The sequence below is a fragment of the Globicephala melas genome, chromosome 2, assembly GCF_963455315.2.
Source record: "Globicephala melas chromosome 2, mGloMel1.2, whole genome shotgun sequence".
Classification (NCBI taxonomy): Eukaryota; Metazoa; Chordata; class Mammalia; order Artiodactyla; family Delphinidae; genus Globicephala; species Globicephala melas.
The window spans coordinates 125665968-125738056 of record NC_083315.2 but is presented as its reverse complement, the minus strand read 5'-3'; positions in this window follow the sequence as shown (position 1 = coordinate 125738056).

Genomic DNA, 72089 nt, shown 5'->3' with positions numbered 1-72089 from the left:
AGATTAAAAGAGGCAAACCAAAGTGCTTACACAGAGAGTACAAAAGGCTGCATACTCGGATTAAGAGTGATCTGGCAGCAAACATGACATATACCTACAGCCCAAGGGGTTACCAGGAAAGCTACCTAGGTTCTAAGAAAATCAGAGGGAAAATGCTATGAAACTGTGACTTCTAGTCACCCTTCACAAGGATTTGCCACCCACATTACCATTACCTGAGCATTCTGAAAACTTATGCACAAATTTAATCTAAAGTTTTCTAGACAGGTGATCCTGTTGCTCTGCACTGAAGGAATACACATCTATGCTAAATGAATTTATTCTCGTATACCTAAATTAATTTCCACAAATAGTGTTACAAGAGAAGCAAAACGTCCAAAATAAAAGTAAGCGTTATTAAAAAAGCATTATGCAAAATTGAGTTATTTGTAGTGAGGTGGATGGACCTAGAGTCTGTCATACAGAGTGAAGTAAGTCAGAAAGAGAAAAACAAATACCATATGCTAACACATATATAAGTAATCTAAAAAAAAAAATGGTTCTGAAGGACCTAGGGGCAGGACAGGAATAAAGACGCAGACATAGAGAATGGACTTGAGGACACGAGGAGGGGGAAGGGGAAGCTGGGACAAAGTGAGAGAGTAGCATTGACATATATACACTACCAGATGTAAAATAGATAGCTAGTGGGAAGCAGCTGCATAGCACAGGGAGATCAGTTCACTGCTTTGTGACCACCTAGAGGGGTGGGAGGGAGACGCAAGAGGGAGGGGATATGGGGATATGTGTATACATATAGCTGATTCACTGTTATACAGCAGAAACTAACACAACATTGTAAAACAATTATACTCCAATAAAGATGTTAAAAAAAAAAAAAGCATTATGGGTGAAAGCCAGCCAAACAACAGATTTGACAAATAGACCAGAAAAATGTTCAGGTATTTTAGAAATAAATACTATGACTATAATATAACCATGTTCACTATATTTAAAGAGATAAAATGTATGTTTTTAAACATTTATAGGAAATGGGAACAGTGAAAATAATCAGATTAGAAAGAGAATCTAACTTCTAGAAATGAAAATGTAGCAAAAGTATGGAATTATGAACTCAAAATTAAATTAAATACCTCTATTTAATGATAGGAAGATCAGAAAATGCTGATGTTCCTTCCTGATCCCATTCATAAACAATGAGAACTTAGTACATGCTTGCCCATTCTGTTCTATTTATCTGTTTATTTATGTTTACACCAATTTCCTGTGATCTTGATTAACATTGCTTTATGTTGTCTTGAAATAAAGTTGTATAAGTTTTCCAGCTCTGCTCTTTTTTGAAGATTGCTTTTACTATTACATGTCACATTTCCATATGAATTTAGGAATCAACTTCTTAATTCCTATTTTTTAAAAAGCCTGTTGAAAGTTTGATAGAGATTTTGTTGAATTCATTGATTGATAGGGCAGAGCTAACATTTTAACAATATTAAAATTTTTGATCTATGAACATGGCTAACTCATCTTTATTTAGGTCTTTATTTTCTCTCAATAACATTTTATAGCTTTCACTGTAAAGGTCTTGTATGTGTTTAGTTATTCCTATTTACCTAATGTTTCTTGATTATGTAAATAAAATTTTCATTGCATATTCTAGTTGTTACTACTATATAGAAATGCAATTTATTTCTGTATATTGACTTTGTATCCTACATTATTACTAATGTCTCTTACTCTAATTGTAGTAGTGGTTTTGTAAATTTCTTAAAGCTTTTCATTGCAAAAAATAACGTCTTTTGTGATAGACAGTTTTAATTCTTCCATTCTAATCTCTTTGTTGTTTGTCCTTGCCTTATTGCACTAGCTAATACACTCCAAAACAATGTTTAATAGAAGTGACAACATTAGGCATCCCTGCCTTGTTCTCAAGAACAAAGAGAAAATATTCAGTATTCCACCATTAAATAAGGTGTTAGCTGTTTTTTGTTTGTTTGTTTTTAGAGATGCACTTTTTTAGCTTGTGAGAATTCTTTTCAACTCCTCCTTTGCTGGAAATCTTTGTTCTGAATAGGGATTGAACTTTATCCCTATGATTTTTGTTTAATCTTTGAGATGATTTTTGTTCAACCTTTAAGATGATCAATTGGTTTTTCTCCTTTATTCTGTTAACATGGAAAAGTACATTGATTGACTTTTTTATATTAAAACAATTGATCTCTTGGGTTAAATTCCAGTGATCTTATGTAATTTCCTTTCTATATTTTACTGGATTCTACTTGCCGATATTTTACGAAGGATTTTTTGGGACTATATTTCTGAGGGAAATTGGTCTATTTATCTTCTTGTGTTGTCTTAGTCGGCTTTAGTATTATATATTTATACTGGTTTGTAAATATTATTGGAAAGTGCCTCTTCCCCTACAAAGGACACTTTTCAGGTCACGTGTTGCAGATTTCATGACAACAACATTCAACTGCTCTGCTTGACGAAAAAAGGAGTGAGACTTGAGGGAAAAATGTAGCATAGCAGAAATGAAAGAGCACAGATTTTATTGTCAGATAATTCTAAAAATCAGTTATAGGACCTACTAATTCTCTGATCTTAGTTGTTGATCCTCAGACACTCTCCAATTGATTTCCTGCATGCAAGTATCTGTCTCGGTTCTTGCTTTCTGGAGAACATAATCTGTGACAGGAAATGAACCTAAGAAGTTTCTTTGTGCATCTCAGAAATTGTGGAAGAAAAGTCTAGTAGTTTCCATGGTCTATGTGGCTGGTCATGAAGGGAGCCCTCTCTCTCCAATCCCCCATAAGAGCCCCAACAGTGGAGAACCTGGCTCTTAGCTGGAGGTGAGGGGCATCTCAGAGGCAGTTCACAATACCTACTTACTACCAGCAGAAATTACCTGTGCTACAGTAGAGAAAAATGGATAATCTCTGAATCAAGTTCAAGATTGGAAATTTTTAATGAAAAAGACTGAGTTCTAAATACCAAAATTAGACCACTGTAGTAACCAAGAGTAACTGAAACCTTATGAAATCTGGTGAAATGATGTGATGAAGGGACCCATCACGTAGTGAAAAATGGGAGTTCAACAGATTCATTATTGAGGAACAGTTGTTAAAGAAAAATTATATTTATTTTAAAAAATCACTAGAAGTGTTTTGTCATTCATTTTCTAAGAATGCTTAGTTGAAGCTGGCATTATGTCTTCCATAAACATTTCACCAGAAAAACATCTGTATCTGGAATTTTCTATGTAAGAAGATTTTTTAATTAATTAAATTTTTGTTAGATATAAAACTACTAAAACTAGTCAACTTTTCCATTTCTTTTCTGTGTTAGTTTTTGTTAATATGTGTTTTTCTAAGACATTTTTCTACTTCACTTAATTATTACTCTAAAGTACTTGGGATTCTTTTATTATCCTTTCATTGTCTGTAGAATCTAGAGTGATATACCCAACTTAATACTTTTTTTTTTAAACATCCTTATTGGAGTATAATTGCTTTCCAATGTTGTGTTAGTTTCTGCTGTATAACAAAGTGAATCAGCTATATGCATACGTATATCCCCATATCTCTTCCCTCTTGCATCTCCCTCCCTCCCACCCTCCCCTCTAGGTGGTCACAAAGCACCGAGCTGATCTTCCTGTGCTATGCAGCTGCTTCCCACTAGCTATCTATTTTATATTTGGTAGTGTATATATGTCAATGTTACTCTCTCACTTCGTCCCAGATTTCACTTCCCCCTCCCTGTGTCCTCAAGCTCATTCTCTATGTCTGTTTCTTTATTCCTATCCTGCCCCTAAGTTCATCAGAATTTTTTTTTTTTTAGATTCCATATATATGGAATGTGTTAGTATATGGTATTTGTTTTTCTCTTTCTGACTTACTTCACTCTGTAAGACAGACTCTAGGTCCATCCACCTCAGTACAAATAACTCAATTTCATTTCTTTTTATGGCTGAGTAATATTCCATTGTATATATGTGCCACATCTTCTTTATCCATTCATCTGTCCATGGACACTTAGGTTGCTTCCATGTCCTGGCTATTGTAAATAGTGCTGCAATGAACATGGTGGTACATGACTCTTTCTGAATTATGGTTTTCTCAGGGCATATGTCCAGTAGTGGGAATGCTGGGTCGTATGGTAGTTCTACTTTTAGTTTTTTAAGGAACCTCCATACTGTCCTCCGTAGTGGCTGTATCACTTTATATTCCCACCAACAGTGCAAGAGGGTTCCCTTTTCTCTACACCCTCTCCAGCATTTATTGTTTCTAGATTTTTGATGATGGCCATTCTGACCTGTGTGAGGTGATACCTCATTGTAGTTTTGATTTGCATTTCTCTAATGATTAGTGATGTTGACCATCTTTTCATGTGTTTGTTGGCAATCTGTATATCTTCTTTGGAGAAATGTCTATTTAGGTCTTCTGCCCATTTTTGGATTGGGTTGTTTGTTTTTCTGATATTGAGCTGCATGAGCTACTTATATATTTTGGAGATTAATCCTTTGTCAGTTGTTTCATTTCCTAATATTTTCTCCCATTCTGACGGTTGTCCTTTTGTCTTGTTTAAGGTTACCTTTGCTGTGCAAAAGCTATTAAGTTTCATTAGGTCTCATTTGTTTATTTTTGTTTTTACTTCCATTTCTCTAGGAGGTGGGTCTAAAAGGATCTTGCTGTGATTTATGTCATACAGTGTTCTGCCTATGTTTTTCTCTAAGAGTTTTATAGCGTCTGGATTTACATTTCAATGTTTAATCCATTTTGAGTTTATTTTTGTATATGGTGTTAGGAAGTGTTCTAATTTCATTCATTTACATGTAGCTGTCCAGTTTTCAGAGCACCAGTTATTGAAGAGGCTGTCTTTTCTCCACTGTATACTCTTGCCTCCTTAATCAAAGATAAGGTGACCATATGCACGTGGGTTTAGCTCTGGACTTTCTATCCTGTTCCATTGATCTATATTTCTGCTTTTGTGCCAGTACTATACAGTCTTCATTACTGTAGCTTTGTAGTACAGTCTGAAGTCAGGGAGTCTGATTTCTCCAGCTCCATTTTTCTTTATCAAGATTGCTTTGGCTCTTTGGGGTTTCTTGTGTTTCCATACAAATTGTGAAATTTTGGTTCTAGTTCTTTGAAAAATGTCATTGGTAGTTTGAGAGGATTTGCATTGAATTTGTAGATTGCTTTGGATAGTATAGTCATTTTCACAGTGTTGATTCTTCCAATCCACGTACATAATATATCTCTGCAATGTTTGTATCATCTTTAATTTCTTTCATCAGTGTCTTATAGTTTTCTGCATACAGGTCTTTTGTCTCCTTAGGTAGGTGTATTCCTAGGTATTTTATTCTTTTGGTTGCAATGGTAAATGGGCGTGTTTCCTTAATTTCTCTTTCAAACTTTTCATCATTAGTGAATAGGAATGCAAGAGACTTCTGTGCATTTTTTTGGTTTCCTGTTACTCTACCAAACTCATTGATTGGCTCTAGTAGTTTTCTGGTGGAATCTTTAGGGTTTTCTATGTATAGTATCATGTCATCTGCAAACAGTGACAGTTTTACTTCTTTTCTAATTTGGATTATTTTATTTCTTTTTCTTCTCTGATTGCTGTGGTTAAAACTTCCAAAACTATGTTGAATATAGTGGTGAAAGTGGGCAACCTTCTCCTGTTCCTGATCTTAGAGGAAATGGTTTCAGTTTTTCACCATTGAGAATGATGTTGGCTGTGGGTTTGTCATATATGGCCTTTATTATGTTGAGGTTTTTTGTGACCGCTTTGTCTGGTTTTGGTGTCACGGTGATGGTGGCCTCATAGAATGAGTTTGGGAGTGTTCCTCCCTATGCTATATTTTGGAAGAGCTGAGAAGGATAGGTGTTAACTCTTCTCTCAATGTTTGATAGAATTCACCTGTGGAGCCATCTGGTCCTGGGCTTTTGTTTGTTGGAAGATTTTTAATCACAGTTTCACTTTCAGTGCTTGTGATTGGTTTGTTTATATTTTCTCTTTCTTCCTGATTCAGTCTCAGAAAGTTGTGGTTTTCTAAGAATTTGTCCATTTCCTCCAGGTTGTCCATTTTACTGGTATACAGTTGCTTGTAGTAATCTCTCATGATCCTTTGTATTTCTGCAGTGTCAGTTCTTACTTCTCCTTTTTCATTTCTAATTCTGTTGATTTAGTCTTTTCCCTTTTATTCTTGATGAGTCTGGCTAATGGTTTATCAATTTTGTTTATCTTCTCAAAGAACCAGCTTTAATTTTATTAATCTTTGTTATTGTTTCCTTCATTTCTTTTTCATTTATTTCTGATCTGATCTTTATGACTTCTTTCCTTCAGCTAACTTTGGGTTGTTTTTGTTCTTATTTCTTTAATTGCTTTAGGTTTAAAGTTAGGTTGTTTATTTGAGATTTTCCTTGGTTCTTGAGGTAGGATTGTGTTGCTATAAACTTCCTCTTAGAACTTCCCTCTTAGAACTGCTTTTGCTGCATCCCATAGGTTTTAGGTCATCATGTTTTCATTGTTATTTGTTTCTAGGTATTTTTTGATTTCCTCTTTGATTTCTTCAGTGATCCCTTGGTTATTTAGTAGTGTATTGTTTAGCTTCCCTGTGTTTGTATTTTCTACAGTTTTTTTTTCCTGTAATTGATATCTAGTCTCATAGCATTGTGGTCAGAAAATATACTTGATACGATTTCAATTTTCTTAAATTTACCAAGGTTTGGTTTCTGGCCCACGATATGGTTTATGCTGGAGAATGTCCCATGAGAAAGAACTTGAGATGAAAGTGTATGCTGTTGTTTTTGGATGGACTGTCCTATAAATAACAAGTAAGTCCATCTTGCTTAATGTGTCATTAAAGCTTGTGTTTCCATATTTATTTTCATTTTGGATAATCTGTCCATTGGTGAATGTGGGGTGTTAAAGTCCCCTACTATGATTGTGTTACTGTTGATTTCCCTTTTTACGGCTGTTAGCATTTGCCTTATGTATTGAGGTGCTCCTCTGTTGGGTGCATGAATATTTACATTGTTATACCTTCTTCTTGGATTGATCCCTTGATCATTATGTAGTGTCCTTCTTTGTCTCTTGTAATAGCCTTTATTTTAAAGTCTATTTTGTCTGATATGAGAATTGCTACTCCAGCTTTCTTTTCATTTCCATTTGCATGGAATATCTTTTTCCATCCCCTCATTTTCAGTCTGTATGTGTCCCTAGGTCTGAAGTGGGTCTCTTGTAGACAGCATATCTACAGGTCTTGTTTTTGTATCCATTCAGCCAGTCTACGTCTTTTGGATGGAGCATTTACTCCATTTATATTTAAGGTAATTATTGATATGTATGTTCCTGTTACCATTTTCTTAATTGTTTTGGGTTTGTTTTTGCAGGTCTTTCCTTCTCTTGTGTTTCCTGCCTTGAGAAGTTCCTTTAGCATTTGTTGTAAAGCTGGTTTGGTGGTGCTGAATTCTCTTAGCTTTTGCTTGTCTGTAAAGGTTTTAATTTCTCTGTCGAATCTGAATGAGATCCTTACTGGGTACAGTAATCTTGGTTGTAGATTTTTCCCTCTCATCACTTTGTGATATCTTGCCACTCCCTTCTGGTTTGCAGAGTTTCTGCTGAAAGATCAGCTGTTAACCTTATGGGGATTCCCTTGTATGTTATTTGTTGCTCTTCCCTTGCTGCTTTTAATATTTTTTCTTTGTACTTAATTTTTGATAGTTTGATTAATATGTGTCTCTCATGTTTCTCCTTGGATTTATCCTGTATGGGACTCTCTGTGCTTCCTGTACTTAATTGGCTCTTTCCTTTCCCATGTGAGGGAAGTTTTCGACTATAATCTCTTGAAATATTTTCTCAGACCCTTTCTTTTTCTCTTCCTCTGATATCCCTATAATTCGAATATTAGTGTGTTTAATGTTTTCCCAGAGGTCTCTGAAACTGTCCTCAATTCTTTTCATTCTTTTTTATTTATTCTGCTCCCTGGCAGTTATTTCCACCATTTTATCTTCCAGGTCACTTATCCGTTCATCTGCCTCTGTTATTCTGTTATTGATTCCTTCTAGAGTATTTTTAATTTCAGTAATTGTGTTGTTCATCACTGTTTGTTTGCTCTTTAGTTCTTGTAGGTCCTTGTTAAATGTTTCTTGGATTTTCTCCATTCTATTTCTGAGATTTTGGATCATCTTTAGTATCATTACTCTGAATTCTTTTTCAGGTAGGTTGCCTATTTCTTCTTCATTTATTTGATCTAGTAGGTTTTACCTTGCTCTTTCATCTGTAACATATTTTCTTGTCATTTCTTTTTTTTTTTTTTTTTTTAATGGATGGTGCTATATTCCTGTCTTACTGGTTGTTTGGCCTGAGACATCCAGCACTGGAGTTTGCAGACATTTGGATAGAGCTGGATCTTGTGCTGAGATGAAGACCTCTGGGAGGCCTCACTCTGATTAATATTCCCTGGGGTCTGAAATTCTCTGTTAGTCCAGCAGTTTGGACTCAGATCTCTCACCACAGGAGCTTGGGCACAGCCTCCAGCCTGGGAACCATGATCCCACAAGCTTCATGGCATGGTTAAAAAAAAGAAGAAGAAAGAAAGAAAGGAGCAGTACAATATCAAAGAACAAAAAACAAAATATAATTAGAAAGATAAAAAATATATTAGGAAAAATAAAAATATAATTGAAACAACCTCAACAAGGTAAAATCAAACCACAAAAGAAAAAAGAAAAGGGGGTGGGACCAAGCCAAAAGGAGAGAACAATAACAATGTATAATGAATAAAATAAAATTAGAAAAATAAAAGATTTTTTAGGAAAAGTAAAAATATACAAGAATCAACAACAATGAATCAACAAGGTAAAAGAGAACCCCTATATAAAAGAGGAAAAAAAAAAAAACTTGACTATAAGGGGCAGAGTTTAGGCACAGGTGGAACTTAGGCAGGAATGGGGTTTAGGGTGGCGTGTGGCCTAGGCGGGTGGGGGGGTGATGTTTCAGTGTGAGGTGGGGCCTAGGCTCAGGTCCCACGTAGGTGGAAAAGGCCCTAGGGGCGGGGCCTAGGTGGGGAGATATTCAAGCGTGGGGTGGGGCCTCTTCTTAGGACCTGCAGGGAAGGGGAGGGGCTGTACCTGGAAAGGAGGGCCTCTGGAGTGTGGATTTCTGGAGCTTGGAGGTAGGGCCCAAGTGAGGTTGTGTGGGTGGGGTTTAGGCCCAGCGCAGTTGGGGGGGGTCTCAGAGGGGTCTCCAAGTGTAGAGGTAGGGCCCTGGGTGGGGGTTTAGGGGCACAGCTTGGGTTCTGCACTGCAGGAGGGAGGCTCCGAGGGCAGAGGATTAGGCCTGGGAGCCCAACAGGCTTCCAGGTGCCTAAGTGGACAGGGAAAGCACTGGCCACCTTCCCTTCTGTTCCTTCACACCCCACCCCCACTGTCTCCCCCAGGGTCTCCCTGGTCACCCACTGAACCCCTAACTGTGGGTTGGTCCTGCTGGGTGTAGGAACTCCTCCCCTCCCCCAGCCGCCCCTCAGGGGTGTCATCCCAGAGGTCCAGCCTTTTCTTTTGCTCCCTCTTCCCTCCCTCCCACTCTCTCATGACCCGCCGGCTGGAGAGGGCCTCGGTGGGCAGTGGGTCAGGCCAGGGATCTCAACAGATTCTTGGGGGCCTAAGTGGGCAGGGGAAACCTGGCCACACTCCCTTTTGATCCTCTGCCTTCCCAGTGGTCCCCCAATTTCCCACTTCAGGCTTGGGATCCCTTCCCCTCCCCCAGCCACCCCTCAAGGGCGCCAGTCCCATCCTGCCTCCCCTTCTCCTCCCCCCTACTCCCCCCATGCCCCACATCCTACCCGGTCACTGGGGGTTCCTCCTTTCTCCTTAGGTATCCATGGTCCCCCACCAGTGCCTGGTAGGTGCCCTAGTTGTAGGGAGACATGAATTCTGCATTCTCCTAGTACGCCATCTTGACTCTGCCCCCCAAATATATGTCCCAATTTAATTCTTAATATTGTCATTTCTTATTTTTTCTTTTTTCTCCTTTGATCTTTTTTGGAGTTTCTCAATTTTATTATCTTTTCAAATAACTTTTAACTTTGTCAATTTTCTCTATTGTTTCTGTCATACAACCAATTATTTATACTTCCCTTGTGTTAAATAACACTTTTATAATGTTTTCATATAACTGGTGATATTTTAATTAGATAATCAAAACCCATGCAAAAATTAAAGTTTTACTAAAGAAATAGCAAAATTTAAACTAAAATCCTATCTTCTGTAACAGGTGTGAGCAAACTAAGCCTGAGGGCCAAATATGGCTTGTCCCCTATATTTAAAATAAACTTTCATTGAAATACATCCATGTTCTTTTGTTTACCTATTATCTATGGTTGTTTTTGCATTACAACAGCAGGCAGAGTTGAGTAATTGCCGCAAAGACTTTATGGCTTGCAAACCCTAAAACAGTTACTATTGACCTTTTATAGAAAAAGTTTGCCAGTCCCCGTTCTGTTCTAAATGATATATGCCATAATCATACTGATCAATTGTAACTAATAAAAGAGATTCAGAAGCTTCCTTCAGGTTAGCTTTATGTCATTTTCCATCTACACAATTCATTTCCATCCATGATATTCACATTGAGCCCCTGGATAAACCTAAGTTGAACACCTTATTCTGTGCCTAGCTATGTGCTAAGGCAGGGAATAAGTAATTCACCATGTTTCTTCACATTTGAGTGGTAACATTAGGGATATTTACTAGTTACAAGGCATCTCAAAGGCACAGAAACTGGAGTGACTGATGTTTCCTGAGAAGGTAAGCTGAGGCTCTGTGGGGCTTTTCCATCTGGATAAGGAAGGCCAAGGTGGTGCGCCGTGGCGAGAAGAGTCAGCAAAGCCCTGAGGGGGATCGTCTTGAAGCTCAACCTACTGTATGCTTCTCCCCACCTCCTACCTTGCCCATAGACTATTACCCATGGAGTCCTCTATATTCCTACTTTATCCAGGCTCATCTGTAGCTTTACTACATTTGTGCCTGCTCCTCCTTCTGTTTAAAAAATATTGGGGACCTTAAAAAAAAGCCTTATTTTGTTTTAATGAATTCCATGGTTTTTAAATGCTTGCATTTCCCTCCCCCCAACACACAAAATATTTAGTAATGTAAGTATTTGTAAAAAGAAATACCACATTTTTACATCTATTATGTGATACGTAGTTTATTAACTAAGTATGTTTGCTCATGTTATCTGAAATTATTTCTAAGCCAGAATTTGTATTATTCAGAGTAATTCTTAAAGATTTCACAAAATGAATCTCAAAATTTTCTCAGAAGAAAATAAAAATGCAGTTTAGTTATCATCCCCCCTATGGATATTAATTTTGAGCTTTTACAAATGAACAATGGCATTGTGTGTTGTGTATATATAATCTATATACCTGAAACTAATATTGTAAATCAACTATCCTTCAATAAAAAAATAGATTATAAACAAAGAAAAACAATCCTTCTGGTCTTCATTGAAATTCTGTATTTGATCCTGTACGTCACGTCCCTTAGGATATCTCTATGGACTCATATTTAAACACTAAACAACAGAAAGTATACTTTAACAATACTTTAACAATACTATCCTTTACGGTTTACTGAAAATTTTTCTGGTCCTGGAGATGTTACCATACTGCTGGGTAACAAGATGAATGGCCAAAATATATCTTAAACTTAACATATAAGGCTAAGCTCCTAATATTCAGCCAACACATCCCTATCCCCTCTCTCCATATCCCACCTATACTGTCACAGTCTTCTTCACCTCAGTACATGAAAATTCTATTCTCCAAATACTCAGGCCAAAACCTGGGTATCATCCTTAGTCTTATCTTTTTATCACATCTCCTCATCTGATCCCTTAGGAAATCTTCTTGGGTCTAAATTCAAAATATATTCTGCATTCAACTGCTTCTCATCACACCTATCATTAGTATTCCCATGTATAATTGACACCCATTTAGTCTAGATTACAGTAATCTACTAACTAGTCTTAATATAGACTGCTTAAATATGTGGATTTACAATATTAGTTTCAGGTATATAGATTATACTCCATTTATAGTTATAAAATAATGGCTATATTTCCCTGTGTTGTACAATATATCCTTGTACAATATATCCTTGTTGCTTATCTATGTTGTAAATAGTAGTTTGTATCTCTTAGTCTCATAACCCTATCTTGCCCCACCCTTCTCCCCACTGGTAACAACTAGCTTGTTTCTATATATTTGAGTCTATTTCTGTTCTGTTATGTACATTCATTTATTTTATGTTTTAAATTCAACATATAAGTAATAACATACAGTATTTGTCTTTGATTTATACACACACACATATATATACGAATATGTATACATATATATGTATTTCTTTATCCATTCATTTGTTGATGGACACTTGGGTTACTTCCATATCTTGGTTATTGTAAATAATGCTTCTGTGAACACTGGGGTGCATGTATCTTTTCAAATTAATGTTTTCAGGGGTTTTTTCCTAATATATGCCCATGAGTGGTATTGCTGGATCATATGGTAGCTCTATTTTTAGTTTTTTGAGGAATCTCCATATTGTTTTCCACAGTGGTGCATCAATTTTCATTTCCACCAATAGTGTACAAGGGTTTCTTTTTCCCCACATCCTTACCAACATTGGTTTTTTGTGGTCTTTTTGATGATGGCCATTCTGACAGGTAATATGGTATCTCATTGTGGTTTTGATTTGCATTTCTCTAATGATTAACCATATTCAGCACCTTTTCATGTGACAGTTAGCCATCTTTATGTCTTCTTTGGAAAATGTCTATTCAGGTCTTCTGCCCATTTTTATTCTGGTTGTTAGTTTTTTTGATATTGAGCTATATGAGTTGTTTAAATATTGTGGATATTAATCCCTTATTGGTTATATCATTTGCAAATATTTTCTCCTGTCTAGTAGGTTGTCTTTTCATTTTGTTGATGGTTTGCTTTGCTGTGCAAAAGCTTTTAAGTTTAATTAGGACCCATTTGTTTATTTTTGCTTTTACTACTTTTGCCTTAAGAGATAGATCCAAAAAAATACTGCTACAATTTATGTCAAAGAGTGTACTGCCTATGTTCTCTCCTAGGTGGTTCATGGTTTCAAGTCTTACATTATGTCTTAAAATCATTTTGAGCTTATTTTTGTGTATGGTGTGAGAAAATGTTCTAATTTCATTCTTTTGCATGTAGCAGTCCAAGATTTCTGAAAAAGATTTGGACAGGGGATACCTAAAGCAAAATTTCTTTAGAACACTAGCAAGACCACTGATTACAAAGTCCAATGACATGTTTTGGTGAGATGGTCTGGAAAACATGTGGACATCACTAACCCTAGACTGTGGCTCCTCATTCATCATTCTCCTTTAGGTCCTACTTTAATCTTGATCTTTTATGTTTTATATTAATATCAATTTCTACTTTCTAATAAGTAGTTGATCTCTTTGAATCATCTTTTTTCTCTCATAGATTTTATTTTTAATTATTAAAAAGAAACATAAAAATTTGGGATATTTCCTGCACAAGTTGATTCTATGTTGCCAATAAACTACATGTAAATAATTTTAAATTAATTTTAAATAAGCAGAATATGATCTGTTTTTCATGGATTAAAAATATAATAGGACCATGAATAATAAAAATAATACAAGGGCAAATATCTTTGTACTGGAAGAAAATTTTTTGAAAAATATTTGTTAATTGTGATAAATTTGAAAAATGGATTTAGTATCTTTTTTTTTTTGCGGTACGTGGGCCTCTCACTGTTGTGGCCTCTCCCGTGGTGGAGCACAGGCTCCAGATGCGCAGACTCAGCAGCCATGGCTCACGGGCCCAGCCGCTCCGCGGCATGTGGGATCTTCCCGGATCGGGGCACGAACCCGCGTCCCCTGCATCGGCAGGCGGACTCTCAACCACTGCACCACCAGGGAAGCCCTGATTTACTATCCTGACAGGAAATGAAATTGTTATATAAATAGAAATGATGGGAAGATGTTATCTTTGTTTAGGTTTCATAGACCTTAAATGTAAGTGGTAGAGAAAAACTTGAAAACAGAAAATGATAAAGAAAGTCATAATTTAAGTAATGAGAAAGCATATATATCAAGTTTATAGTGACAATTTTCATCAAAATGTTTTATGTTGCCTCTGACTTAATTTAGGATCTCACTCTGCTAGAAATCAGAAAGCATATGTAGAATTCTGCCATCAAGAGAATTTAAAGAGACAGATATATACTCATGAAGAAATATAACAAAATAAAACAAAAACAAATAAACAGACTGAGTGTGACCTGGCCAAAAGTGAGAAGAAGGGAATAGAATCATTGAATCCTAGACCTAGAAGAAATTCCATCTCTCTTATCCAGTTCCACCATTTGACAGACAAGGAGACATTCTCACTATAGTTAAGTGACCTGCCCAAAGTCAATTAGCCAGTGAAGAGTATAAGAAGATACTTAAATATTATGTCAAGATCCATAACGACATTTTATGCAATAAACTATGTTAATATGCATAACTAAAACTAAGGAAGAGGAGGCAGGGAATTGTGGAACAGGTTTTTTGAAAATATATTAAAGGATTAAATTTTAGCTGATTAATAGGCCCAAATTTCTAAAAAAAAATTATTATTTTTACATTATAAAATTTAAACCACATAACGGGGGGGCATGCAGAGGAGAAGAAGTTCATTATATGTAAATCTAACAATTCACATACTTTTCTATGGAAACAGTAGGATAATCAGCTAAATAAATGTTTGTAAAATTCATGTTTTCAGATCTTGTCTGTATAGTTTGTATACCTTAATATACAGATAAACTGTATATATACAGATATTCAGATAAACTGAAAAATTTGAGGTAGAATTTATAGTTTGTACTAAACTATATTTTGTTTTGCTTGTGTTTTTTATTCTTGATCATTGTAGCTATTAATCAATTACGTGTGTGTGTGTATAATATTATTTAGAAATAGCCTACAATTATCAAGTGACTTCCATGTCAGGCACTGTACTCAATGTTTACCTCTTTGAATCCTCGTGATAACTCAATTCTCAACTAACATTCCACCTACTTTTACAGATAAAGAAGCTAAAGTAATTTAAGAAGAGAAATTACATAATTTACCTAAAGGTACATAATTTACTTAAAGATACATAATTAGAAAGGTCACATAATTTTCTATCTACCTCTCTCTCTTTATCTGTATACATATATACATGCATACATAGACATATATATCATTCATATATATATGGATAGTTTTCCACCTAAAAAATCTTATTTAATTATTTTATTAATTTTGAAAAAAAGGACCAACCTGGATGGCTTTGTCTTACAGTTCATATTATTTAAGTGATTCTCAGCTTTAACTGTACATTAGCATCACCTTGTCTTAGTCATTCTGGATGCTACAGCATGGTACTGTAGAGTGTTTGGCTTGGCTTATAAACAACAGAAATTTATTTCTCACAGTTTTGGAGGCTGGGAAGTCCAAGATCAAGGAGCCAGCAGATTCAGTGTCTAGTGATTGCCTTCCTCCTGGTTCATAGGTGGCTGTCTTCTCGCTCTGTCCTCAAGTGGTGGAAAGGGCAAGGGAATTTTCCGGGAATCTCTCTATAAGGGCACAAATTCCATTTGTGAGGCTCTGCCCTCATGATCTAAGTACTTCCCAAATGTTCCCACCTCCAAATACCATCACAATGGGGATTAGATTTCAATATATGAATTTGGTGGGGGGGAAGGGCACAAATATTCTGTTTGCAGCACATCACGTATATTTTAAAAATTGGATGCCTGGAGAACACCTTAGACTAATTAAAACCTATTTATAAAGTAGGACTTAAACATAATTAATTTTTAAATCTCTCTAGTTAATTTTAATATTTACCCAATGTTGAGAACCACTCTTATAGATTAAGTGCATAGATCAGTTTAGCAACTCACAAAATAATTTTTGAAATACTCCCTTAGAAGATCTTTAAGAGGAAGGGGAAAAAAGGAACATGTAAGTGTAAATAAGCGTACTGATGAAAATCAAACAAACAAGTCTTTTTGTGTAGTTTCCCCATTTTGGCAAGTACTCTATCAAAGGACCTGAGTACTGAGGGAGCAATATGGGAGCATGATCCAACAAGTGTCATTTTATGTAGAGACATGAAAGGGTTAAAAGAAGGAAGAATAATAAAACAGAGGCTTGACAAAGGAGGCAAGGTGGAAATAGATGTATGAGGTGTCAAACAGAAATTGGGTTTGGGATTAATTCTGGGTGTAGTGGTGGACATCTATTCATAGGAAACAACATACTTCCTCATTGGTGGTGATTTTATAAAAATTAAAAGACTACTAACTAGATAGGATATCAAGTCTAGTAATGTTATCACCTATAGAAATACACTTTTCAACTTACTCCTGGGTTATAAGTGAATTTAAACCATCTGTGAAGTAAAAGTATAAGCAGCATCCTAAAAGGGGGGCAATCTTTACAGCAATGACAATGAGATCATTGTTACACTGTTGGTGTCATTCCAATACAATAGCTAAACTATTCCATGACTAGTATCCAAAACATCTCAAATAAATGTATGAGGAACTTTTCTTCCACACATAATTTATTGCAGTCCTTGCTAGAATAAATGGCCTATAGAAGTATGTGTTGATACATGGTCAATGGAAGTAATTGTGTTCAATTTCATTCAACAAAATTTCCAGCTGACTCAGTAATTCAAATACAAAATCGCCAACTCAGAAAGGCTTGGTCATTCACTATACTCCCTGAAGGATTTTTAAGTTAAATACCACTGAATAAAAAACATGGATTATAGGAGTCTATGTACAATCATAATAATACAAATATGCACACTGCAAATTATTAATAATTTTTTCTGAAATGACTTTAAAAATCAATGTAGAAACTGCTAAAATTACCAGAATAATTAGGAAAAATATTGAGAAAAATATAAAGAAGTTTCTTTGAGTTTTCAGACCTTTTTTTGCAAATCATGTTAAACCATGATTTGAAAATAATTACATAAGTATCTTCAGTAAGTTTAATGTGTCAAGATTGAGATCTTCAATTTTAACTCATTTTTCAAATTGAAACATACCTTCCCAAACAGAATCAAAAAATATTTTTAGACATGTCAATACATGTTTTTCAATATAGGACCAATTGTGTACTTTACATTTTTCTAGACTTTGGAATAAAAGACAAACTCCCTGTTCTTTACTTATTTATACCCTCCAATCCCATAACTAAATTAAATGTATCTCTTCTTCAGTTGGTTCATTCAAAATATATTCTTGAATATATTTGCTGTCATTCAGGCACGGCTCTCATACAGAGATTAAAAGTTAAGAGTGCCTCTCCACAAGATCCTTATTCTTTAACATGGAGAAAAGAAAAAAAAATAACTAATCAAGTAGCAAAATAAATGCTCTAATAGAAATATACATACAATGCTACAGGAATAAATAATTGAAAAACACTATGAAAGTCAAGGAAGTTTAGAGGCTCTGAAACATATTGTTGGAGTTGAAAGATGCATAAAAAGTAGGCAAATGGGAAGACTGTGGAAGTGTATGAAGAAAAACAAACAGTATATAATTCTGTTATATAGGCATGAGATAGTATGGCCCATTCAATTCGAGGAATTGTAAATTGTACATTAGGTTAGAGTTTGACAACCTCTTAAGGGGTGAAAATATTAGCTGGAGAGGTAATCAAGGCTCAAATCTTAAAAAGTTCTATATACTATATTGAGTTTCATGTGTACATTGTACACAATGGGGAGTCACTGAAGAATTTTAAATGGATACATTAAAATCATAGAATTTGTATTTAGACATATTTATCACAGACAATTCTAGTTTTGACTCTGACATATGAAAAGCTTGGAAGTCTTCACTTCCATCCTTAAAACAACAAAAACTAAGCTGAACAAACTGAAAATCAACAACTTTCTTGTATTTATCAGATAATTTAGATTGCAGAGCAAAGTGGCACCCTAAAAACTGGAGTGATAGGAGAATACAAAACATACAATCGAGATACCCTTACCAGAAACAAAAGCCACTGGGGCTATAAACTGTCCAAAAACAGACATAGCAATTTTGAATTTCTGGAAGCTAAATCATACTATTGCAAATTGGAGAAACTTCTAGGTGTCACAGTCTTAGGGAGCCGCAAAACTTATGTGGGTTTTACCTCCAGGAGCTCCACCACAATTTCACAAAGATCTGCCAAGAAAAATTCTCTCATCATCGTAGGAAACGGGAAGGCAAAGGAATGATTTTGAAATAGTCAAGAGCTTTCTCAATGATAGAGCCTACTCTTTAGCAGAACAGACTATCAGATCTGCACAGCCCAGCCCCACACAATCAAAAATCTGTATATAACTTTTGACTCCCCCCAAACTTAACTACTAATAGCTTACTATAGACTGGAAGCCTTACCAATAACATAAACAGTCAATTAACACCTATTTTGTATGTTATATGTATTATATACTGTATTTTTACCATAAAGTACACTAGGGAAAAGAAAATGTTATTAAGAAAATCATAAGGAAGAGAAAATACATTTATAGTACTGCACTGTATTTATTGATACAGAAGGTTTACATTGTTTACAAGATAAATCATTTGTCAGTTACATCAACATTGTCTTGTATGATACAAAACACTGTAAATGTTATATGCAATATATGTTATATGTAACACATTATATTATTCAATAAATGTTATATGTAATATTCTATATTACTGACACTAGGCATCAAAAATGAAGAGATAATGTAAAAATTTATATTTATTTACAGGTATAACGATTAATGCATTGATAACGAAGAAGCAGCATTATTGAAACCAAGGGTGGTCATCAGTTAGATCCATTAAACTGTAACTTGCTTAATAAATAATTAAAAGTAACCTGTCTTCATTGATCAAGCTCATTTTAATTGTTTTTATGAAAACTTGCATGACCTCCAAGCATCCCATAGCCTAAACAATAAAATGTTTTCCAGAGTTGTTTTTTAGGAACTTGGAGTCAGCTGTGTCCAGTTCGAGCTCAAGGTGGTTAAGACTGGTTGGGACTACCAATCCTCCAACAAGGCATGAATGAGTGTCTGATTGGTGACCTTTTGATGTCAGAGTACCAAAACTCAACCCTCAGAATATGCTAATACTGCCATTTTCTGAACACGTGTCCCATGGAAAGCATGTAGCTTAGTTACACCTGCACAGAATGATGATTACCTCACCTTTTTCTTATCTCCAATCACCTTTCCCCAGGATCCCCATGCCTCAACTCTATCCAACAAATATCCTGTATTCCTTGCCTTTGGGGAAGCGTATGTGAGATTTGTTCTTCAGTCTCCTTGCTTGGCTACCTTGTGATTGAACTCTTTCTCTGCTGCAAACCTCAGTGTCTCAGTGTTTTAGCTTGCTTCCTGTTGGGCAAATGAACCTAGTGTAATCGATACCACTGATTCAAGGTATCCTAGCCTATACACTAAATGAATGAATCATTATAAAAATAATATAATGTAAAAAATATAAAAAATAATATAAATAATATAATAAAAAATAAAATAATATAAAAATAATACATTATTAATTTTATATTAAATATCACTCACCTTATGACTATGTAAGGATAGGCTCTCCACTTCAATACAACTCTGGCGAACAATGATCTACCCAATGAATACTTAGGTGATGATGATGATGATACAAAAGCATCTTATATATCTCTTGCTGTACAGTTATTAGATTTTCACATGAAGACACTCATACAAAATACACAAAGGATAAGTTTATTAACTGTATAGCATGCTGATTACTTACTATTCATTAAGTGGAAGTGGATTATCATAAAGGCCTTCATCCTCATCATCTTCATGTTGAGTAGGGTGAGGAGGAGAGGAAAGAGAAGGGGTTGCTCTTGCTGTTTCAGGGGTACCAGAGGCAGAAGATGTTGAGGAAGTGGAAGGAGAGACAGGAGAGGCAGGCACAATCAGTGTAACTTTATGGAAATACATCTTAATTTCTGTCTACCTTTTTTTGCATTTTCCTTTCTCTAAAAATGAATCCTTCTACCATTTGCCTTAGTTTAGTGCTCCAATTACAGAAGGGTCTATTTCATAAAAGAAGTCAAAAGCAATCTTGAACAATCAGAATCCTTCTTGCCAGACTGTATGATGTTAGTTTGTTTTCTGGCACTGCTTCTACATCTTCTTCCTCATCATCTGGCACTGGCTTGGAAGATTTCACGTCCATCAAGTCATCTTCCATTAATTCATCTGCTATGGTGTCTATTAGATCTTGAATTTTTCTAAGATTCATCTCTTGAAACCCTTCACCTCCCACCTTTCTTTTTTTTTTGCCATAACCACCATCTCTTTCATGATTTCTTTGATCGGCTCTATTGTAAACCCTGTAAAGTCATGCATGACATGTAGACAGTTTTCACCAGCTGGAATTTATTGTTTTGGGCTTGGTGGCTTTCATGGTTTTTCTAAAACAATGATGGCAACTTCAATGGTGTAATCCCGCCAGACTTTCGTGGTGTTTTCTCTATCAGGATTCTCTTCCATAGCATTGACAATCTTTTCCATAGCATGCCTGTGTAATGAGCCTTAAGGATCCTTATGATCCCCTGATCTAGAGGCTGAATTATAGACATTGTGTTTGGGGACAAGTAGACCACTTCAGTGTCATTCATGGGGTTCTTGGTGGCCAGGGCATTGTCTAATATCAAAAGAACTTTAAAAGGTAGTCTCTTACTGGCAAGGTACTGCCTGACTTTGAGACATTAGCGGAACCAATCCAGGAAAAGGGTTTCTCGTTGTCCAGGCCTTCTTGATGAACAACCAAAAGACTGGCAACTGTGTTTATCTTTTCCCTTCAAGGCTTGGGAGTTAGCAGTTTTATAGGTAGGGCAGTCCTGATCATAAACCTACTGCATTTGCACAAAACAGTAGAGTGGGCTTATCCCTTCCTGCCTGAAATCCTGGTGCTTTCTTCTCTTCCTTACTAATATATGTCCTTTGTGATATTTTTTTCCAGAATAGGGTACTTTTGTCTGCATTAAAAACCTGTTCATACAGATATTCTTTCTCCTTAAAGATTTTTTTAATGGTGTCTGCAAATTTGTCTGCTACCTCTTGGTCAGCAGAAGCTGCTTCTGTTATCCTGACATTTTTTTTTAAAGCCAAAGCTCTTTTTAAATTATCAAACCATCCTTTTCTGGCATTAAATTGTCCAGCTTTAGATCCTTCACTTTACTTTTGCTTTAAGTCATCATACATAATGACTTCACTTTTTCCTGAATCATGTTAGAGTCTATAGTTATGCCTTTCTGAATAGCAATCCTACACCCGCATAAAAACTGTGTTTGCAATACAAGATAAAAAGGTAGTTCTTTAAAAGAACAAGGTAATTCTTAAAAAGTACAAGGTTTTCAAAAAAAGTACAGAGTTTTCATGTCTGCTGACATAGCTGTAGTGATGGCTTCATGAATTTTCTTTTGCCTTTTTACAATGTTTTTTATGCTTTTTTACAATGGTTTTATGCTGGATTAATTTATCTTGAAATGGTGGGCAACCACAGCTGCAGACTTCAATCAATAGTACATATATTAAGCAATTCAAATTTTTCTTATATGTGTAATGTCATGACTTTTCTCTGCTTCTTAGGAGCACCTCCAGCACCACTAGTGGCATTTTGTATTGGTTCCATATTGTTATTTAAGGTTTGTGGTATTGCACTAAATGCAATGAAAAGTATGCAGGAACTGTGAGAGAGCACTCTTTGCTACTATATGTAATTTACTGGAGAGATGAGTTCCTCATATGGAGATGATTTGTGTCACATGGTACTTTAAGTGGATACTTGCAACACTTGAGTTCACAACAATAGCAGCAGGAGATGGCTACAAAATTATTACAGTAGTACAGTACACACTACAGTTAATTTTAGGCAGTTATGGTTTAATACTGCATCTTTACATTTGTTTACATTTCTCTCAACTGAAGATGGTGTCAAGTGTGGTCTGTAAGTGTTTGTGTGTAAATTTTGATACATTTTAACTTTTTATAATAGATTTGGGTATATTTTATGGTATTAAATGATAAAATAAACTAGCAACTACAAATACTTTATGCATTTATGACATATATTTTTCTTAATTTTTTTGATATTTCTAGGCTATGTGGTTCACCTAAGAGTTTTTACAAATTGTCACAAATCTCAAAATAATTTTCCAATATATTCATTGAAAAAACATTCATATGTAAGTGGAACGGCACAGTTCAAACTCATATTGTTCAAGGGTCAACTGTATTCCTTCTATGTAGGGTGGAAATTTTCCAACTCCAACAATATCTGGTCTTTCTGTCTCACCTAAAAGGGTGGGAGAGCCTGGAGACACTTGAGAAGTTACAGCTCTTGAGAAGTTATATGACCACTAAAAGACTGTAATTTAATTAGAAGATTATAGAATGCTCCCACTCCCCAAGATATTACCACCACATCAACAATGATCCAGTACAATAAATGGATTACAGATGCATGAGCTGCAAAGCTGACTCTAAGGAGTTCTTAGGAAAAGGACAAGAGGGGAGACAAAAAAAGAACACTAGAGGAAACTGAAGCCACTGACACCTGCAGCTACTGCAAAAATTAAACGCATCTCAACCCTAACCAGATTAATATAAAACTTCATGCTAAGTCCTTTTCCTTCAGTTTCTGTTACCCAGTGTATCATGTCTGAGTTTCAACAACAACAAAAAAAATCACAAAACTTGTTAAAAGAAAAGAAAAAATAGTCTAAAGAAACAAAGCCTCAAAGTCAGATATGACAGATATTTTAGAATTATCAGACAGAGAATTTGAAATAACTATGATTAATATGTTAATGACTGTAATGGGAAAAGCAGACAATGTCCAAAAACATGAATAATGTAACATAAGCGATAGAAACTAATAATAATCAAAAGGTAACACTATAAATTGAAAAAACTCTGTAAAAGAAAAGAATCCTTTGGTAGGCACATCAATAGACTAGACATAGTGGAGAAAAAAATCAATGATATTAAAGATAAGTCAGTAGAAACTTCCTAAATTGATATGCAAAGAGAAAAACATAAAAATAATGGAAAAAAGACTCAGAATATCCAAGAACTGTGGGACAATATCAATAGGTGGAATATATGCATAATTGGAATATCAGAAGAAAAAGTAAATGGAAGAGAAGAAATATTTGAAGAAGCAACAGTGAGAATATTCCAAAATTGGTTACAGATCCCAAATTCCAGTTCTAGAAATATCAGAGAACATTAAATGGGATAAACACCCAAAAATCTACATCCAGGAATATCACATTTAAACTGCAGTAAACAAAACACAAAAAGAAAATCTTAATGGTAGAAGACAAAACAAAAACACCTTACCTACAGAGGTACAAGGATAACAATTACAGTAGACTTCTTGTCAGAACTACATTAGCAAAAAGAGAGCAGTGAAATATTTAGTGTTGAAAGGAAAAAAAAAAATCATCAAACTAGAAGTCTATGTCCAGTGAAATTATTCTTCAAAAGAGAAAGAGAAATAAAAACTTTCTCAAACAAAAACTGAGAGAGAGAATTTATCACCAGCAAATCTGTCATGAAAAAAGATATTTTTTTTAACTTCTTTCGAACAATGATGGAAAATAATAGGATTCAGAAATTTGTATCTACATAAAGAAAGATTATCAGAGAAGGAATTAATAAAGTTAGGTTACAATATTTTTCTTATTACTACTTGATCTAAAAGAATGCATTTCCAGTTAACAGTATACCACTTCAAATATATAAATATATGCACACACACAATTCAAATATATATGTACGCAATTAATCTCAACTTAAAAACATATATCAAAAGATATAGATATCTCATAGATATATCAAAATCTATGGTAACCACTAACAAAGTTTTTAAAAGCATAACTGATATGCCAAGAGAGGAGAGAAATGAAATTATATAAGATGCTCAAATGAAGCCAAAGAATTCGAGAGAGAGAGAGAGAGAGAGAAAATAACAGTTGCAAAGACTAGAAAGCCATGAAAACCAAGTTAAAATTGCACTGATTGGCAAAAATTTTTTGCTTCTCTTACCTTTCCAGATTCCTATACTCCCTATAATTTTGACCTGGCAATTCCTTACTATCTGGTCAGCTATTTGATACTTTTAAGGTTTTATTAAAAAAATATTTTGTCCAGCAGTTTTAGTTGTTTTCATTGGGAAGGTTGGTCCAAACAGTTTAGTCCATCATTACTGCAGATGAGAGTTGCACTGCATGTTTTCTTTGCCTGATTTCCTAGTTTGGAACTCTTGTCCTTGTCTTTACATGCCATATGAAACTCTAAATCGAATTAATAGTATCAAAAAATTAAATAAGAAGTTTTGTTTTAACTACAGTAATGTCTGGCTGTAGAAAAGTGTCCTGGTACCTGTGAGGGCTGCACCCAGATTAGGACTTATTCCCAACTATAGGGAGACTCACCCTCACCCTTGCTGAGAGAACCATACTTTCCTGCCCCCAGCCAGGTTTTCCATTGTCTACAACCTTCATGAAGTTTCCTACAAACTTTCTGCAAAATCCCAGGTCAGAATCTCTGAGTTTTCCCTTCCACTGTGGATCTTATCCAGCTCTCACACAGGTCTTGAGCCCAGTGATTCTCAAACCACCTGCGGGGAAGCCTCCTCTTTTTTCCTAATCTTGCAAATTGATACTTTTGTAAAAATACAATAAAATTTAATTACAAGAAAAAATAAATTTAAAAAAAATACAATGCTTTTTATTAGATTAAACAGATATAATATTATACTCAATATGGTATTTTAAAAATAGATCATAGACCTAAATAAGAAACACAAATGTATAAAACTTCTAGAAGATAACACAGGAGAAAATCTAAGTGACCTTGGGTTTGGTAATGAGTTTTCATATACAATGCCAAAAGCACTGTGCATGATAGAAATTTTTGATGGATTACACTTTATTACAATTAAAAACTATTTCACAAAAATCACTGTTAAGAGAATCAAAGCTAAGCTATAGACTGTGAGAATATATTTGCAAATTATTTGTCTGATAATTGACGTGTAGTCAAAATATACAAAGATCTTTTAAGCTCAACAGTAAGAAAACCAACTACTCAATTAAGAATTAAGCAAAACAGACACCTCACCAAAAAAAACAGATGGCAAACAGCCATATGAAAAGATGCTTAATATCATTTGTAATCAGAGAATTGAAAAACAATGAGATAATACTACATACCTAATAGAATGGCTAAAATCCAAAAACAAACAAGCAAACAATAAAAACAATACCAGAGATTGTCAAGGATATGAAGCTCATAGGAACGCTCATTCATTACACGTGGGTATGCAAAATGTTATGACCATTTTGGAAGACAGTTTGGCAGTTTTTTATGAAGTGAACAATAATCTTATAATATAATCCAGCAACTGTACTTCTAGGTATTTATCCTGTTTATTGGAAAATATATGTCCATGTAAAAATTTGCAAATAAATGTAACAGCTTTATTATAAATCACCAAAAACTGGAAGCAACAAAGATATCCTTCAATAGGTAAATGGGTAACAAACTGTGGTACATCCCCCAAATGTTGGAATATTCAGCAATAAAAAAGAGCTCTCAATCCACAAAGAGGTATGAAGGAATGTAAATGCATATTTCCAAGTGAAAGAAGCCAGTCTGAAAAGGCTGCATACTGCGTCATTCCAATTATATGACATTCTAGTAATGGGAAAACTACAGAGAAAGTTGAATGATCATTGTTTGCCAGGAGTTTGAGGGGAAGGTTGGAGGGGTGAATAGGTAAAGCACATAGTATTGACAAGGCAATAAAACATCACTGTATGTTACTGTAATAGTGGATGCAAGGCATATTGCTTTTGTCAAAATCCATAGAAATTTACAGCACAAAGAATGAACCTTAATATATGAAATTTTCACAAAATCACTCATGAAGTTAGGGGAATACCTGGAAGTACTGTCCAATGTGACAAAACAATCTAACACTATTTTAAACATATAAAATAACTTCACTGAAGGGGGTAGGCCAGGGAGAAGTACTGCACATAAAGCACTGTAATCCAGTTAACAAAGTTGTTTCCCACAAGGTTTCAGGATAACATATATGATATACTGTACATGCTGGAACTGAACAGTTATGTAGATGGTTGGTGGGTGGTAGGAGCTAAGTTTCTCACAGTCGAAAAGGGAAATTATAGTCAACCAGGATAAGGTGGCTAGAGTGATCCATGTATTTGAGTCGGAAACATCAGTATAAATTTATGCTTAGCTTGAAGTAAATACAGATGGTTACACATAGAAATATTTCTAGAAATAGTATATACACAGGTTAGTATAAATACATATCATCAGCTGAAAGGGCCTTAAAAGAAACCACCTCCTTAGCAATTAACACATGCAGCTCTCAGATTTTGGTTTCTAATATCATTCGCCAGGAAAAGGAGCCAGGGCTTGTTGGAGCAAAGGCTAATTCCAGTACTGGGGCAGGAAATATGCAAGATGAGACAGAAGCATCTTATAGAAGTACTCGAAAACAACAACAACAATGAAAAACAAACCCTACACTGATGGGGAATGGTGTATGTCAAAGAATAACAGTAACAAGCTAAAAGAGCTACCAAGAGCCAAAGCTGATACGATCTGAGCAACAAAATAAAGTATTTCAAACCAAAAGTATACTATAAATATCAATCATTTATAGTGATATGAATAAATGACCAAGTGTGTTAGTAAGGACAAGAGAAAAATCTCCCATTCAGAAGAATTCCAAATAATTTGTGTAGGTATTCTACCCTCAAGGAAGAAGATAACTCCTGACTCTTGTAGGCATGGCTGCACATGGTGACTTCCCTCCAAAGAGTACAATATAGAAAGTACTGGAGTGGAGCATAACTTACAGTGGAGAAAGTGGACAAACACCACCTCAACCAGTTGAAAAAGGTCAAGATTAACTATCAGAATTTCTGTTGATAGAATATACCCTTGATATGATGTGATGAAAATGATACTTTACCTCTGTAATCTTCCTTTCAATGACCTGTTAAGTCTACTCTTATCATAAGAAAAATATCAGACAGATTCCAATAATGGGGTCTCCTACAAAGTACATTTGACCTGAATAGGTCAATCAACTTCTAATATTTATAGGATACTCCACACAACAACAGCAGAATAAACATTCTTCTCATGTTTACATAGAACATTCATCAATATAGACCACATTCTGGGACATAGAAAACAATATTTAAAAGAATAGAAATCATAAAATGTATGTTCTCAGACCACAATTAAGTGAACCTAGGAATCCATCACAGATAGTTTGTATATCCCCAAATATTTGTAGATCAAACAACACACATTAACACATGTGTAAAAGAAAAAGTCTCAAAATAATCTTAAGAATATTTTGATCTAAATAAAAATGAAAATATACTTAACCATAATTTATGGGATGCAGTGAAAGTAGCGCTTAGAGACATTTATAAATGTTTATATTAGAAAAGAAGAAAGTTCTAAAACCAGTAACCCAAGTTTCTAATACAGGAACTGAAAAAAGAAAAGCAAATTAAGCCTAAAAGAAGCAGAAGAAAAGAAATAATCATTTTTTTTGCAGAAAGCAGTGGAATTCAAAACTCAAAACAATAGTGAAAATCAATTAAATAAAAAAACTTGTTCTTTGAAAAATCAGTAAAATTGATAAATCTCTATCCAGACTGTGGTATTGTGATTAGTAGTAAGAAATATACATTTGGTCTTCATCCCTGTTTCTGACACACAGCTCCCAAAACTGTTGAAAATAAAAAAGGTATGAGTTGTTAATGAGGTGACTGTTGGATAGCACCTGAGGATGGGATTGGTTAGTTCCCCTAGCAACCAACCCCTTTCAGTCCCACCCTTCAACTTCTGGGGAGGGGAGAGGCTGGAGGTTGAAAGGCTTGCCAGTGGTCAATAATTTAATCAATTATTGCTGTGTTATGAAGCCTCCATGAAAGAATGCAGTTTGGAGAGCTTCCCGGTTGGTGAACATGTGGAGATTGGGGAGAGTGGTGCTAGGAGGGAGCATGGAATCCTGGTACCCTCTACCCATACTTTTCCCTATGCATCTCTTCCATCTGGCTCTTCCTGAGTTACATCTTTTTATAATAAGTCAGTACTCTAGTAAGTAGAATGTTTTAAGTTTGCTGAGCTCTAGCAAATTAATCGAACCCAAGGAGGAGGTCATGGGAACCTCTTATTTATAGCCAGTTTGTCAGAAGCACACAGACTTGCCACTGGCATCTGAAATCAAAGGAGGAGGTTGTTGGGGTCTACAGTCTATAGCCAGCCGGTCAGAAACACAAATGATAATCTGTGCTTGCAACTGGCATCTGAAGGGTGTGTTGGAGGAGAGGGGAGAGGGTTGGGGGTGGTGGTGGAAGCAGTGTTGCAGGACTGAGCCCTCAACCTGTGAATCTGATTCCATCTCTGAGTGGATAGTATGAGAATTGACCTGAATTGTTAGACAACCAGCTGGTGTCAAAAATGTTGCTTGTTGGTGTGGGAAAGCACCTCCCACCTTATACACACATTGGAATTTGAGTGAAGAACCCCAAATGGAGGCTAACACAGAAAGAAAGAGAGAAGACACAAATTGTCAACATAAAAAATGAAAGAATCATCATTACTACTGATCCCATGGATATTAGAATATTTTGAAAAAATACTATGGGTCTTGTCAGAGAGGAGCTTCAAGATGGTGGAAGAGTAAGAAGTGGAGATAACCTTCCTCATCAAAAATACATCAGAAATACATCTACATGTGGAAGAACTCCTACAGAACACGTACTGAATGCTGGCAGAAGACCTCAGACATCCCAAAAGGCAAGAAACTCCCCACGTACCTGGGTAAGGCAAAAGAAAAAAGAAAAAACAGAGACAAAAGAATAGGGACGGGACCTGCACCTCTGGGATGGAGCTGTGAAGGAGGAAAAGTTTCCACACACTGGGAAGCCCCTTCACTGGCAGAGACGGCGGGTGGCGGGGGGAAAAGCTTCGGAGCTGCGGAGGAGAGCGCAGCAACAGGGGTACGGAGGGCAAAGCGGAGAGATTCCTGCACAGAGGATCGGTGCCGACCAGCACTCACCAGGCTGAGAGGCTTGTTTGCTCACCGGCCAGGGAAGGTGGGGGCTGGGAGCTGAGGCTCAGGCTCCGGAGGTCAGATCCCAGGGAGAGGACTGGGGTTGGTGGTGTGAACACAGCCTGAAGGGGCTAGTGTGCCACAGCTAGCCGGGAGTGTGTCCGGGAAAATGTCTGGAACTGCCAAAGAGCAAGAGACTTTTTCTTGCCTCTTTGTTTCGCGGTGTGAGAGGAGAGGGGATTAAGAGCGCGACTTAAAGGAGCTCCAGAGAAGGGTGCGAGCCGCGGCTATCAGTGCGGACCTCAGAGATGGGCATGAGACGCTAAGGCTGCTGCTGCCATCACCAAGAAGCCTGTGTGCCAGCACAGGTCACTCTCCACACCTCCCCTCCTGGGAGACTGTGCAGCCCGCCAGTGCCAGGGTCCTGGGATCCAGGGACAACTTCCCCGGGAGAACACACGGCACACCTCAGGCTGGTGCAATGTCACACCGGCCTCTGCCACCACAGGCTCGCCCTGGATCCATACCCCACCCTCCCTCCGGCCTGAGTGAGCCAGAGCCACCTAATCACCTGCTACTTTAAACCCATCCTCTCTGAGTGGGAACAGAAGCTCTCAGGCGACCCACACGCAGAAGCAGGGCCAAATCCAAAGCTGAAACCATGAGCTATGTAAACAAAGAGAAGAAAGGGAAAGTTCTCCCAGCAGCCGCAGAAGCAGCGGATTAAATCTCCACAATCAACTTGAGGTACTCTACATCTGTGGAATACCTGAATAGACAACGAATCATCCCAAAATTGAGCTGGTGGACTTAGGGAGCAATGATAAGGGTGTATGTGTGTGTTTCTGTGTGTGATTTTGTCTGTATAGTTTTGCTTTTACCATTTGTCCTACGATTCTGTCTATCCAGTTTTTTTTTTTTTTCCCTATACTTTTTAGCACTTCTTATCATTGGTGGATTTGTTTTTTGGTTTGGTTGCTCTCTTCTTTCTTTTCTGTTTAAATTACTTCTAAATTTTTTTTATTTTAAATAATTATATTTTATTTAATGTTTATTTTCTTTTTTTCCCTTTTATTCTGAGCTGTGTGGATGACAGGGTCTTGGTGCTCCAGCTGGGCATCAGGGCTGCGCCTCTGAGGTGGGAGAGCTGAGTTCAGGACACTGCTCCACAAGAGACCTCCCAGCTCCACATAATATCAAATGGTAAAAATCTCCCAGAGATCTCCATCTCAATGCCAAGACACAGCTTCACTCAACGACCAGCAAGCTACACTGATGGACACCCTATGTCAAACAACTAGCAAGACAGGAGCAAAACTCCACGCATTAGCAGAGTGGCTGCCTAAAATCATAATAAGAGCACAGACACCCCAAAACACACCACCAGATGCAGACTTGTGCACCAGAAAGACAAGATCCTGCCTCATCCACCAGAACACAGGCACTAGTCCCTTCCACCAGGAAGCCTGCACAACCCACTGAATCAACATTAGCCAATGGGGGCAGATACCAAAAACAACAGAACTACGAAACAGAAGCCTGTGAAAAAGACACCCCAAATTCAGTAATTTAAGCAAAATGAAAAGAAAGAGAAACACACAGCAGATGAAGGAGCAAGGTAAAAACCCACCAAAACACACAAATGAAGCAGAAATAGGCAGCCTACCTGTAAAAGAATTCAGAGTAATGATAGTAAAGATGATCCAAAATCTTGGAAATAGAATGGAAAAAATACAAGAAATGTTTAAAAAGACCGAGAAGAACTAAAGAGCAAATAAACAGTGATGAACAACTAAATAAATGAAATTAAAAATTCCCTAGAAGGAATCAATAGCAGAATAACTGAGGCAGAAGAACGGATAAGTGACTTGGAATACAGAAAGGTGGAAATAACTACCGCAGAGCAGAATAAAGAAAAAACAATAAAAAAAATTAAGGACAGTCTCAGAGACCACTGGGAAAACAGTAAACGCAACAACATTCGAATTATAAGGGTAACAGAAGAAGAGAAAAAGAAAGGTACTGAGAAAATATTTGAAGAGATTATAGTTCAAAACTTCCCTAACATGGGAAAGGAAATAGTCAACCAAGTCCAGGAAGCACAGAGAGCCCCATACAGGATAAATACAAGGAGAAACATGCCAAGACACATATTAATCAAGATATAAAAAATTAAATACAGAGAAAAACTATTAAAAGCAGTAGGGGAAATACAGCAATAACATACAAGGGAATCCCCATAAGGTTAAGAGCTGATATTTCAGCAGTAACTTTGCATGCCAGAAGGGAGTGGCAGGAAATATTTAAAGTGATGAAAAGGAAAAATCTACAACCAAGATTAATCTACACAGCAAGGATCTCATTCAGATTCCATACAGAAATTTAAAAGTTTACAGATAAGCAAAAACTAAGAGAATTCAGCACGACCAAACCACCTTTACAACAAACGCTATAGGACCTTCTCTAGGCAGGAAACACAAGACAAGGAAAAGACCTACGATAACAAACCCAAAACAATTAAGAAAATGGGAATACGAACATACATATTGATAATCACCTTAAATGTAAATGGATTAAATGCTCCAAACAAAAGACATAAACTTCCTGAATGGATACAAAAACAGGACCCGAATATACGCTGTCTACAAGAGACACACTTCAGAACTAGGGACACATACAAACTGAAAGTGAGGGGATGGAAAAAGATATTCCATGCAATTGGAAATCAAAAGAAAGCTGGAGTAACAATTCTCATATCAGACAAAATAGATTTTAAAACAAAGACTATTACATGAGACAAAGAAGGACACTACATAATGATCAAGGGATCAATCCAAGAAGATGATATCAATTGTAAATATTTATGCACACAACATAGGAGCACCTCAATACATAAGGCAAATACTAACAGCCATAAAAGGGGAAATCGACAGTAACACAATCATAGTAGGGGATTTTAAAACCCCACTTTCACCAATGGACAGATCATCCAAAATGAAAATAAATAAGGAAATACATGCTTTAAATGATACATTAAACAAGATGGACATAATTGTTATTTATAGGACATTCCATTCACAAACAGCAGTATACACTTTCATCTCAAGTGCTCGTGGAACATTCTCCAGGATAGATCATAACTTGGGTCACAAATCAAGCCTTGGTAAATTTAAGAAAATTGAAATCATATCAAGTATCTTTTCTGACCACAATGCTATGAGACTAGGTATCAATTACAGGAAAAAAATGTGTAAAAAATATAAATACATGGAGGCTAAACAATACACTACTTAATAACCAAAAGATCACTGAAGAAATCAAAGAGGAAATCAAAAGTTACCTAGAAACAAATGACAGTGAAAACACGATGACCCAAAACGTATGGGATGCAGCAAAAGCAGTTCTAAGAGGGAAGTTTATAGCAATACAATCCTACCTTAAGAAACAAGAAACATCTCAAATAAAAAACCTAACCTTACACCAAAAGCAATTAGAGAAAGAAGAACAAGAAACCCCAAAGTCAGCAGAAGGAAAGAAATCATAATTATCAGACAAGAAATAAATGTAAAAGAAATGAAGGAAACAATAACAAAGATCAATAAAACTAAAAACTGGTTCTTTGAGAGGATAAACAAAATTGATAATCCATTAGCCAGACTCATCAAGAAAAGAAGGGAAAAGACTCAAATCAATAGAATTTAGAAATGGAAAAGGAGAAGTAACAACTGACCCTGCAGAAATACAAAGGATAATGAGAGATTATTACAAGCAACTATATGCCAATAAAATGGACACCCTGGAAGAAATGGCCAAATTCTTAGAAAAGCACAACCTTCCAAGACTGAGCCAGGAAGAAATAGAAAATAAACAAACCAATCACAGGCACTGATTGAAATTGTGATTAAAAACCCTCCAACAAACAAAAGCCCAGGACCAGATGGCTTCAGAGGCGAATTCTATCAAACATTTAGAGAAGAGCTAACATCTCTCCTTCTCAAACTCTTCCAAAATATAGCAGACGGGGGAAAACTCCCAAACTTATTCTATTAGGCCACCATCACTCTGATACCAAAACCAGACAAAGATGTCACAAAGAAAGAAAACTACAGGCCAATATCACTGATGAATAAAGATGCAAAAATTCTCAACAAAATACTAGCAAACAGAGTCTAACAGCACAGTAAAAGGATCATATACCATGATCAAGTGGGGTTTATTCCAGGAATGCAAGGATTCTTCAATATATGCAAAACAATCAATGTGATACACCATATAAACATATTAAAGTATAAAAATCATACGATCATCTCAATAGATGCAGAAAAAGCTTTCAATAAAATTCAACACATATTTAAGATAAAAACCCTCCAGAAAGTAGGCATAGAGGCAACTTACCTCAACATAATAAAGGGCATATATGACAAACCCACAGCAAACATCATTCTCAATGGTGAAAAACTGAAACTATTTCCACTAAGATCAGGAACAAGACAAGGTTGTCCACTCTTGCCACTGTTATTCAACATGGTTATGCAAGTTTTACCAACAGCAATTAGAGAAGAAAAAGAAATAAAAGGAATCCAAATCGGAAAAAGGGTAAAGCTGTCACTATTTGCAGATGACATGATACTCTACATAGAGAATCCTAAAAATGCTACCAGAAAACTACTAGAGCTAATCAATGAACTTGGTTAAGTAGCTGGATACAAAATTATTGCACAGAAATCTGTTGCATTCCTGTACGCTAATGATGAAAAATCTGAAAGTGAAATTAAGGAAACACTTCCATTTACCATTGCAACAAAAAGAATAAAATACTTAGGAATACACCTACCTAAGGAGACAAAAGACCTGTATGCAGAATACTATAAGACACTGATGAAAGAAATTAACAAGGATACAAACAGATGGAGACATAGACCATGTTCCTGGATTGGAAGAATCAACATTGTGAAAACGACTATACTACCCAATGCAATCTACAGATAAAATGCAACCCCTATCAAACTACCACTGGCATTTTCCACAGAACTAGAACAAAAAATTTCACAATTTGTATGGAAATACAAAACACCCTGAAAAGCCAAAGCAATCTTGAGAAAGGAAAACGGAGCTGGAGGAATCAGGCTCCCGGACTTCAGACTATACTACAAAGCTATAGTAATCAAGAAAGTATGGTACTGCCACAAAAACAGAAATATCAATGGAGCAGGATAGAAAACCCAGAGATAAACCCATGGACATATGGTCACCTTATTTTTGATAAAGGAAGCTAGAATATACAATGGAGAGAAGACAGCCTCTTCAATAGTGGTGCTGGGAAAACTGGACAGCCACAGGTAAAAGAATGAAATTAGAACACTCCCTAACACCATATAGAAAAATAAACTCAAAATGGATTACAGACATAAATGTAAGGCCAGACACTACCAGTCTCTTAGAGGAAAACATAGGCAGAACACTCTATGACATAAATCACAGCCAGATCCTGTTTGACCCACCTCCTAGAGAAATGGAAATAAAAATAAACAAATGCGACCTAATAAAACTTAAAAGATTTTGCACTACAAAGGAAACCATAAACAAGACTAAAAGACAATCCTCAGGATGAGTGAAAATATTTGCAAATGAAGCAACTGACAAAGGATTAATCTCCAAAATTTACAAGCAGCTCATGCAGCTCAATTTCAAAAAAAAACAACCAAATCCAAAAATGGGTAGATCTAAATAGACATTTCTCCAAAGAAGGTATACAGATTGCCAACAAACACATGAAAGAATGCTCAACATCATTACTCATTAGAGAAATGCACATCAAAACTACAGTGAGGTGTCACCTCACACCAATCAGAATGGCGATCATCAAATAATCTACAAACAATAAATCCTGGAGAGGGTGTGGACAAAAGGGAACCCTCTTGCATTTTTGGTGGGAATGTAAATTGATATAGCCACTATGGAGAACAATATGGAGGTTCCTTAAAAAACTACAAATAGAACTATCATATAACCCAGCAATCCCACTACTGGGCATATACCCTGAGAAAAGCATAATTCTAAAAGAGTCATGTACCACAATGTTCATTTCAGCTCTATTTACAATAGCCAGGACATGGAAGCAACCTATGTGTCCATCGATGGATGAATGGATAAAGAAGATGTGGCACATATATACAACGGAATATTACTCAGCCAGAAAAAGAAACAAAATTGAGTTATTTGTAGTGAGGTGGATGGAGCTATAGTCTGTCATACAGAGTGAAGTAAGTCAGAAAGAGAAGAACAAATACCGTATGCTAAGACCTATATATGGAATCTGAAAAAAAAATGGTCATGAAGAACGTAGGGGCAGGATGGGAATAAAGACACAGACGTACTGGAGAATGGACTTGAGGACATGGGGAGGGGTCAGGGTAAGTTGGGACAAAGTGAGAGAGTGGCATGTACATATATACACTACCAAATATAAAACCGATAGCTAGTGGGAAGTAGCCCCATAGCACAGGGAGCTCAGCTCGGTGCTTTCTGACCACCTAGAGGGGTGGGATACAGAGGGAGGGAGGGAGGTAAATGCAAGAGGGGATAGATATGGGTATATATGTATATGTATAGCTAATTCACCTTGTTATAAAGCAGAAAGTAACACAGCATTGTAAAGCAATTATACTCCAATAAAGATGTTAAAAAAAGTACTATGAACAAGTCTATCCCTACAAATATGAAAATGTAGAGAAAATTGAACCATTCCTTGAAGTATATATCTCTATGGAAGAAATATGGACGATGCATAAGAGTTTTGATACTGAACCCAGACAAATTAATGTGGATATTATTGCTCAATCCAGGTGAGAAATGATGAGGTATTTGTGGCCGGATAAGTAGAAATTAAAAGGAGAAGGTATGAGGAGGTTTGAAGAAGAGGGAACCATCAATTCCAATGATCTTACACTTTAGCATTTCTCATCTGCTCACTCCCTTGAACATATCATTGACTGCATAATCTCAATTTTAAGCAAAATTCTCTCTAACTACAACCTCCTGTCTTCCTAGCTAATTACCTCTTTACAGTGATTTTACAGTTCTTTGAATTTCCCATCTAGACTAACAGATCTAGGGGAAATTTTTTTTTAATTGAGATATAGTTGATTTAAAATGCTGTATTAGTTTCAGGTGTACAGCAAAGTGAATCAGTTACACATATACATATATCCACTTTTTTTTAGATTCTTTTTCCTTATAGGCCATTACAGAGTATTGAGTACTCTGTACAGTAGGCTGTGCTGTACAGTAGGCTCTTATTAGTTATCTATTTTATATATAGTAGTGTGTATATGTCAATCCCAATCTGGGGGAAATTTTTTAATAACACTCATTTGAGGCTTTTTATACCCATAATTTTGTAATTCTTACAGTCAACATGTTTTTCCTTAATGTACATCTAAAATTATTGCTGGAATCTTGAGGAAGAAAAATGGATCTGGAGGAACCAGGCTCTCTGACTTCAAGCTATACTACAAAGCTGCAGTCATCAAGACAGTATTGGCAGAAAAACAGAAACATAGATCGATGGAACAGGATAGAAAGCCCAGAAATGAACCCACATATCTATGGTCAATTAATCTACAACAAAGGAGGCAAAACTATACAATGGAGGAAAGACAGTCTCTTCAATAAATGATGCTGGGAAAACTGGACAGCTACATGTAAAAGAACGAAATTAGAACATTCTTTAACACCGCACAGAAAAATAAACTCAAAATGAATTAAAAACCTAAATGTAAGATTGGATACTATAAAACTCTTAGAGGAAAACATAGGCAAAACACTCTCACATAAATTGCAGCAATATCTTTTACGATCCATCTCCCAGAGTAATGGAAATAAAAACAAAAAATAAACAAATGGGACCTAATTAAACTCAAATGCTTTTGCACAGGAAAGGAAACCATAAACAAACCGAAAAAACAACCCACAGGATGGGAGAAAATATTTGCAAATGAAACGTCTGGCAGGGGATTAGTCTCCAAAATTTACAAACAGCTCATGCAGCTCAATACCATAAAAACAAACAACCCAATCAAAAAATAGGCAGAAGACCTAAATAGACATTTCTCCAAAGAAGACATTTGGATGGCCAAGAGCCATATGAAAGCTGCTCAACATCACTAATCATTAGAGAAATGCAAACTAAAACTACAATGAGGTATCACCTCACACCGGTCAGAATGGCGATCATCAAATAATCTACAAATAATAAATGCTGGAGAGGTTGTGGAAAAAAGGGAACTCTCCTACACTGTTAGTGGGAATGTAAATTTTTATAGCCACTATGGAGAACAGTATGGAAGTTCCTTAAAAAACTAAAAGATATAGCTATCATATGATACAGTAATCCCACTCCTAGGCATATATCCGGAGTAAAACTTGGTTCAAAAATATACATGCACCGCATTGTTCATTGCAGCACTGTTTACAATAGCCAAGACATGGAAGCAACCTAAATGTCCATGGACAGATGAATAGATAAAGAAGATATGGTACATATATAAAATGGAATACTACTCAGCCATTAAATTAATGAAAAAATGCCATTTGCAGCAACATGGATGGACCTGAAGATTATCATACTAGTGAAGTAAGTCAGACAGAGAAAGACAAACATATATCACTTATATGCATAATCTAAAAAAACAATGATGCAGATGAACTTATTTACAAAATAGAAACAGAATCACAGACTTAGAGAATGAATTTATTGTTACTGGGGGGAAGAGATGGAGAAGGGAAAGATTGAGAGTTTGGGATTGACATGTACACATTGCTATATTTTAAACAGATAACCAACAAGCACCTACTGTATAGCACAGGGAACTCTATTCAGTATTCTGTAATCACCTAAATGGGAAAATAATTTGAAAAAGAATAGATACATGTATATGTATAACTGAATCACTTTGCTGTATACGTGAAACTAACACAACATTGTTAATCAACTTTACTCCATTATAAAATTTAAAAAATTTAAAAATAAAAATAAATAAATAATGAAATTATTGCTAGCATTCATAAGGTGTTTCATTTCTACCAGTGGGCATCTATGTATCAGTCTCATTGCTCTGCTAATTCCACATGCAAGTGGAAATATGCTACAAAGCTTTCATTGTGCTATGTATCTTAATGCAATTACACTAATCCTCTTGTTCTTGACTTATTAGTGACTAAGTGGTAAAATGAAAAAATATTTATCTCATCTATTCCATATAAGCAAAAACTAAAAGAAGCTGATCAATATTCTTACAATCAATTCAAGTAAATTTTATCTCTAGTTAATGAAAATTGGGAATAAAAATGAAAACTTTTTTCCATGAAATCATTTTCAATTCAAAAGTGGGTATTAGCATTTGAAAAAGATACGTTTATTAAATTAAAAACATAATTCAATACGAATCTCAGGTTGATATTCATACCCCTTAGAGGTAATGAATTTCAGAAAGGAATGTTTTAAGTAGGAAATACAATTATACTGTCACATATAATACATGATTTGAAAAATATAACTAAGATGAAGTGGCCTACCAAATTGTAATTCAGAACTAATCATTCTATTTGCTTCACTGTTTCCCTTACACAACCTTCATTCCCTACCACCTCACCCACACCATAAAGAGATGAGAATATAAATGTTTTTCTGTACTCTCTGTCCCATTTTGTAGTTTCAGATTATGATCCTTTGGCAAATGGAAAATTATCTATTATAAATTTGATGACAGCAGCTAAAAGATATTTAAGAAAAATATTGAAAAAGTAACCTGTCTTCATGAATATTTTGAGGATTTTTTTTCAAAAACAAATAAACTCTTGGGTTTTTTTTTTTTTTTTTTTTTTTTACTATATTTGTAGTATTTCTGAGGATTCCTTCCAGGAGATTGGATGTACAAATAAAGCTATTCATAAGATTTTCCCCACTTTCCCTATCTTATGCTAAAGGGATAAGCACAATTTAATACAGTACAATGGTAAATAAGCCTTTTTTCTTTTTAAGCAATATGCTTCATCATTATTTTATGAAGTAGGAATCTAACTTTGTGCCATACAACATGGCTAGATTCAGGGGTTTATACATTTTTTAACATGATAATACTTTGATATTAATATTTGGGTAAAATTAAGTAACAGAATTATCTTGTTTTAATAGGTATACTCATATTAAGCATTCAGGGAAAATTCTTTAGGTGTTTATATTTCTAAATTAATAAAATTTAACCCTTTATATCAAGAATAGATTTGTTGAGGCCTAATTCTAAATATTTTTGATATGTGTTTATCATATTTAATTTAAATTTGGAATTTAATTTAAAACTTACTTTAAATTTAAGTTTGGGAGCTTACTGATGCTTTCATCCATGACAGTAATCCTTTAGGGATTCAAGATTCAACGTGTATAATATGATTCATTCTGAAGAAATACGACTAGCTCCTGCAAAATTGCCTTGCAGTTTACAATTCAAAAATATTTTAACATTTTAGTGTGGGTTAATACAGTCAAATAGATTACTTTTGTGTCATCATGGTATTAAAAATGTGGGGATTCTCATTTTTTATTGTATTCCTTTTAAATGTTAAAATGTACTATTTATCCAAATGCCTGCTGGTGGTTTGCTGTCACTTTAAAATGAAAAAATGCACTCATCTCATTCTAAATCTGTTATACTTTAATCTTGTTTATTGTTAATGGCAACATAAGTGTCCTAAATTCTGGTCTTACTCATTCCTCTCCTTCACACTATATTAAATCAATCACTAAGTCCTATAGGTTTCTGATCCAAAGTGCCATAATAATTTCTTCTTCCTGAAATTTTTTGTAACTTCGTTTCCTTAGCCCAAGTCCTATTTGCATTGTAAACTAAAAACCTCTTTCTGGATGCACTGATTCTCCAATCACAGTGGAAGTCACTGCATCCTGAACTATATTCGATATTGACTGTAAGATGAAGGAAGGAGCCATATGCCAAGGAAAGTTGTGGACAGTAAAAGCTGAAAAAACCAAAGACATGGATTCTCCCTTAGAACCTCCAAAAAGGAACACAGTCCATCCATCACTTTGAATTTTGTCCCAATAGACCTCTGTCAGACTTCCGACCTACAGAATTGTAGGATGACAATTTGTATCATCAGAGTACTTATTTTCATAAAGTGTTCTTTGAAGATATTAAGGATGTGACACACAGATCCCTTCAGTTAAACCGAAGAGCATCTCAGAAACTTAAGGACATTATCCCTCAGTTATCTCAGCAAAAGGCAAAAATAGAGATGAGCTAATCTAGGAAATATTTGTGAAGGAGCTTCTTGTCTAATTAGTGAACACTGGGTCGTACACAGGAGCACTGTGGAAAAGTCTAGAAAGGTGTATTTTTTAAATGTCTTAGTTCTTCTAATGGTAATTCCTTTCATATTTATGTTTCAGATTTCAGAGATAAACCTACAGCAAGGTTTCCAAATGTTTGGTTCAAGGGTCCCAAGTATCACCTGTCTAAAATTATGTAGAAAATTAATATTTATGATGAAAGTGAATATGCATTCACTATATTGCACATAAAACTATGAATATATGTTGATGAGTTATAATTTCTAAATGTCATTTGTACTCATCAAATAAATCCTTAGGCTCTGCTGATTCAAATGACAGAATAAGGCAAAAATAGCTCTGTGATGGTTATAAATGATAGAAACAGATCCACAATTATTGGTCACTAAAATCTCAGTCCTCTTGAAGACAGGTGACTTTGACAATTTAATACAAGTTTTTAGGCTGATAACATTTTGTTTTTTGTCTACCCTCCATGAAAATAAAGATGGGTACCACAAGAACAAACAAGCAGAAAGTCAGCTTGTTTGTCAGAGCCTCTGGCTCTCCAGCAGATAATGCAGTCAACAACAAAGATGTCAGCGTTTTGACCTGGAGCAAAAGACAATGTTCATCTGCATGTGTTAGCTTGAAGCACAACCTGGCGATCTGGAAGATCTTCCCCATGAAAGCTGTCCTAAAATGGCTCCACATAGCATGGAGACTCTGGAAAAAATTCCTTTGGGCTAACTAGTGTTTTAATCTGTTGACAGCATTTTAATTTTCTCTTTCCGAAGAACCTCTGAAGAGGCCCCGTGGAGAAAGGAAGTGAGTCAAGAGGAAATTAAAAGTGAAGATCTTGTTTTCTCACAACTAGGATAAATCTGTTAATTAAGCCAACCCAGAAAAATGTAAGCAATTTTTAATTTATAATCTGGTGAAAGCTTGCTATCAAATAAACTGATTAGTAGTAATCATAATCAAAAGCTCTGGATTAGTAGTTAATTTGTGGAATCAATTAATAGGAACATTTATCAAATATTTTTGGCCCTGTGTTTCTGCAGATAACAGATTCATTGCCCTGTGTTTCTGAAAATAAGAAACCCTGGATTGTGGGATATGCAATGATTCCTAGGGATATGGCTCTGATGTGAGTTTGTTTTTTCTTGATTTCTTGTTTCAAAAATGTACTCTTGAATATTGTGATTTAATTTTTCCTTTTTATAAGCATAATATTAATGGATGATGTGTAAAATTATTTATCAGGTAGAATTTTTTAGTATTAATTTATTAAAGTGGTCTATCCAACTGTTTGTCCTGGATATTTATAACGAATTCACTTAAGGCTGGATAAGTATTTTCCCAAATTAATAAAATTAGCAGTGACTCAAGGCTCAATTATCTGCCATTAAACCTCAAATGAACTACATCTCTCTAATTTAGAATTTAATGTTTGCTTGAAGGGTTTTTTTCCCCCTGAATATAAAAGTTTCATATAAATGCTTAAACCATGTAATATACTGCCCTAATTTATAAGACTTTTTAAATAAATATTGGGTGTGTTACTGAAGGACTGCTTTTCAAAGGAAGTTCCTTAAGGCAAAATTTTAAAGTATTTTTAAAATACGTTTTGTAAATCAATCATTTCCTTAAATTAGATTTATCATCCAAACTAACCTTACATCATTGATTTGATTATACATTAAGAGAGAAGATAGAGCCCTATTACTTGATCTATGAGAAAAATATAACCAAATAAATAATTATTTAACTTTTATTTTTAAACTTCAGAGTAAATTTGTTTATGCTCTCTTTTCTAAAAAGAAAACATATCACCTTAGCATACCTTCTCTTATTCAGTTCTTTTCTTCAAAGATAATTTGCAGCAGTGCCTGGTTAAAGGGTCAGTTATATATGATTATACTTGGGCCAAAATTTTTTTAAAAATTATACTTCATGTGTTATAAAGCAACATAAGGAATATGATATTTCTGTTTAATGCCAAACTTTACTTTCATTTGGAATATAATTTTACATTATCATGTCTGAAAATTCTTATCACAGTTTTAGCTTTCTTTATTGTGTACTAAAAATACTCCACAGTATTGCAAAAATGCAATTGGTTATTAAGCCAGAAGAGAAGAGTCTTCAAAAAACAAAATGACCCTTTAGTCATCATCAATTCATTCTGCCTAAATAGTCTTTGGTCTCATATTAAAACATAGTGATGGCTCAAAATGACCAATCAGAGAGTTACCACTGAAAAGGAGAAGAAGGACTTGATCATCTAAAGTCATGTTCTGCTAATTTTAAGGGAAATGTATATTAACAGAGACCTCTATATCATATTCCATATGTCATATACATTACCTGTAATTAACTTACATGAAAATTTTTATTAAAAATTGGGCATTGATTTTTAACCCCCAGGCAAGCTAGAGTAACAGAGACTGACTTTACACTCCTACTTGAAACAACTGAAAAAATAGACAAAATACATAAAAGAAGAGTATAGTTTTTAAGTCTATGGACATCAGGGAATTAAGGATAACAATCCCTGAGAGACAGGAAGCAAATGAGGTAAGCTCTATGATTGCCTACTTTCCTGTCTAAAGAAAGTTTCCAGCTGGGGCAAAGATAGGGGACCCAGGAAGAGATTAGAATTGAGGAACTGAAGCTGAGGGTCCTGAGAAACCAAAAAGTCTAGAATTCACAGTGTAGAGTACCAAAGAGTGAGCTATATAGATAGAGGATTCTGAGAATCTGCAGAGTAGCCCCCTAGAGTCTTAATCTGAGTATTTATATACATTTGGGGAAAATATTGCCCAAAGAAAGAACCACTCAAAATCATTAAAGAGAAAAATTTCCAGAACTCACACAGAGCCAGAAATAATACCAGTTCCTACCAGTCAGATTGGAAAGACTTACAGAGCATTGTGTAGAGTACTCAGAAAGGTAGTGCCTTAACTATAAGGAAAATTAGTCATTAACTGCATGTTGCTCTTATCTCACAATGCCTAAAAACAAGACCTGAAAAGATCAAACTGTTTCCAAGTAACTTAACTGCATGCTAGAATGAAGCCTAAGAATATTAATTAGAGTAAAAAAAAAAAATCCAGCAGACAATACTTTCATATTGTCCAGGATTCAGAAATTACCCAGAATGCAAATAAGAAAATGTAACCCATAGTGAGAAGAATAATCAGTTAATTGAAACAGACCCAGAAATGACACAAATGACGGAATTAGTAGACATTGCTGTACAAAGAGTTATTATAAGTGTATACTAAATCTTTAAGAAGCTAGAGGAAGGATTAACACATGAAATAGAGAAAAGAAAGATACAAAAAAGGACCCAAATCCAACTTCCAGTGATGAAAGCTACAATATCTGAGAGAAAAAAAAAATTATTTAGATGTGTTGACAGTATATAATATACTGCAGAAAAAATAAAAAGAAAAAAGATTAGTGACCCTCAACACATGAAAATATACTATCCAAAATAAGACAGAGAAAAAAAAGAATGACCAAAAAAAAAAAAAAAAAAAAGTGAACAGAGGAACCATGTGACAATATCAGGCAATCTAATGTACATGTAATTGGAGTTGGGTGAGGCAAAAAGGGTGGGATGATGAAAAATAAAAAAAAATATGAAGAAGTTATGGCAGATTTTCCCCCCAAATTTGATAAAAACTGTAAAGCCACAGATGAAGACACTAAACAAAACCAATGAAAAGAAACAAGAAGGAAACTACACTAAGGTATATGACAAGCAAAATGTTTAAAACCAGAGGAAGAAAAATAATATCTTAATAGAAGTTCAAGAAAAAAGGATATATACAGAGAATACAGATAAGGGTGACAGCAGTGTTTTGGCAGGAAAAAGTGCTAGATAGAAGATATTAAAACAACATCTTTAAATAATGGAAAGAAATCTGTCAATTTATAATTTTATAACATGAAGAAATATTTTTCAAAAATGAAGATGAAATAAATACTTTTCACACATACAAATGTTGAAGAAATTCAACACTATCAAACTTGCACTATAAAAAAAAAGTTAATGGAAGAGCTTTAGGTGGAAAAAAATGATACCATGACAATGACATAAACAATGATTATCAGATTAGATGAGAAAGCAAGACCCAACTATATGTTGCATATAAGAAAGCCAGATTAAATAGAGAAACAAATAGATTAGTGTAAAATCAGAAGTTGTGAAGGACATAAGATGTTACTACTTACAAGATTATATACTAGATGGATGGATGGATGATAGATAAATAGATAGATAGATAGATGATAGATAGATGGATATAGCTAAACAGACAGACAGACAGAAAGATAGATAGATACTAGCAGAAACTGTAGGTATCTGAGTCTGAGACCAGAGCTTTATCAAGTTGATTCCTCATTCCTAGTACTAGGCAGGTGACATGGTGAGAGCCAGATGAATAATCTTACTTGAATGGTGGGATCAAAGTACAGGAAGTAGATAATGCAAATATTAATCTGGGAGTTTATATAAGAGAAGAGTAATTGTTTCCCAGTCCCCTCCTTATAAAAGAAAAGAAGACTTTGCTCCCTAATGTAAACAAAAATTCTCTTCTGGAAGAGAAAGGGGAAGATCCTGGGTTCTTACACTTTGTAATGTAGATAAATGTCTCTAAATCATCCTCTAAGCTTACAACCCAGAGTTTTATTCCCCTTTGAAATATAAACACATAAGGAGACATGTCCCTACATCCCTATGGAATTTACTTTCAAAATTTGTCCCTTAACCCAGTACTCTGGAATGTAAGCATTTGGCTACAGGGGAAGTAAGGGAAAGTGTGTGTGCGTGTGTGTCTGTGTGTTTTGGGGGTGGTTGGGTTTCTTGGTTTTTTAATCTTCCAAAAAGAAGTAAATGCCTCTATCATGAAGAAAGCAAATGGCTGCAGGTTTGATATAAATGCTCTGTGAAGAGCAAACATTACTGGGAAAATGAAAGAAAACATGCTTTGTTATAGTATATCAATTTCCATAGCTCAGAACGTCAGAATTTTCTAGGAACACTGAGAAATACAAGGAAATTTTGATTCTTCCTCAGCTATAAGTAAAATAATGGAAAAGGATATACAAAGTTAACACTAATCAGTGATCCAAAGATAGCTAGAGTGGCTATTTTAGTATTATACAAAATAATTTCAGAGCAAAGAATATTATCAAGAATACAGAGTCATTTCATAATGACAAAGGGATTGTTTTGTCTAGAGGACATAATCATCTTAAACATTTAAACACATAATAGAATATATTAAAAATGCACAAAGCAAAAACTGATAGAACCACAGGGACACATAGATGAACTTACAATTACAGTAAAAGATTTCAACATTATCTCTCAATAACTGATTAAAAAAAAAACATAAACTCAATAAGAATATAAAAGACTTGAACCACACTTTTCATGAACCTGACTTAATTGACCTTTATATATACTTCTCCCTAAAACAGAAATGCATTCTTTTAGCCTCCTGGGAAAGACTCAATAATTCCAAAGGATTCAAATCATACAAAATAATTCTTTAAGCAAAATGTAACTAGTAGCAAAATCAGTAACTGAAAGATCTCTGGAAATACTCAAATATTTAGAGACAACACAATTCTAAATAGACATGTGTCAAAAAGACATTTAAATTAATATTAAAAAGTATTCTTACTGAATGAAAATGTAAACAATGTAGCAAAAATTTCAAGATTCAGCTGTAGCAGTATCTAGAGGGAAACTCATAGCACTAAATGCCTGTATTAGTGGACCAATTCCTTAAAAGAGACAAGCCAGCAAAGTTCACTCAAGAAGAAATAGATATCTTAATAACTCTAAATTAATTAAAATTGAACTTGCAGTTAAAAACTTTCCCCAAAAGAAAAATCAAGGCCCAGATAGCCTGACTGAGGAATTTACTTCTATTGTTGAAGGTGAATTGTCTGTGCTCCTAGCAGGGACAAAATCTCTGTTGCTGCACTAGATCCCATCTTTTTAATATATCAAGGAAATTTTTCCACCAAGATTCCTCTATTTAACCTACACCATAAGTTCTCCTATTTTACTAGATCATCCTTAAAAGCACACAGACATACTTTAAATTAAAATCTTTACATCTTTTTCTCCTGACTGCCTAACTGCTTTCCTTCTTTTCACAGAAAACCTTCTTAAAAATATTGAGTTACCAGTGCTGACCAACAGAACTTTATGCAATGATGGCAGTTAAGGAGTTAGATACCATTTCATTTCTACAGATTGAACATAGAAAAAATAGTCTATTAATATCAAGTGTTGGTAACACTGTGTTATAACCTGAGTATTTTTAACATGTTAGTAACTATGTAAATCCATACAATGCTTTGGAGAAAGAGAAAATGTTTAAAAGATGTTGTGCTATTTTCCTTGGCCTTACCATTATAGTATAAGTAAGACTGGCTTTTAGCCGCAAGTCATCTGCATATTTTTAACCTGAGAGTCTTTTCTCCACTCACACTCACCCCAGGCATGCATGCAGGGCAGGCCAGGAGTCCTAGAGAATTAATGGCTCTAGGAACAACCCTCAATCAATAACAGGTGAGTTAATGTATAAATACTCTAGTTCCCACACACTTAAGTTTGAATATCTCTGAGTTTCAACCACATTCTACACTGGTTATCATAGTTTCTTAGTAAAATTAAGTGCCAGTTGCCCACAATGGTAACTTGCTTGAAAATTCATGCTTTATTAGCTGTCTTCCCTTCCTTATCTCACTTCCTTCTGGGATCACCTCCCAGATAAGTTACTCATAATTGACTCCTCATCTCAGGGTCTGCTTCTCAGGAACACAAGTTATGACAGACTTTTTCAAGTAAATTTGAAGATGTATATATTGACGAAATAGCAATTCCACCCCTAGGTATTTATCTTAGAAGATCTATTGCATATGTGCACCAGGAGACATCTACAAAAGTGTTAATAGTACTCCCTTTTGTATTAGCAAATAACTGGAAACAGGAGAAAGGATAATAAATTAGTAACTTCATACAATGGAAAACTCCGCAGCAGTAAAAATGAATGGATTTTAGCTTTAAGTACCATCATGCAAAAATCTCAGAACAAATGTTTATGGAAAAAAAAAAAAGTATGTTGAAGAATGCCTAATGATTTGCATTTTATAAAGTTAAAAGCCTGTAAAATGAAAAAAGTGTTCAGGGGCACTAATATACATGATAGTATTCTAAGGAATTGCAAAATTTAATGCAAAATTTAGGATAATGGGTACCTCTGAAGAAGAAAGGAAGTGGATTGGAATAGTGCATAAAAGGTCTTTGAAGATGATTATAACAGTATTTCAAATTAAACTGTGTGGTAAGTGTATCTCTGTTCATTATTCTTTATAAATTACACAAATTTTATAAATGACATTTTGTGTCTACTTAGTATTGAGATTAGGAAACTTTAAAAAATGAAACTTTATGATGAGAAAGGTAGTTTCCCTACAGAAAATCAGTTACACACCTACTTAAAAGTTAAATATGTATTTGGTTTTACATTATGCAGGATCAATGAAAAAATCCAGTTTTCTATGAACATTGGTAAATGTTCTGACATTAGTTCTACTTTATAGGAAGATTGGAAAATTGCTGATTTACTAATTAGTGAAGGGTAATTGCATCTGAATTTGGGATTGATATCTGGAATTATTTATATTTTTACCAACAGCATGATCAAATTGAGTCATGTCTTCTCAAATGGAAAATACTATCCAGAAACACATTGGGTTGGCCAAAAGGTTCATTCAGGTTTTTCCATAAGACATTATGGAAAAGCCCAAATGAACTTTTTGCCAACCAAATACTTTGATTGAATAGTATACAACATATAAAGGTGCTGAAAGACTACAGAATATATCAAGTATGCAAGAGAGTTAAGTAAATCAACCCTGGCCAAGAAGGACTTCATGGATTAAAAAAAAGAGAATCATAGTGCCATGTAGTGCCAGGTGATTATGGGTAAACATAAATTTTCTTCATTTAAAGGACTGTTTTTTGCTAAACCACCTGAAACATTTCAGTAAATGTAAACACATAGTGTTAAATGCTCATAGAGTCCCTAGTGACACAGCACCAACTGTTATGCTATTTTTTCCCTAGTGCTGTGAAAAAGAGATTGTATTTTTTTCTACTTCTTAAGATTGCCCTTTCTACACTTTACATATTTTGCTGATTATCAAGTCTTCTTCATCTATAAAATAAGAAAAATATTGCCTTTACTGCTAAACATATGGTTGTATTGAGCCTTAAATAAGATAATAGATGTTAAAATGTTTTATATACAGTAAAACACTCTACATACAATCAAGGTATTTTGGAGAGTATTTTACTGACTTTTGTTGAGAGTGATGTGAACGGACATTTGTCTTCTCTGTTTAATTCTCTACTAATGGAGAAATTAATATAAAATTTAGATATTTCACCTTACAAACAAAAAGTCTCTTTTTTAAATATAATCTGACACTTCTAAGCTCAACACCTCAAATATAGAATATAGTGAATATTTGTTGATGGATGCTACTATTGATATTTCGGTCATATAGCATTCACTCCCACTTTCTTACATCACATCTCTTTTCTAATTTTATTTTCTGGGAGTCTGGTAGCTCCATAGTTGAGATGCCTTCCCATCTGGAGACCAGGGGTAAGCACATGACATAAACTAACAAAACAGAAACAATTTTTCTAGTACTCCCTTTATGGAGCTAAGTAAAACAAAATTAGAAAAGTTGATTTGGAAAATTAACAGTTGCCTAAATTCCTCAAGACACCTGTGTTCCTAACTGTCAAGTCTTCCCCAGTTGGCACCATAGTCTTTTTTTCCATCCCTTGAAGTCTCAACCCAATAACTTAAGTTTTAAAAGAGTAGGTTTTTTTTTTTTTTATGTGAACATATCAAAGATTACTTTAGCTGGGAATTTTATTTTTATTTTTTAATTTATTTTTTTCTTTCAGCTTTATTGAGATATTATTGATATATAATACAGCGTGTTGAAGGTATACAATGTGATGATTTTATATATGTATTGCAAAATGATTACCACAATATTTCTGTCACCTCACATAATTGTAATTTGTGTGTGTGCGTGCATGTGTGTAAGAACATTTAAGATTTACTTTCAAATATTTAATACAGTATTAACTATAGCCACCATGCTGTACATTGGATCCTCAGAATTTATTCATCTTATAACTGGAAATGTGTACACTTTGGCCAACATCTTCCCATTTCCCCCACCACCATTCTACTCTATATTTCTATGAATTTGGCTTCTTTAGATTCCACGTATAAGTGAAATCATATTGTATTTGTCTTTCTCTGTCTAATTTATTTCACTTAGCATAATGCCCTCAAGATCCATCCATGTTGTTGCAAACAGTATGATTACCTTCTTTCTTGTGGCTGGTTAATATTCCATTCTACAGGTATACTGCCTCTTCTTTATACATTCATCCATGTATGGACACTTGTTTCCACATCATGGCTATTATGAATTATGCTACAATGAACATGGGAGTGCAGATATCACTTCAAGGCCCTGATTTCATTTCTTTTGGATATATAATCAGAAGTGGGATTGTTGGATCATATGGTAGTTTTCTCATTTATTTATTTTTATGGTAGTTATTTTTAATTTTTTGAGGAAACTCCATACTACTTTACATAGTGGCTGAATAATTTACATCCCCACTAGCAATGCACAAGAGTTCCCTTTTCCCCACATCCTCATCAACACTTATCTCTTGACTTTTTGACGACAGCCATTCTAATAGGTGTGCGGTGGTCTCATTGCAGTTTTGATTTGCATTTCCCTGATGATTAGTGATGTTGATTATCTTTTCATGCACCTGTTGGCCATTGTATGCCCTCTTTGGAAAAAAAAGTCTATTCAAGTCTTCTGCCCATTCTTTAATTAGATTGTTTGATTTTTTGGTATTGAATTGTATGAGTTCCTTATACATTTTGGATAATACCCCTTATCAGATACATGGTTTGCAAATATTTTCCCCCATCCCTTAGGTTGCCATTTCATGCTGTTGATTGTTTCTTTTGCTGTGTAGAAGCTTCTTATTAATGTAGTTCCACTTATTTATTTTTGGTTTTGTGACTTGTGCATTTGGTGTCATATCTAAAAATATATTTGGGTGCTCCAATGTTTAGGTGTATATGTACTTAAGATTTGTATGTTCTCATGATGAATTGACTCCTTTATCATTATATAATGGCTTTCTTTATCTCTTGTTACAGCTTTTGAGTTAAAGCCTATTTTGTCTGCTATAAGTATAGTTAACCTGCTCTCTTTTGGTTCCACTTGCATGGAATATCTATTTCCATCCCTTCACTTTGAGCCTCTGTGTGTCCTTGAAGCTGAAATGAACCTCCTGTAGGGACCATATAGTTGGATCTTGTTTTTTTATCTATTCAGCCATTCTATATCATTTGATTGGAGAATGTAACCATTTACATTTAGAGTAATTATTGATAGGTAAGGGCTTACTAATGCCATCTTATTTTTTTCTGGCTGTTTTGTAATTCTGTTTTTATTTTTCCCTTCCTCTCTTGCTGCTCTCCTTTGTGAATTGATGATTTTTCATAGTGGTATTATTTGATTCCCTTTTCTTTATCTTCTGTATAACTACTGTAAGTTTTTGCTTTGTGGTTACCGTGTGTTGGGGGAGATCATTGAGAAGATAATGACTGCCTGTTGACCGGAGAGCTGGACCCAGGCAGTTGGAGGCTCCCACTCTCTTCCCTGTCCTTGAAATGTGCATTTCCCTTGCCTCTCCCATTCCCAGAAGCTGCTCCAAGGATATGCTGCTGAGACCACCTGGATGGTATACATGACTGAACCCAGTAAACTCTTCTATATAAACATTTAAGATTTTCTGGGCAGGTGCAAAAACATACTAATCTTGAGGCTGCCTAAGAAAAACCTCATAAGTAACTTCCCTTGCTTATTAAACCTGCTTATTAAACCTCCACCTATCAATCTGGAGTAGTCTGCCCCTTTCTTTTGTCTCTCCTGTCCTCCATTAGTGTGGAAGCTGGTTTCAGATTACACCCTGGAAGTTCCCAAGGACATCATGAGGTGAAAAGAGTAGTTTTAAGGGATTAACATAAAAATAACGATAAATTGGAGCAAGGAAAAGAGTAGATTTTCTAAAAGCAATGAAAACAAACCAAAACCTATTTGGAGACATAGGAAAGCAACTAAACCATTTGGGCCAATAATTGTTTTGAATGCTTCAGTGTCCTCACTTTTGGCGTTCCATTTGAAAGTCACAGAGACTTGGGGATTTAATACAGTATAAACACACTTTTCAAGTGTTTTCCACATAATTTTCTTCTCTAGGGAAATTTATTTAAACATTCATTTTCACACAAAATACTTAAGAAACATTAAAGTGTACACTGACATGACTAATAAGCCACTCACTACTCATACAAATCTATTGCTTGGGCAGTCAGGATATCAGGTAGTATAAAACTGCTTTATGGGAGATTTATCTTACTAAAGATGAAAGTTTATGCAGTATTTCTAAATTTTTTTATGAAAAATGAATTTACGTGTCACCATTTCCAGCTCTTACAACCAAAGTGCAATCAAAATGACCCAGAAATGCCCAGAAAATGTTTATTAAAATTGATTTTTCTGTCATTTCATTGCCAGTGAAAACTGTATGAAATACATACATTTCATTTAGAGGGTCAGTTTTCTTCTCTTAGAATATCTTTAATAATAAGTTTTTAATAAGAGAATGTCTCTAAAATGGGACAAGGCAAAGGAATTCTAATTTTTCATGGAAATCAAGCAAAAACCTTTTGTACAGATGGAGAGAAATGTTTGGACTTTCAGCTTGTGAGTTCTAATTTTTCAAGAGATGTGGACTATATTCCAATGCCCAATAATTGCCTTATTTCTCTTGATTTTAAAGATAGTCAAAAGTGTGGATAGTCATAAATTAACTAATAGCTAGATGGAAAACTATGGTAGAAGAAAAGAGAAAGACTAAATGACATTCCCCTTATTATCATATGGGAGCTTAAATGTCACAGAGAAGGAAGGACAAGAGGGAAAATGAGAAAGGAGATTAACTCTCAATCCACATAAATTAATAATAATAATTTTGTATTTTTAAAACCTTGTGTACTCAGAGAAAGAGGGGCTTTACACTTCCACAATCAGAAAAGTAGGGATATCATAAAATTACTGATTGCAAAATAAACTCAGCAATTTATTTTTGTACAATGTGTGAGTTCTTAGAAGTTATCCTAATTAGAGATTTAGCTTCCTTCTGATTTCCACTGTTATTTACGTACCTCAAACCAGACACAAACATTACATAGTAACTATACTGAAAAATGTTTTGCTAGATTAAAAGAAAAATGCATATAAAATTAGTCTCATTACTGGATTCAGCTATTTCTATATTGCATATAAATTGGTTCTCTTTAAACACAGAGGAACTGCCTCCAAAATGGTCTATAGGTGAGGGGTATAATCTATTATGGCAGGAAGCTGAGAGGGCACATAAGAATAGGAGATGTTCATTTAACAAGAGAATTTGACTTGTCTGATAATGGGTTTAAAGAAAACAATCTGCTTGAAGCATTTATCCCCAGAATTATAAAAGAGTAAATTCCAACTGATCTATTATGAAATTCAGTTACCGAATGTAATGCCAGAATCCTTGGGGTTTTTTTGTTTGTTTGTTTGTTTTTACTTACAAACATGATAGTATTTCTCTATTGTATTTGCTCCAGGACAGCCTGTTTCCAAACTGAAAATGGTGACATGATGCTATAGTGCACAAGCATCTTCAGCTTCATTCCACCAGCTGCTTGTTTAGAGTTTTATCCCCTGGCAGTTTGCTTTGGCAGAAAGCCTTCAAGATTGTGTCAGCCACAGAGCACAATAGGAAAGACCAACATGGTGGTTTACAGAATTAACAAGAGCAGCTATCTTCCTTGACAGATTGCTCTGTTTAACGATAGCTGTTGGGGATTGAGTCAGCTGCTTGAAAAACAGGGAAAAATCAGAAGGTCATTAAAGCAGTCTGTTAATTTTCTGTCATGAGTAGCTGTATATCCATGATCTGCATATGCAGTATGGCAGAACACTTTCCAAATTACTGGCCTTACAACCGCTACGGTATTTTTTTTTAATCCCTGTGGTAACTTAAGGGATAAGAAAACTGTGATGATTTTGGATACACATTTATAGTAGTTAAAATTTACCAGGTGGAAAATATTTTTGTTCTAAAATTGATCCGAAAATATTTTTTAAAGAAAAAAAAGAATATCAATTCAGTGCATCACCTTCTTCTGCCAAAAGTATTACTTGTTCCAACATGTAACAAATAAAAGGCACATTATAGTCATTCCTTGGCCCATATTTTTCCTTGGAAGAACAGATATCTTTAAAGATATTAAAAGAAAAACAAATCTTCTACTCTCTGTCTTTCAGGTGGGACAAAAAAAAAATAATAATAAAAGCATCCATTCCATGTCAGGAAAAATACTGGAGCTGAAATGATATTACTTGGTAGCCATGCAGACTCCTAGAGAATGGCACGAAAGGGCAACCAGTTTATGTAATCTTTTAAGAACATCCTGCAGTGTCATCTCAGCAGCCTCAGAATGCTTTAAGTACTTCTAAGTTCTGCATACCAATATATGAATGGCACTGACAATTAAGGACTAACACACGTTCTAAAAGTTCTCAGCTCTTGAAATACCTGCAATACACTATTCTTAGTATCTTAACACCAGCAAAGATCACATCAATACAGGTTGCGGAATCTAGAGTTCTCTTCACAGTTGCTGAGATTGAATAATAAGCTTTACCAGAATTGAGAATTGAGTAGGGACGTATATATCAATTTAAGGGAACTTTCTAATCTATGTGTCTGCCTATAGATAAGAAAACACAATCACTATCATTAAACACTATGCTCCCAAGAATGCGAAAGCACTTAAATAATAACTTGATAGGAGATAAAGAGAAAATTAAGAACAATAGCACTGTCATGGTCTCATTATATCTAGAAGAAAAGGAAGAACTAAAAAATGATGTAGTTTCCTAGAATTTAATCTGCGAATTAAGCAATACAACATTCTCTAATAAATAAAATCATACCCACTATGGTTAAGGCTTCTTAAGTATATGTTTCTTTCTTTTTTTAATTAGTTATCTATTTTATACATATTAGTGTATATATGTCAATCCCAATCTCCCAATTCATCCCACCACCACCACCTCCCACTTTGTGTCCATCTGTTTGTTCTCGACATCTGTGTCTCTATTTCTGCCTTGCAAACTGGTTCATCTGTACCATTTTTCTAGGTTCCACATATATGCATTAATATATGATATTTGTTTTCCTCTTTCTGAGTTACTTCACTCTGTATGACAATATCTAGGTCCATCCACGTCTCTACAAATGACCGAATTTCATTCCTTTATATGGCTGAGTAATATTCCACATCTTCTTTATCAATTCATCTGTTGATGGATATTTAGGTTGCCTCCATGACCTGGCTATTATAAATAGTGCTGCAATGAACACTGGGGTGCATGTGTCTTTTTGAATATGGTTTTCTCTGGGTATATGCCAGTAGTGGGATTGCTGAGTCATATGGTAGTACTATTTTTAGTATTTTAAGGAATCTCCATACTGTTCTCCATAGTGGCTGTATCAACTTACATTCCTATCAACTGTGCAAGAGGATTCCCTTTTCTCCACACCCTCTCCAGCATTTGTTGTTTGTAGATTTTCTCATGATGCCCATTCTAACCAGTGTGAGGTGATACCTCATTGTAGTTTCAATTTGCATTTCTCTAATAATTAGTGATGTTGGGCAGCTTTTCACGTGCCTCTTAGTCATCTGTGTGTCTTCTTTGGAGAAATGTCTATTTAGGTCTTCTGTCCATTTTTTGATTGGGTTGTTTGTTTTTTTTAATATTGAGCTGCATGAGCTGTTTATATATGTTGGAGATTAATCCTTTGTTCATTGATTCATTTGCAAATATTTTCTCCCAATCTGAGGATTGTCTTTTCATCTTGATTATAGCTTCCTTTGCTGTGAAAAAGCTTTTAAGGTTCATTAAGTCTCATTTTTTTATTTTTGTTTTTATTTCCATTACTCTAGTAGGTGGGTCAAAAAAGATCTTGCTGTGATTTATGTCAAAGAGTGTTCTGCCTATGTTTTCCTCTAAGAGTTTTATAGTTTCAGGTCTTACATTTAGATCTTTAATCCATTTTGTGTTTATTTTTTGTGTATGGTGTTATGGAGTGTTCTAATTTCATTCTTTTACATGTAGCTGCCCAGTTTTCCCAGCACTATTTATTGAAGAGACTGCCTTTTCTCCATTGTATGCCCTTGTCTCCTTTGTCATAGATTAGTTGACCATAGGTGCGTGGGTTTATCTCTGGGTTTCTATCCTGTTCCATTGATCTATATTACTGTTTTTGTGCCAGTACCATACTGTCTTGATTACTGTAGCTTTGTATTATAGTCTGAAGTCAGGTAGTCTGATTCCTCCAGCTCCATTTTTTTTCCCTCAGGATTGCTTTGGTTATGTGGGGTCTTTTGTGTCTCATTACAAACTTTAAGATTTTTTGTTCTAGTTCTGTTAAAAATGCCATTGATAATTTGATAGGGATTGCATTGAATCGTAGATTGCTTTAGGTAGTATATCATTTTGACAATATTGATTCTTCCGATCCAAGAACATGGTATATCTCTCCATCTTTTTGTGTCATCTTTGATTTCTTTCATCAGTGTCTTATAGTTTTCTGAGTACAGGTCTTTGACCTCCTTAGGTAGGTTTATTCCTAGGTATTTTATTCTTTTTTTTGCAATGATGAATGGTTTTGTTTCCTTAATTTCTCTTTCTTATCTTTCATTGTTAGTGTATAGGAATGCAAGAGACTTCTGTTTATTAATTTTGTATCCTGCAACTTTACCAAATTCATTGATTAGCTCTATGAGTCTTCTGGTGGCATCTTTAGGATTTTCTATGTATAGTATCAAGTCATCTGCAAACAATGACAGTTTTACTTCTTCTTTTCCAATTTGTATTCCTTTTATTTCTTTTTCTTCTCTGATTGCCACGGCTAGGACTTCCAAACCTATGTTGAACAATAGTGGCGAGAGTGGACATCCTTGTCTTGTTCCTGATCTTAGAGGAAATGGTTTCAGTTTTTCACTATTGAGAATGATGTTGGCTGTGGGTTTGTTGTATATGGTCTTTATTATGTTGAGGTAGGTTCCCAATATGCCCACTTTCTGGAGAGTTTTTATCATAAATGGGTGTTGAATTTTGTCAAAAGCTTTTTCTGCATCTACTGAGATGATCATATGGTTTTTATTCTTTAATTTGTTAATATGGTGTATCACATTGATTGATTTGGGTATATTGAAGAATTCTTGCTTCCCTGGGGTAAATCCCACTTGGTCATGGTGCATGAGGCTTTTAGTGTGTTGCTGGATTCTGTTTGCTAGTGTTTTGTTGAGGATTTTTTCATCTATATTAATCGGTGATATTAGCCTGTAATTTTCTTCTTTTATAGTATCTTTGTCTGGTTTTGGTATCAGGGTGATGGTGGCCTCGTAGAACAAGTTTGGGAGTGTTCCTTCCTCTGCAATTCTTTTCAAGAGTTTGAGAAGGTTGGGTGTTAGCTCTTCTCTAAATGTTTGATAGAATTCACCTGTGAAGCCATCTGGTCCTGGACTTTTGCGTGTTGGAAGATTTTTAATCACAGTTTCAATTTCATTCATTGTGATTGGTCTGTTCATATTTTCTATTTCTTCCTGGTTCAGTCTTGGACTGTTATACCTTTCTAAGAATTTGTTCATTTCTTCCAGTTTGCCCATTTTATTGGCATAGAGTTGCTTGTAGTAGTCTCTTATGATGCTTTGTATTTCTGCGATGTCTGTTGTAGCTTACCCTTTTTCATTTCTAATTTTATTGATTTGATTCCTCTCCCTCTTTTTCTTGATTGGTCTGTCTAAAGTTTTATCAATTTTAGTTACCTTCTGAAAGAACCAGCTCTTAGTTATATTGATCTTTGCTATTGTTTTCTTTGTTTCTATTTCATTTATTTTGCTCTGATCTTTATGATTTCTTTTTTTCTACTAACTTTGGGTTTTGTTTGTTCTTCTCCTCTAGTTCCTTTAGGTGTAAGGTTAGATGGTTTATTTGAGATTTTTTTTGTTTCCTGAGGTAGGATTGTATTGCTATAAACTTCCCTCTTAGAACTGCTTTTGCTGCATCCTATAGGTTTTGGATCATCATGTTTTTGTTGTAATTTGTCTCTAGGTATATTTTGATTTCCTTTTTGATTTCTTCAGTGATCTCTTGGCTATGGAGTAACGTATTGTTTTACCTCCATGTGTTTGTGTTTTTTACATTTTTTCCCCTGTAATTGATTTCTAATCTCATAGCATTGTGGTCAGAAAAGATGCTTGATATGATTTCAATTTTTTTTTAATTTATCAAGGCTTGATTTTTGACCCAAGATATGATCTATCCTGGAGAATGTTCTATGTGCAGTTGAGAAGAAAGTGTAATCCGCTGTTTTGGATGGAATGTCCTATACATATCAATTAAATCTATCTGGTCTATTGTGTCATTTAAAGCTTGTGTTTCCTTATCAATTTTCTATTTGGATGATCTCTCCATTGGTGAAAGAGAGGTTTTAAAGTCCCCCACTATTATTCTGTTACTGTTGATCTCTTCTTTTATAGCTGTTAGGATTTGCCTTATGTAATGATGTGCTCCTATTTTGGGTGTATATATATTTATAATTGCTATATCTTCTTCTTGGATGATCCCTTGATCATTATGTAGTGTCTTTCCCTGTCTCTTGTAACATTCTTCATTTTAAAGTCTATTTTATCTGATATGAGTATTGCTACTCCAGCTTTCTTTTGATTTCCATTTGCATGGAATATCTGTTTTCCATCCCCTCACTTTCAGTCTGTATGTGTCCTTAGGTCTGAAGTGGGTCTCTTGTAGACAGAATATATATGGGTCTTGTTTTTGTATCCATTCAGCGAGCCTGTGTCTTTTGGTTGGAGCTTTTTATCCATTCACATTTAAGTTAACTATTGATATGTATGTTTCTATTACCATTTTCTTAATTGTTTTGTATTTCTTTTTGTACATCCTTTTCTTCTTCTGTGTTTCCCACTTAGAGAAGTTCCTTCAGCATTTCTTGTAGAGGTGGTTTGACAATACTAAGTTGTCTTAGCTTTTGCTTGTCTATAAACTTTTAATTTCTCCATTGAATCTGAATGAGATCCTTGCTGGCTAGAGTAAACTTGATTGTAAGTTTCCCTTTCATCACTTTAAATATATTGTGTCACTCTCTTCTGGCTTGCAGAGTTTCTGCTGAGAAATCAGCTGTTAACCTTATGGGAGTTCCCTTGTATGTTATTTGTCTTTTCTCCCTTGTTGCTTTTAATAATTTTTCTTTCTCTTTAATTTTTGTCAATTTGATCACTATGTGTCTCGGCATGTTTCTCCTTGTGTTTATCCTGCCTGGGACTCTCTGCACTTCCTGGACTTAGGTGGCTAGTTCTTTTCCCATGTTAGGGAAGTTTTCATCTATAATCTCTTCAAATATTTTCCTGGGTCCTTTCTCTCTCTCTTCTCCTTCTGGGACCCCTATAATGTGAACGTTGGTGCATTTAATGTTGTCCCAGATATCTGTTAGGCTGTCTTAATTTATTTTCATTCTTTTTTCTTTATTCTGTCCCATGACAATGAATTCCACCATTCTGTCTTCCAGGTCACTTATCCGTTCTTCTGCTTCAATTATTCTGCTATTGATTCCTTCTAGTGTATTTTTCATTTCAGTTATTGTATTGTCCCTCTCTGTTTGTTTGTTCTTTAATTCTTCTAGGTCTTTGTTAAACATTTCTTGTATCGATCTTTGCCTCCATTCTTTTTCTGAGGTCCTGGATCATCTTCATTATCATTATTCTGAATTCTTTTCCTGAAAGGTTGCCTATCTCTACCTGCATTTAGTTGTTTTCCTGGGTTTTTATTTTGTTCCTTCATCTGATACATAGCTCTCTGCCTTCTCATTTTGTCTATCTTTCTGTGAATGTGGTTTTCATTCCACAAGCTGCAGGATTGTCATATGTTTCATTGAAACTCATTGAAACTCGACTGACCATGCATTAAAATGATCTCAAGGAAACCTTCTACACTTTTCAAAATGGGTTTAATTTGCTATTTATATTCCATACTTAAATGATGAATTCTTCCTTATTGAAAATATCTCCAAAGTGAATTCTAATCACATTGCTTCCTTTTTTCTTTTTATACAGTCACAATGGAAATTATTTATCTTCATTAATGGGTTAACCCTGCATGAACTGAAAGTAATAAATAACCCAAACACTTTAATTCTAAACACCTAAAGAGGTGTAGATTTTGAACACAGATATTTATACATGTGTTTAGTAACTTGATGCAACTCCATGCTGTGAAGTTATTAAAAACTGAAATTTAGAATATTTTTGATGATATCCAGGGTTAAATCAAGATTAGAATGAGGAAAGATGAACTCAGAGGCTCTAAAGTCTTATGGCTTTCCCCTCTCAGTAGGTTAGCAAGGAACTTGTTCAGGAACCTGAGTTACATCAGTAAAAGACAGGTTGGTACAAAATTCCCTTCTCTAACAAGTCGACTTTCTCAACTAAGAAGTTCCCAGTCTCCCAGATATCTCCTTCCCTGATGTTCCTATAAATATGCAGAATTTTATGTGGATTCATTCCTTCTTCTGGAGTCTTCTCCATGGTGTGTCCAGTTCAGTAATGCATGGTTCAAGTATACGTCTCTATGTACTTAATAGGAAATAATGTGTATTCTGCTCTTTTAGTGTTTTAAATCTCCTCCAATAAACCCTAATTCACCCTTACAACACATGGCTCCAATTGCTCCTTTGTGTATGGCACAGAAATATTGAAAACATACTTCTGATGTAACTCCCTAAATCATTTGACATAATAAAGTATTAAGGACATATATTTTCTACTATATATTCTGAAATTAGCTTGATTTTGGCTGAAAATTTTCATTTATCAGAATCTTAATCCACAGAACTCACTTTAATAAGGACAGAGACATTTGTATTGCAAATAATATTTGATTTTATAGACACATATGATACTTAAAACAAGGAATGTTATTACCCTGGTAGTAAATGATCTGGTCCTTAAATTAATAGGTAAAAACCTTTGCAAATAAGTTTCAGAATAAAAAGTAATAATCCATATGTTAATTAAAGATGAGTTGTTTTTGCCTGAGAAGCTACTATTAAGTACAACTGGCATCTCAATAGAAGCATCTATTTAAGTATATGGTTACAAATAAATATTTTACATTAATATGTTAAGAAGAGAAAACATAATTTTTAATATCTATGGCAATTTTTCATGCCTTACTAAGTGCGACTTGAACTACTTTATACCAAAGACATAAAGGGTTTAACTAATACTTGTTAAAAATATGATCCCCATTTACTCCTTCAGAGAATCTAATCTATTTATTGTATGGAATTTGATGTAAATTACAAACTGTTTTATATATATATATATATATGAGAATAATTTTATATATATATGGTAGAAAATAATTATTTAGGATTTTCAGACTAATCAGTCTAAAATTTTTGTGAGAAGTCAAATATATTTTGAAAGAAGGCATTTTCCCTAATCAGCATACAGAGGGATGAGAAGGAAACGATGTGGTTTAGAGATGTGTTCATTGAGTTGGCAACTGTGCAGAATCTTTAAGAAGATTAAGTGTTATATATAAGTGGGGAAAGATGTTCCATATATAAAAAGAAGTAAGGGCAAAATAACCTTAGTACCTTTTGAAAACAAATATATAATTTTAGATCATGGTATTTTGAGGAATGAGGAGTAGTCATGGTGAAAGTAATGTTGATCGTAGTGAGAATAGCGATACGTGATGTTTATGTACATAGAATAGAGGGACTATGTCTCACTCATATTTGCACCTTTCCTAGGTACTGAAGTCAATGACTAGAAAAGTGTCATCATTGTTAAATAATATTTTTGAAACATGAATTTTATAAACTGTATAACTATAAAAAAGAGTGACATGAATAGATTTAATTTTAAAGAATTTCATGCAAAAGGAAATGAAAAGGAGGATCGGAAAATATTGGATGTAAACCTAGATCAGAGCTGGGCCACAGACCCTGACAGTGGTTCCAAGTAATGGTATATATTCATTAAAAATAGTACCAACAGATTTCTATTTCCTGATTGAATGGCAGTATTCAGCAAACACACTAGAAAAGGCCAAGATAGATTTGCTTTTAAAGTGTCTGTTTAAAGGCATCAAAGATTTTTGAAGCAATGAGGGATAAAAAAGACTAAAATTCCTGCTGAGTGTGAATCACAGTTCAATAGTTTCTTTTTCCTTGGAAGCATTTCTAGTTCTGATGAGGGCAAATGGATGAGAATCTAGCTTCATCTGGAGAGAGGGTCACAGCTGGGAATGAGCAGAACCAGGGGAACACTTAATGGTCCTGTAGAGCTGGAGTGACAAAATTGGTATGATAAAATGATAGGCTTTAAACACACCATCAGTTTACACCTCAAGACATTTACCAAATTCTAAAGTTGCAGAGCACAGAAGGTCAAAGAGCTACCTCAAACCTCTGAAAATTAGAGTTTTCCAGTAGGCAAAGATTTGAGTTTAGGTCCTATATAAGGGAGTGGCACCCTGGTGAACATACCATGATATCACTTGAATGCCCTGATGTTCTATACCATAAGCAATGGGGAAATTTAGTGGTAGAGTAGTTCTTACCAAGTTGAACCCAAGTCTTATCTCAGCTCCATACCTGATTGAATTAACCTGAAAAGCTTTCCCTCTATCAGCCTCAAAAAAATAAGAGAAGAAATACTCACTAGAGAAAAATAACATCACCAATAAATAATTATTTCTAGTATTGAATCATGCATTACTAGGCATTTCAAAAGAGAGTACCATATGGTGGAAAACCAAGAGAAAAACTGACTGAAACTACATACATGTAAGCCACATATTACAGTCATCAGACAGGATTGTGAAGAAAACAGAAGAATACAGAGGGAAAATATGGAAAAATATTAATTTCATAAGAAAATTATTTCTAAACAATATATCAAGCACTTTATAGTACAAAATACAATACTTTATATAAAATTCAAAAACTGGATTTAAAAACAAACAGAGTGGGCTTCCCTGGTGGTGCAGTGGTTGAAAGTCCCCCTGCCGATGCAGGAGACACGGGTTTGTGCCCCGGTCCGGGAGGATCCCACATGCCACGGAGCGGCTGGGCCCATGAGCCATGGCCGCTGAGCCTGCGCATCCAGAGCCTGTGCTCCACAACGGGAATGGCCACAACAGTGAGAGGCCCGCGTACCGCAACAACAACAACAACAAAAAAAACAGAGTACAAGGCACTATTAATGAACTAAAAAATAGATCAATAGATCACATATAAACCGACCCACAGAGTGGGTCAAACTGGAAAAATGTGAAAAGGATGTAAAGACATGAGTGATGTAATTTTAAAATGTTTATACATATGTTTATTGGGGGTCCCAGAAAGAGAGGAAAGAATTGGATAGAAGTAATATTTGAAAAGATAATGAACAAAGATTTTCCACAATGGATGAAATATATTAAGCATAGATTTTAAAAATCTCCGTATACTCAAGGAATGATAAATGTGGCCCAAATAGAAAAAAAGTATAATATAAATATAATAAATACTTCAAAGAAGAGGCTAAGACTATGAGAATTGATTAAAACAAATTAAGAAACCAAAACAAAATCCAAAACACTCAACTAATATTTTACAAGGGAGCTAAGAATACTCAATAGGGAACAGATAGTCTTTATAATAAATGATGCTGGGAAAATTGGATATTCACAGACAAAAGAATGAAATTGGACCACTATCTTGCACCACTCACAAAATCTAACTTGAAATGGATTAAACACTTAAATGTAAGAACTGAAATCAAAAAACCATAAAACCAAAAAACATTGGTCTTGACAACAAATTTTTAGATTTGACACCAAATGCACAAACCACAAAGCAAAAATAAGTGGAACTACATCAAATAAAAGGCTTCTGCACAGCAAACAGAAACAATCAATGAAATGAAAAGAAAAGGCAACCTTAGGAATGGGAGAAAATATTTGCAAATCATGTACCTGATAAGGGATACTATCTAAAATATATAAGCAACTCATAAAACTCAACAGAAAAAAAAATCCAATTAAAAAATGGAGAGAGGACTTGAATAGACATTCTTCCAAAGAAAACACACAAATGGCCAACAGGTGCATGAAAAGATAATCAACATCATTAATCATCAGGGAATTGCAAGTCAAAATCACAGTGAGATGTCACCTCACACCTATTAGAATGGCTATTATCAAAAAGACAAGAGGTAACAAGTGTTGGTGAGGATGCTGAGATGTTGGTCAATACGTACAAACTTTCAGTTATAAGATGATTAAGCTCTGGGGATCTAAGATACAGCAAGGTTACTATAGTTAACAATACTGTATTATATACTTAAAGGTTGCTAAGAGGGTGGATCTTAAATGTTCTTACCACCCACCCCCCACCCCCAAAATTGTAATTATGCTGAGTGATAAATGTTAACTAACCTTTCTGTGATACTCATTTCACAATATATATGTGTATCAAATCATCATGTTATATACCTTAAACTTATACAGTGTTATTTTTCAATTATAGCGCAATAAAGCTGGAAAAAATCCAACTGCATTTTGCTTATATATATAAAGACAAATAAAGACTAAAAGTAAAAAAGATGGAAAAACCTATACCATGCCAACAACCAACCTGAAGAAGGTGTGAGTAGCTATATAAATATCAAAGGAGATTTTTAAATCAAAAATCATTAATAGAGGTAAAGAGCCATTTCATAAGGATGAAAGTTTGGTGTAACAGGAATATGTATGTAATAATTGCACATCTGTATACAAATTAAAATGGCTTAAATATAGATAGTAAAATAGAAATCATCAATTTCATAAACTTTGTGTGAGATTTAGCACATTTCTCTCAGTGATAGACTAAGTAGACAAAGCTCTTGTAAAGATTTAGGAAATTTGAACAATACAATTAATAATTTGATCTAATTTACACTGTACCTTCAAACTGCAGAATGTAAAATATGCATTCTTTGCAAATACCTGAAATAAACACAAGCTGATTTGAAAATCAAACATCAACGAAAAACTTGGTTTCGGTTAATGAAGTTTTCCATTGACTTTAATCACAGGGAATGATAGTATTAAGAGATGCCCTAATGGACCTCTTATATTCTAGACATACTCTTCCTTACCTCCATTGTGAAATAGCAGTGAATTTTTTCTTGGTAATCAGGAGGAATCACCCCAGGAAGCAAATAGGAAAGACTATGTGAGGACAAGGCAAGAAGGCAGTCATCTGCAAGCCAAAGACAGAGGTCTCAGAAGAAACTAAGCTGGCCGATATCTTGAGCTTGGACTTCTAGCCTCCACAATTGTGAGAAAATAAATTTCTGCTGCTTATGCCTCTCAGGCTCTGACATTTTGTTAAGGTAGCCCCAGAAAACAAATATGGATTTTGGTATAGGCTCCACTGGAAAAAGTAAACAACATTCAAGAATTGATGAGTAATATAAGGAGAGGGATATAACCTCTAAGAATCATTAAGAAATGTCTGATTTTTTTTTTAAAGGTAACAAAAATGAATAATACCTTTAGCATGCTTACCAATAGACTGGACACAGAATTAGTGAGCTTGAAATTATGTCAATAGAAACTTACAAAACAAAAATGCAAAGAGAAAAATGAATTTAAAAAAATGCAACAGACCATCCAAGAACAATTACAAAAGCTATAACATATGGGCAATGGGAATACCAGAAGGAGAACAAAAGAGTGAATGAAGCAGAAGAAATATGTCAGTAATAATGGCTAAGGATATTTCAAAACTAATGACAGACACCAAACCTAGATCAGAGACGTCAGAGAACAATAAACAGAATAAATATCAAAAAATCTACACCTAGGAATATCATATAAAAACTGCAGAAAACTGAAGACAAAACAAAAGAATCTTGAAAGAAGCCAAATGGTTCAGGGAGACCAACAAAAACCTTACTTATAAAGAAATAAGTATGTACAAGATGTCAAAAAGACATAGGAGCCAACTGACAGAATTTTCAATGGCCCAAACTGAAACAATTTGAGCAACAAAATACATAAATAGCCAAAGTATAAAGTAAATATCCAAATCCCATACTGATAGAAATAAGTGATTAATGATATAAATAAATAAATGGGAGAGAATAGACAAATCTCTTCCACAGAAGAATCCTGAATAATTGATGTAGATATTCTTCCCTCAAGAGGGTAGATCATAACTTCCTACTCCTCATGTGTGGACTACACATAGTGACTTTCTTTAAAAGAATATAGAATGGAAAGGGGAGAAAAAAGGAATAATTTTATACATGGGAAACCCAGCAAACACTACCTCAGCCAGGTGGTCAAGGTTAGCATCAACACTGTTGCAATAAGAAAAGCATTTTATTTCTATGGTTTTCCTCCCCAAACTCCATAACCCTAGTGTAGTCATGAAAATTTCATCAGATAAATCCCAGTTTAAAACACCTGACCAGTACCCTTCAAAATGATCAAGGTCATCAAAGTCAAGGAAAGTTTGAGGAAATGTCACAGACAGTAGGGAAATAATGAAACATGACCATGAAATATGATATATTCTGGACGAGATACTGGTATGAAAATATGACAGTACATAAAAACAAATAAAATATGAATAAACTATGGACTTATAGTAATGCTTTTTTTAAAAAAAATTTTTAACATCTTTAGTAATGCTTTTTTAACATAATAATTTTGAAAAAACCTGTTGCAAGATCATTCAAGAAAAAAGAGAGAAACACAAATGACCAAAAGAGAAATTTAAAAATATTTAAAAGACATTAAGAAGATATTACTTACAATTATATGTCAATAATTTTGCCAATTTGGATGAAATCAATAAATTCTTGAAATTATACAACTGATGAAATCCTGACACAAGAAGACATAGAAATTCTGATTCTATTGAAGAGATTGAATCAGCTATTAAAATATAACCTTCAATGAAAATTCCAGGCTCTTAAAATCCCCACATGGAAAGATAGAAGGGCAGTCAAGGGAAATAGTTGTGTCAGGCAGATGTTAAAATGTTTCCACTGAGAAGCTTTTTATATGTTAATGAGTTATTTAAACCAATAGATGAATATATCATTAATTGCTTACTCGTGTCTCAGTTTCAAGTACAAATATTCAAAGACATTTGCTCCAAAGGAATAAACTAACAAATGTCTACTCAAATCACCACTAGTAGGTAAAATTAAGGAGCTGACAAAAAAATAGAGTAAGAAGAAAAGATAAGGCTAAATTTATTCCCTCAACCCCTAATGACACCCACAGAAGGCATCCCAGTCCAAATCTGTAGGAAAACAATTATAATGGACTAAGCTAATCACCAGCATCCCTGTTTTGGGGGAGAGCTTTGTATCCAGGTCACCTCATCAGTCTTTGACAATGCCTATCCTTAGTAAATATCTCTATACCTTGATCATGTAACTGCCCCTGGGGAGAGTTTCATTACAGAACATATTTGCTTTAGCATGATCCTTCAGAAAAGAATGGCAACTGGCAGGAAAGTTTTCTGTGAAGGAAGGCCATTTACATGTCAGGTACTAAAATTGGTAAATCCTATAAAAATGCATAGCAGATAAGGAAATAAAAAGTCCATGCTGTCAATAACTCACAATCTGCTGAGGGAAAAGATACAACAAATTCTGTAATACAAGACCTCACATAAGGCTGCCTTAGAGTTGTTCATTACTGAGAGTTCAGAAGGACTTGTGTCTTCCTTGAATTTTTAATACAACTAAAATAGCTTTCAAAATTTTTATTGAACATAATAACATATATCAGAAGGATTTTTTTTGGTAGCCCTAATTTTTAAATACTACTAAGAAAACAGAAGAAAAAGAAAATCAGCATAACTTGAATGGATAGTAAGAGCAACCAATTGTATTTATTTTGTGACAAGCATCCTTTTAAGTACTTTATAGATATTGATTCAGTTAACTTTCATAAAATCATATTAAGTATGTTTTATTATTTATGCCCAGTTTTACAGATGAGTAAACCTGAGAAAAGTGACGTTAAGTAATATGACCAATTTCATGTAACTACTGACATGGCAAGAAGTTGAACCAGGCAGTTTGGTTCCAGATCACAAGCTCTTAACCACTTTTTTAGTCTTACATTTATGCAAAGTTAATGTACAAAATAACTCAATGATTTTCCTTATAAGAGAGCCATTTATGTCTTGGGCTAGACATTACTAACAACCTTTCTGGTTGCAAAGAATAACTGAAAGAAATGAAAAGTAATAATCTTAAAGAGACCAAGACATGCCAAGTTGAATGCATCATATTCTATGTCAAGCAGGTGGCAGGCTAAGTAATCCATTTCAGGAAAAATTTGGATACAAAATGTTTGAGAAGTGTTGATTTTAGTAGAACAGTTCTGCAGTGAGATCCTACTGAATGAAATAAAGGAAGATGAGTATGTAGGACAAGGTGGCCCTTGTCCTATGTATCCAGGCCTTCACCACAAGTTCTAGAACATTCTGTCCAGAAGTTTCATAATAAGCTCTTAAAAGAAATACTGGGGGCTTTTTGCCCCTCATCAATCGTTTTCTAAATACACATTCTTTTCTGATATAATTCAAGACAACATAGGATGCGCAATAGGTGGCTATGCTAACAAATGTTCCCAGACAAAGCTTGACAGTACTGTAAGGTCAGTACATTTCTTTACACAAAATAACTCAAGACAAATTGAATGGCAAGTTCACTAGAAATATTTGTTATAAATGCAAAGACAAAAAATTGGAAAGATTTAAGTTATAAAAATAACAGCTGAAATCACCTGTTTTCTGCTTTTCTATTATGTTGGCTCATCTTTATTTTAAAAATCTTTCTAGAAGGTTCAGATACTAATCATTTTTTAAAATTCTACAAGGATGGAGGTTTGTATCACATTGTTGAATGAAATTTAGAAAAAAACGTTCTTGAACTGTTCCACCAAACTATTTGCTTCACTTTCTCCCACACTGAGCCCTTTAGGAATACCTTATTTTTAATTCTTCTAACCATATGGTCATTAAGGTTATGGTCTTCATCAACCAGTTTCTGAATCTTTATTGTCTTGCCTTCATGCCACTCACATTGCTCTGTGACCTACAGGGACAGATACAGTGGCTTTTCCAATTGGAAATAAAACATATTTGTTTGTTGAATGTGCTCACAAAGTTAAAACTTATCTGCTTCATTCCTAAAGGAACATAAATTCCTCTGGATTTATTCTTAGATATATTTTTAATTAACCACCTTGTGATTTTGTGTTACAAAGGACATTCAAAATATATTTGCTGATTTATGTTAATCTGTTAAGGGTTTTATTTTGTTTTGTTTTGTTTTTTAAGTCTGATTAACTAATTTGTAGAAGATTTTATGTTAAACTGTTACCAGCATTAAGAGACATTTATATTGATACACAGTGTTGATATTTTATATTCATCAGTTGCTTAAAAGAATAACACTAATAAATAAAGTCTCATCTATCTCATGGCAATTAAAATCTTTAGGTGGTGTAGATTTTAGCAGGTGAGTTTGAAATTTTGTTCACAATAAGAACACTAAAAATAAAAGAAGAAAAAAATTATTCCTGGTGACTGTTGGTTGAGACATTGGTTGACAGGAGGACTGAGAGATTTACAACCTAATTTTAACTTATTGCACTGCAGTCTTCCCGGTGTTCCTAGGTACAAGTACTATATTTAGAAAAGCAGATTAACTCAAGATAACTTGGAACAGCACTCATATGTAGATAGCAAGAACCATAATGCTTCAGATATGAAAGTCACCTTTAGAGGACACTCTAGCCCACCCCCAATTTTACAGATAAGGAAACAGTAGTATAAAGAATCTAGCTAATTTGTAAAAAGTTACACATCAATTAGTGAAGGATCAAATGATGGTCTCCTGAATTAGTATTGCCCTGTTTTTACAGTACTGAGGCACAAGAAAGAGGAAGTAGGAGAAGCAGTAATTTAACTGAAGAAAGATAGCTTCTGTATTTTTTTTTCTTCCAAGGTTTCATGCTCAAGTTGCTATAGGCCTCACGGGTCTGTGCTGATCTTGTAGCTTGATGGGGTGTAAGGGAGTATGTAGAAGAAGGCTTAAGGAGACATCAGGAACTTGGTCAGATTTTTTTTAAGCCATTAGTTTTTTTGTTTTGTTTTGGTTTTTGTTTGTTTGTTTTTTAGTTTAATCCTTTTTTCTCCTCTTCTTTTAAGAAGGGAAGGTGTAATATTCAGCTGTAGGAAAAAACTTGTCTTGTATCCTCTCCTATCAGTTTGCCCTTGGCCCAGTGTAACTAAATGTTTTGTTCTGTTTGCATAATCTGTTGTCCATTGCTTGCCTGTTTCTCTCATGGCCTCTGTGTCCTGGATGTTAGTCTGGTTACATCTTGGTCTCACACATTTTGAATGAATCAATACTACCTCCTTCATTTTTTTCTATTGCTTTTTCCTCCCCCTTATTTACTTGCTCGTCCATCATTTCCTAGGGCCTCTTAACCCTACTCCATCCATTCAACACTTCTCCAGGTCCAAAATTCTCTCTCTCCTTTCCACTTTAAAACTCCTTTGTCTCTTAATGCATTAGCTCAGGAGTTAGGAAATAGTTTATTGAACTTAGGTCACATTTCAGTCTATATCACTGTTGAGCTAAAATTATTGTCAGGCTCATCACTGTTAACTTCCTCTGTTTCCTGCTTTGATGCATAAAATGGACTATCTTGGCACAAGTTCTCACTCTTTTCCCCACAAATATAAAGAAAGAAATAGTTCTTTTCCTGCCAAGTCTTAACCACTACCCCATCTGCTTTCTCTGAAAACTCACTCAAGTGAACCCCCCACTGAGGTTCTTTGCCCTTAGTTTAAAATGTCTCATCTTAGGGCACATGCACACACTGACCAAGACAGCTTTAACATTCCCCTCAGCTTGATTAAACATTAGACAGGTTTCTTCCTAACTATAGGCTCCTGATCATCATTTTCTTAGAACACATACTTTAGAAAACTTGCAAGCAAGCCAGGAATGCCTCTCTGGAGAACCTGCAGTCATCCTTCTGAAATGTAATCATCAAGAAAGATAGAGCCTCTATCTCCCAGTCTCTGTGAGAGGACAGAAGCCTAACTAAGTGACAATCAGCCAAAGCAGATATCTTTTTTTTTTTTTTTTAATGGTACGACCACCTTTATTGTTTGCAACCAGGAAGTGGAAGAGGAAGGGATACAACAGCTCTGGCTCCTGGGGCGGCTCCACAGACTCCTGCGCTGTCCTCCAAAAGGCAAAGCAGATATCTCAATGACATTGACTAATCTCTTTCCTAAAGTCATTCAGTACTTTTTCATTAGCCCAATCTTTAAGTCTTTCTGCCTTTTTTTCCTGCAGAGTTCAGTTCTTTCTCCCCTATTGCAATAGTCTTGAATAAAATTTCCCCTGCCTGTATAACTTGGTCCAGTGCAATTTTTCTTTGAAAACACATACAGACACACACACTTTCTTAACATTCTAAATGTTCCTCTAGTTGCTATCCTATTTTTATAGCTAACATTCATTGTCCCAACTTTCTCACCTTCCAGTCACTCCTTAATTTACTACAATATAGCATCTGTCATTCCACTGACACTAAAGATACCAAGGTCACAAAAACTTCCTAGTTACTATAGACATTGGCTATTTTCAGTTTATATCTTACCTGAAATCAACACTAGACTCAAATTCAGCACTGCATTTAACCTCTTTTTTAAATGCTCTCTTAATCCCTTTGTCTTTATAAAATTTTCATGGGGTCTTCTGTCGTTACTTCAGACATGTTGGTGTTTCACAGTTTTCAAACATCTTTCTTAATATTCTATAAATTATCTATGGGTAATTTAATTTTCATCCCTGTCATCATCTACCACATCCCTGCTGTGGATTCTCATACTGGTTAGTCAACTAGACATTTCCTCTGAGTTCCACACATTTATATTAAATGTTCCACTAGATATGTCTATTTGAAAATACCAGAGGAAATTTAATTTTAACATGTAAAATTAAATTTAACTGATCATTGTCTCTCTCTAATTGGTCTTTATATATTAATTAATCATCAGAGTGCAGGCTGCC